At 36.3% G+C, this 72,089-nt stretch overlaps 2 protein-coding genes across 5 annotated transcripts in view; one reads left to right on the top strand and one right to left on the bottom strand.

Moving 5' to 3' along the window:
• The window catches only part of LOC131156240 (peptide chain release factor APG3, chloroplastic), an 11,399-nt gene extending 7,520 nt beyond the window's left edge, over positions 1-3,879 (bottom strand). For 2 of the 4 annotated variants that reach the window (XR_009136933.1, XM_058109764.1), the window contains exons 1-7: positions 3,405-3,879; positions 3,077-3,260; positions 2,627-2,683; positions 1,487-1,567; positions 1,320-1,377; positions 1,112-1,215; positions 660-711 (exon numbers count right to left, since the gene is read on the bottom strand). Coding sequence is in view for 3 of the 4 variants with exons in the window: in XM_058109764.1 (XP_057965747.1) it covers positions 660-711; positions 1,112-1,215; positions 1,320-1,377; positions 1,487-1,567; positions 2,627-2,683; positions 3,077-3,238 (514 nt within the window). In the remaining variant the exon portion in view is untranslated. Of the gene's footprint in view, positions 1-659; positions 712-1,111; positions 1,216-1,319; positions 1,378-1,486; positions 1,568-2,615; positions 2,696-3,076; positions 3,261-3,404 lie in introns of those variants that run through there. The other 2 variants (XM_058109767.1, XM_058109766.1) reach the window with 2 other exon arrangements.
• A 26,561-nt stretch (positions 3,880-30,440) lies between these two features.
• Positions 30,441-58,925, top strand: LOC131156268 (zinc finger CCCH domain-containing protein 32). Its single transcript, XM_058109810.1, has 7 exons — positions 30,441-30,935; positions 31,097-31,239; positions 31,574-31,636; positions 31,757-31,876; positions 31,982-32,275; positions 32,357-32,674; positions 57,615-58,925. The coding sequence occupies exons 1-7, from the start codon at positions 30,842-30,844 to the stop codon at positions 58,014-58,016; spliced, it is 1,434 nt and encodes a 477-aa protein (XP_057965793.1). The 5' UTR covers positions 30,441-30,841; the 3' UTR covers positions 58,017-58,925.
• Positions 58,926-72,089: the final 13,164 nt, after the last annotated feature.

Below are 72,089 nucleotides of genomic sequence, written 5' to 3'. Positions count from 1 at the left end.
ACACGTTGAATTGTCCAAGTGAAATTTAAGTTAAAGTGGATTTATATCAAAGGTTGGCATAACTTACTAAGCATGTCCACGAATTTGTTTTGGACATGTGCACTCTGTTGAAGATACTGTTTTACTCGAAAGCATGAAGTGATTCTTTAAGATTAAGAGCTTGAGACAAGCAAAAGTTGAATAGAATATATTCAGCAGCATGCCGGCATTAAAATGAGAGTAGTAAAACAAAGGGTTAAAAATATCTAGAAGTTAATATAGACCAAGTAAAGTAGGGCTGCCACTTGAAAGAACCATTTTACTGAAGAGAAGAAAAAAAAAAAAAGGCATTACTTGCCCCCCACCCCACCCACATTTTAGTTTTTACCAACTTCTAAGGAATGACTCATCTGTATCTTTTGATAAAAACATTGCACACCTTATGTAGAGCTTTTAATTTTCCTTCACCCCAACAACTAGGACTCCTTCTTCCCAACAATCATATAGATTACAAGTTTCCTATTTCCATCTGACTTAATCATCACATTCTTTGTGAACTGGGGAAGTAACATTCATCTTATCCATTTGAAGGACCAAAACCATTTTTCTACATCTAATAATGTACATGCAGCAATCAAACAGATAGGAATATTTGGAAACAAAAGAAACATAATATTTACCTTCAAGTAATATATTTCTTGAATCAAGAGGATCACTAGGTAGCAGCAGTACCTATATATGTAGAATGCAATAGTAAACTGGAATATTAAATCAGGCATAGGCAAAATGAAGAAATGAAAAATAAAATAAAGATCCAAAGTCAACCACAAAAAAGATTTAGGCAAAAGTCACCGACCTCCCATAAGGTTTCAAAAATACATCCCTTGAGGTTTCAAAAATGTCGCAGACCTCCCCTAACATTTCATTCTTGAGACACTTAAAACCCCACAAAAGACTTGTCTTTTCAAAAAATACAATGGGAGGTTTGTGTCTTTTCACAAACATCAAGGGAGTTCTGTGAAATTCTTAAAATCTCAGGGAATCCCTAGAATTCTTGGATCCTCAAGGAGGTCAATGTTTTTTTGCCAAATCTCAAGGAAGGTTAGTTTCTTTAGCCCAAAAGATTTTTAACCTTAAGTTTTTCCTCGAGCTCTTTAAGTTGATTGGATAAAGCTTCAATTTCATAAGCTATCATCTCAGCCATATCTTCATCACTGCCATCATCCTTTGCTAAAGCTAACATGAAGATTATAAGGTAGGAAAAAGTCCGTCATTAATGCAACTTCTTCAGTTTTCTCAAAAAAAAAAAAAAGGAGTGCAAGAGTATGGTGAAACAAAACCTTTTGCTTCTTCTAATTGTTTCTCACAATCCTTAAACCTCTTGAAGTTTGACACGACCTATCAAAGAAGAGAAAAGAAAATGAAATGCTATTAAAAACCATAAACTATAATGTACTGTTTCACAAAAACAGAGAATGAGAAATAAAATTTTATTGCAACATGTTACCTCATCCAAGTCTGCCATTGATTGTGTTAGCTTTCTATATTCACTGGGATTTGAGAGAATATCTGGGTCAGCCAACTTAACCTACAATTGAATTTTTTGGTTTCAAACCTACTGTCAGAGAAAACACATCTAAGTACCAAAGTGGCACAAGGACAAGAGATCATACAGTAACTACTAGGACTCAATATTTTATGGTATGAAGATTCAAAATGTCAGATTGATATCCTTGGCAAAAATGAAAATAAAGCATAATTATGAAATTTACTAGTCTGTCATGCAGGATTGTGGGCACAAGGAGAGTATAGTATTTGCATTGATTTTCATCAATCTAAGTAGGCGTACTACTAGCTAGTTGACGGTTGCTAGTTGCGATTGTGGCAACTACTCCCCATCTCATCCCTTCATTGATGTGGGGTCCACATAAAATTATGTACGCTCCACAACAATGGCGGGCTGAGATGGAAAAGTTGCTACAATTGAGCAGTTTGCCAATAGCTATAGTTAGTTGTGAACTGGGTTAAGTGTCCAGGTAATCTAACATGTTAAGCTTCTTCTGTATGCTTTGGTAGACTAACTCCTAAGTTGGAAGTACTTTTGCTTTTCTTTTTTTTTTTATTGACATATGAATAATATATAGCAGGCAAGACGACATGGTAAATCAATATATATATATATATATATATATATATATATATTGTGCATATGTTTTTCTCCCCACTACAACAGCCCTTACCTCACATTTCCGCACGAGATATCAGTTTGTTGTCTATGAGCAGAATTCAGTTCTCAGACAAGCAAACAAGTATTATGATGCGATGGGGGAAGATTATACAACAAGAAAATTGGTTTATAACTAGAGAATACTTCAGATAATTCAAAGCCTATATTTGGTTACATAGTTCTCTTAAAACTAATTAATAATCAAAGAAAACTAATAATACCTGTTTGTTGAGCAAGTGACCTATCTTTATTGAATTGGATTAATACTAAAAAAATCATAAGGACAGTATCGTAGAATTTCATGAAAAAAAAAATTAATGCAATTAGAGTAGAACCATGCTTCAGACGAAAACAAAGTCTACTGATCCAAAATGCACAGTTTATCACTTTAAGAATTCAGTTCGCTCACCAAAAACATACCGATAATTCTTTCCATGTTTTCTCAGCAGATTCCAACTTTGTTATTAAATAGGGCTCCTGCAATGTCATCACAAACAATAAAAACGAAAGAGCAGTACACCAAAAGATCAGTCTTGCTCAAGAAAGCTTTCAGTAACTTCACCCTCCATATTTCTCAAGAATGAACACAAACAAAGGGCGACTTGAATCTTGTTTTCAAGGCATCTTTATTATTATTATTATTATTATTATTATTATTATTATCAAAGCAACGTAAGATTTATAATTCAGATTCTCAAATTCTTTCCCTCACCTCCATTTTCCAGGAGAACAAATAAAGTCAAAGAAGGCTTCATTATCCCGGTGGATTTGTCAGTGTCCAAAGTCACGGACACCATCATTTTAAAAATAAAAATAATGAAACCGAAGAAAATTCCGCTCAGAAAAAATAAGGGAAAATTTGCATCATACCGCCATGCAAACGATTCTTGGAGCAATATTGTAGCTTGGTAAAGGTCGAAAGAGCAGAGATTTTCTCATTCTGTTGAAGAAACATCGTTTGACAGAAAACTGGTTCGAACTTGTAAAGAATTGAGCGCCGAAACTCGTTGTTAAGCTATTCATCGCCGCCATTTGCTCGAGAATTTTACGATATCTGAAGAATAAAGGAACCAAGTGGATAAAGAAGCCTACCTTGAGCTTGAGGAAACCAAGAAGAAGAAATAACGCCTTCAAATCAAAGGAATGGAGCTCGTGGCTGTGGCTTGTTGCATTGACGCGAGAAGAAGAAGAAGCATACCTTGAGCTTGGAAAAACTAAGAAGAAGAAATAAAGGCTTCAAATCACAGGAATGGAGCTCGTAGCTGCGGCTTGTTGCATTGAGGCAGGAGGATGAACTGATGGAGGCCGGAGAGACAGTTGCGCGACAGACCTAGCAGTAGCTCCGGGCCTCTACTCAAACGGAGAAAATAGAAGATAGGGTTTAATTTGATCAAATTTCAGAGGAGCAAAGCCAAAACCCAGTGAGGGAAGGACAATGCTACGTAGGGGTGTTTTCTTGGTGAGTTCAGAGAGCAACGGAGACGGAGAGGGACTAATCGGCTTTCTGGGCATGGAATTTTGGCAAAGTACTGAAAAATGAGAAATTTTGGCATTGTGGAGGAGAGAGGAGGTTCAAGATGAGCTGCCATTTTTGGGGGCGGCGGAAGGGGTGGTGGGGCTGCGTCGGAGGAAGAGGATAGGGTCCGGAGCTCTGTAACTGGGTGACAAAACGGGTCGGGTTGGATTCAGGTCAGGTTGCTAATGGGTTTTTAGAGCTATTTATGCTCAATTCTTAAATAAAGACGGATCATAAAATAATTTTAATTTAATAAATTACTATTTTAACACGTATTGATTAAAATAACACATATATTTTAATAATATATTAACTATAGTACCTAAATATATAAATTATACAAAAAAAAAATTATCTATATAATTTATAATTCTTATGAGTTTACCGCTCCTTAAAGCACATATGTAATTAATACACATCTCGATTCTATAAGACATACTTTGAAGAAGTTTGTAAGTCAAGTTATTTATAATTAATCACATAAGTGACAAGTTCAAAAACATGGGTATCAAATTTAGTTGTTAGTTTTGATTTAAATTCATGAAATTACAGTTTAAATCATGAAATACCACTTTGAGCTTTTACTGTATATTTAATTAAGAATGAGATGAAACTATATGCTCTTAACAAACTTAAAAAGTACTTAAAAGCCATTAAGATAAATCTATATTAGTGTGTAACATAAGTTAAGGACTTATCTATAAAGCATTTATAAAATTGGATGCGCACACATAGTTGATTTGCAACTTAAACTTTACTTAATATTGAGTTAAGATGTTATTTTTAAATATTGAATTAAGGGCTTCTTAAAGCACATATGTTTCGACTTCGTAAAACATATTTCAAAATGTTAGAGGTTTGTGTGTTATACATAATTAGTCACATAGTAATTGCTCCAAAAACATGTTAATCAAATTTACTTACTGATTTTAATTTAATTTCACTAAGTTGTGGTTCAAGTGTTTAGACACCACGAGCTTTTACTATATTTAAGTCAATTGTCTTACTTAAATATTAGAAAATGGTATTTGATCAATGATTCATACACTGCCAATTAAGTAAATTATCTTACTTAAATATTAGAAAATGGTATTTGACCAATACACAAATTTATACAAAATAATGGTAGTGAACAATGCACCAAACTTGAACTCACTTATTGTATTTAAATTAAATTCACACAAATTGCTACTGAACAATCGATCGTCTCTACCCCATGTTCACTCAACTATTATAAAAAAATAGCACAATGGTCACTGTTCTATACTTAAAGCCAAAGAAAATAGCACAATAGTCATTATTATATGCTTGCATTAAAAATAAAATAGCACAATGGTCAGTGTGCTAAATGCTTAAATCCAAAGCATGGGTAGTGATATAAACGATAGGGTTTAAAAGCATACAAATTTTTAGCCAAGGATTTAAAAATTTGGCCACTAGTGTAAAAAATTGGCCATTACCTTAAAATTTTGGCAATAACCTATTCTCATTTTTCATTTCAACAAAGATAAAGGAATAGGGAAAAAAAAAAACTAAATCTAACTACAGTAATCACAAGATTTTACTATACAAATGTCTTTGAAAAAAAAAAACACAACAACCCAAACTTAATTGTGTCCCGACTAAATCACAAATTCTAATTTATTTTACCATAGTTAGGTAGATTATTATTGTGCCCTCTTAATACATTAAGAGTCATCATCCTTCTTCCTTCTTTAGGAAATCATTTTGTCTAGTTTGCCTTCTTTTGTAGAAAATCTTTGCAAAGGAGGAGCATTGTTTGGTTTGTCTTCTTCTTTTTCATTATTGCATAGGAACGTACATGTGCCTCTAATTAGAGGGAAATAAACAGGCATTTGTGTACATAAAAGTTAAGGAGTTATCCCAAGAGGGGGGCGAATTGGATTATTAAAATTTTTTTTAAATCTTTTTATTAATTCTTTAACCTCTTGTTAATTTCTGAAATACACAACAAGATTTTAATTACTTAATCAATCCACAATCCAACACTTCAACACAACAAGTAAACAAAATAATCAACCAACCAAAGTATTCAACCACAAAATACCAAATCAAGATATAATAAGCAGCTACTTGGTAATTTTCAGCTTTTGTTTATAGTCCTGTGTATATGATTGATTTAAACCCTGTATTGATGGATTTGATTACTCAATGTGAAGCACAATATGAAATTCAACACTCTTTTCAAGAACTTGAACCTTAAATAAACTTTCAGTTAACTAGTCTTGGGTGTTAATCAATCAACATACTCCTTTACGGTTTCCGCAATTTGTATTGATCAACTAACGTACTTCCTTTCAGTTTCCGCAAATCCCAAAATCAAATTAAGCTTTAGTTTATTTAATATCCAATCCACATAGTGTATATGATCATAAATTAAATTCAACCACACAGTTTAATATTTGTTGGAAATTAAAGAAAATAAGAAAAGAGAGTGACACCACGTTTTTTACGAGATTCGACTTATCCCCAGCCTACATCCTCGCCTTTGGCCAATACCATCAAAGGATTCCACTATGTCGTTCCTTTTCGGACAAAACAAACCTTTTACAAGCGATACCCCTCGTTCAAACACTCCTTAAGTAAGCTAGAGTTGTGCCTCTCCAAGTGATACCCCACACTTGGTCACTCCTTCAATAGGCTAGAGCAGTACCTCTCAAAGTGATACCCCACACTCGGTCAACGATCCAACAACCTGGAAGCGTCAAGAAACAATATCTGCGTACAATAATACTCTTACAAAGAGCAAATTAGTACAAATCCAAGCACTAGATATTTCAATATCTAAATATCAAATTGAAATACAATTGAAGTTCAAGTAAGAATTCACCAAGTTATTTCTAGACGAGATGCAAGACCTGACAATAAAATAAAATCTTTTTCCCTAGTTTTAAATCCAAACATTAACCTAAACAGTGGAAAGCCAAACATATAAAATAAACCCACACGTAATACAATACCAGAGTATCAAATCAACACATGATATACAAACATCACTGTTCTCTTGAAACTACCCTTACTGATACCAAGGGTTACAAAAAAAATGTCACTCAAAAATACTCACCCTCAAAAAGGGTAGTACAACAACCCCTCTACCTGCGAGCCTACACCACTCGCCCAGCTGATTCACTTGAAAAATAATTCAACACTGGGATAAGCCAACGCTCAGTAAAATGAAACATGTTATTACTAGTGTGTGGCCACTGAGCTATGGTTTGGTAAAAATAATCTGATTTAAGAATAGTATGATTAACTGAACCTGAAAATGCTGATATTACATAACGTATAATAAAACCATTAACTACATAATTTAACATGACAATCTGTATAAAATTACTTTTCATATTAATACTACTATTCCTGAAAGTCTGATAGTACTCATAATATCTGAGAAATTTCTCTAGATGGTTGTATGTCATGATTTAACCCCTCATGACAGGGTTGTGCGGCCCAAAGGCGAGATCTATCCTAGCTGGCCTACCAGGGTAAGTCAACTGATCTCCGAGAGTCTGTCCCGACGTGGGCACGATCGACCCCATACCACTTACTATCTGAGTAAAGTGGTTACACTCTTAACTGAATGTTTGTAGCTACGGTACCATGCTTTGTTGTCTGATCCATGAGAGTCTGATACTATATAAGTAACTGATATCTATAATATACTGCTTTTATTATGGTTTCTAAAATAACCATAACCCTGTAAAGTGTATCTGAAAATCTAAATAAACTGTCAGATATTCTGATTTTATATATATCTGAACTACGATCTGAATAACTAAATTTCAGGGCATTATGGTACTGTAAAACATAATATTCTGGAACCACTGAGAATGAATATTTCCATGGTATTTCTGTTAGCAAACTGTAAACATAGTGTTCATAATACATATTAGTACAGTAATATTATATGAATAACTCATGCCACACTAATAGATATTAATATTATCAGGCTCTGAAAACTGTATATTTAGTTTGAATAATAAATTAATACAAGCATATAATTTGTACTGAAATCATATATAGTTGTCTAGCATAACATGTTTCCCTTACCTGACTATTGAAAAGTCCATATTGTATACTGGTCCAACACCCGCAGGGCTTCCTACTCAACACCCTAAAAATAATATTCACCAGAACGGAATATCATTATTTCATTGTCTCCATCATTTCCTACAACTTCCAGAAGGCCAAAAACTGAATAAAAGGTCTTACCCTGATTTTGGGGAAAAATTCGACTCGATCCCACCAACGATCTATCCCAGTAGACTTGAAGAGAACTCCGCCAGGAGCGTCGTGGTGGCCACAGATCGTCGATTTGGCATCTGGCAGGGCCAAAATTGAAGAAAAAAGGGAGAGGAACCGTAGAAGAGAGGAAGAGGGAAAACGATGCTGAATTTCTGCATTTAACCGAGGTTTTGCACTATTCATACTGTGGCCTTCATCGACGAGCCATGTCATCTCGTCGACGAGGTTACGAAGAAGGATCGTCAACAAACACTATCTCCTCGTCGACGAAATTCAGAACTCGAACACAGTCTCTCGGTATCTTCTCGTCGACGAAAATTGTCTTCGTTAACGAGGCCCTCTTGTACCCTCATCGATGAATCCCCTGTGTTCGTCGATGAGAACCTGATAACTTTTCTTGGGTTATTACATCCCAAAGTGCAACATCGTCGACGAACGCGAAGTTGGCTGCCTTGTTTTGTTACTGTTTCCATTTCCCTCCCTCTTTATTATTTTAAATACCATTTTTCTTTGGGTCACTACACAAGAATTAGCAACTCAGAACTTAGTAGTGTGATGACTAGCACTTCAGAATTTCAGCACATCAGTTGAATAAATATTTAAGCAAGAAAGAGCTTTGATGGAAAGATGGCTTTTAGCAGATTTTTCAATTCTTGGGGTTTCTTAGTTTTATTTGATTTGCAAAACTATGTATTTATAGGCTTCTAAAAGTGATTTTGTGTTGCCCAAGGTTACTTGGTGTGTCTTCCAAGTTTTTAGAAAAAATTGGGGCACGAGAAACCAATATTTGAATTTAAAAACATTTAAAAAATTTAGTCGTTAACAATGTTCAGACGACTGAAGTATCATATTCAATCTTCTGATGTTCCTTAATACACTGAAAAATTTGAACTGGACATAGGGTCAGACGACTAAACTATATGTTCAGACCACTGAACTAAGGGTTCAGTCTTTTAAGGATGTACTACCTCTTCAAGATTTCTCCAGAAAATTCTTTAGTAGACTGAACTTATTTTTCAGTCTTCTGAAGTAATTCTTCAGTCTTTTAAAGATACTCCTTAGTCGTCTGGGCAGACCAAATCCAGAATTTTCATTTTAGTTTTCAAAAATCCTTTTTGCTCTCTTACTTTAATTTCTTACAAAACATTTTTCGGGGTTTAAAATAAGGTCTCTAAGTCCATAATTAACCCTAAAGGGATTTCAACATATTTCACATGATATTTAAATACGAAGTACTTATATAAAGACTTCTTATGACTTTTGACATTCTAAACACTTAAGTATTCATTCTTGTCTTTCTTTGAGCTCTCTTGCTTTGTCTTTCTTTGATTCCATCTTGTCTTCAAGTTTTAATATACTTAAACTTTTTTTTTGCAAGTCCTCTTTAACATCCATGCTCTCATAATCTTCAAACTTTATTAGGACATCTTTGAATCCATGCCTTGACTTTTTAAGCTTCATTCGTTCACCTTTCTTTGAAGTATAAGCTTTGAATGATCCTTATGAGCATTTGACCTTGTATTCACAACTTGAGTCCTAAAATATCATCACTTAACTAAATATGTTAAGTTCATCTAATTTATTATCATCAAAACAAGATTTTAAGCCTTGTAAGACCAACAATCTCCCCCTTTTTGATGATGACAAATAATGAGCAAAAATTGAGTAAGCCTTAAAAAGGCTTCCCTTACAATAAACATCATCTTAACAATATTTGTAATATCAAGATCAATTTCAATATTAATTTCAATATCATGCTCATATATCAAGATCATATCATTCACATCATTCAAGATCAAATCATTTCATAGTTGAGCCAATATATCAACTTAAGTATGCATTGATCCAATATATCAACTTAAGTATACAGTATCATGCTCAATTTTTGCCCAAAATTTCTCCCCCTTTTAACATCAATCAAAAAGAGTAAAAAAATGTATAAATACTAAGGCAAAGAGCAACTATAAGTAAAAAGTATAGATCTAGTGAAAGCTTAAAAACAGAATTTTTGCATTTAACATGCATAATAAGATAGACAACAAGTTTCAAAGTAGCAAAAGAAAATACAAAAGATTGTACATCATACTTTTCAATGATTTCCATAAATCATGATGTCATTTTTCTTTAACAAGTATAACTCCCCCTAAATGAATGTATCTTATTTTCAATAGGTTTAGACTTTCATTTGTGAATTTTTAAACTTTGTATTTATGAAGATACTAATTGTGCTTTTAAATTTATCATGTCATGCTTCAAAAGTTAATTATTTCATGTGAGTGCTTATGGATACCAATATCAAGAATAGTACCTATATCATATCAATATCATAACATGCTCATGGATACAAATATGTTGTCATTTTCAAGTATCACTTAACATACTCATGGATACCAATGTATTTTATAGATACAAATACTAATATCATATCATGCTAAGATTCATGTGTCATAACTATGTTCAATAATTTCACGCTCAAATTTACAATGTATAGTGAGCCATAAGATCATCATATATGTCAAGTCAATACCATTTCTTTGGCAAAATATAGATATCATATATGTCAGTATAGGAGTATGTAGCATATCAACATGTCATATAAGCACGGAGCATATTATTGCATTGTACTATAATTTTGTTCAAATTGTTTCTCATGTTTCTTAAATATTTTTCATTCAGCTTAACTACCTCTCATTTTGCTTAAATATCTTTTCTTAATCAAAGTTCTCATGCAATAAGCTCAATTTTGCTTCAAATTTTTTTTCTTTTGATTTCATTTCATATTGCTTTCCAAACCTTAGAAAGTTAAGCCTTGTACAAATCATCCTATGATTTTGGCCAATAATGCCATTTTTGTTTGTATTTGTTTCAATGTTATAGTTATCAATAAGGTCTTAAATTCATATTTGATATTTTTCATTTCTGAAGTTAAGGTTTATATAGTTCCCGTTACCTCAGAAGATTGCTAATTTAGCTCAGTCTTCTGAAGATTTTCAGAATCAGGGAACTGAATAGGCAGTAGCACTTCAGAAGACTGAAGTCCAGGTTCAACCATCTGAACCTTCAATGCTACAATGCTAAGTTATCTGAGCTTACAAGTTCAGTCGTCTAAAGTATGTAAATTTTCAGAAATCTTTCTATTCTTATCCTAAAATCTTTCTAAATTACTTCCCTACTGTGCTTTATCAAATTATTAGGCTTCAAGCATCTTTTTAGCATTACCTTTTGAGACATATAGCATCCTTGTTCTTTGAAGATAGGTTCTCTTTATTTGAGGCTACTTATGACATTTTGTAATTATCTCATAAGCTCTTCTTTATTTCAACTAGTTCACTATCCTTGTAGAAAAAATTGGATTAAGTGACTTTCTTAATTTCTAAAAGGGAATACTTAAAATCTATGGTTTATGAACTAGTTTTTCATCTTAGTACCCATACTTTCTTGGATCCGGATGGTTTAACAAGAGTTATTTCTTTAATTCTCCAAACTTGTTTATTTTTCACACCCTTCCTCTTTAATGGACATTCAAATTTTATATGTCCCTTTTTCTTACATAGGAAGCATATAGTGTGAGTGTAGGCATTTGAAGAGGTGCTAGCATAATTTTTGGAGGCTTTTGCAAAGTATCCCATATAGAGGTTCTTTTTCTTTGCATTCTCAACTCCATTGAATCTTATGTCTTTTTTATTTAAAGACATTCTTTGTGCACCAATTATTCTATCAAAATTTTCTTTTCCTTCAGTGAAGTTGTAAATTATTTTAACTTGATCTTCAATTTGTCTCTTAAGATCATAGATTTCTAAATTCTGTATATTTTTGCCCTTTTCTTGTAGCTTTTCTTGGTTTTGAGACATCTTGGTAATTTCATTTTCTAATTCAGAAATATATAAGTCTTTTTCATTATCCATGGAAGTTTTGGACTTAAGATCTTCTAGTTCTTTTATTACCTTCTCATTTTTGCTTTATAGTCTATGGATTTTTAAATTTTTTTCACTTTCAACAAGTTTTAAAGATTCCAACTCTTTCATAACTCTTTCATTCTTGTTTTTTGATGATGTGTATCGTTTAGTCACATTAACTAAGATCTTATGTACCTTGAATAATTCATTTTGAAGTTCTTCATAAAAATGCATACTTTCATCATCGGAATCATTAGATGAATCACTACAAGACTCATTAATTGATTTGGATGAGGTGCTTTCCTCATTGTCCCATGCCATATAGCAAGCAACCTTTTGGTCACTTGATTCATTATCGGAACTACTTGTACTCATATTGTCCCAAGTAGTGGCTTTCATTGCTTTTTTCTTTTTCTTTTTTGGAATATTTCTTAAGCTTTGGACAATCCGATTTTAGGTTTCTTACTTTCTTGCAATTATAGCATGTAGGAGGTTCAACTTTTGTTTTCTTTTTACTGATTTCTTTTTCTTCTTCTTCATCTGATTTTCAATTCCAAATTTTTCTTGTAAATTTGTCGTTCCTTCTAAGGATTTTGGCAAGTTTCTTGGATATGAAGGCTATTTCTTTTTCATCCATTTTTTCTTCATCTTCATCACTAGAATTTTCATTTGAACTTTTAACAGCAATTGATTCTTAAGCTTTAGTTTTTCCACTTCTTTCATTCATAGACATCTCATATGTGAGAAGGGATCCTATGAGTTCATCTAGGGATGTATTTTTTAGATTTCTTCCTTCGGTTATAGTTATGGCTTTTGGTTCCCATATTGGAGGAAGTCCTCTAAGGATTTTCCTGATCATTTCATAAGTTGAATAATTTTTCCCTAAGGCATTGAGGGAGTTTATTATATGAGTGAACCTAGTATACATGTTTGTTTGATTCATCTGGATTCATCTTGAAAGTCTCATACTCACTTGTGAGCATGTCAATTATACTATCTCTAACATTTATGGTTCCTTCATAGGTAACTTCTAGCTTGTCCCATATTTCTTTGGTTGTTTTACATACCATGACGCAATTAAATTCATTAACATCTAAGGCACAATATAGTGCATTCATGGCACTAGAGTTTACTTGCATCATTTTGTAATCAATGTCGGTCAAGTCTTTTTCTTCTTTAGGAATTTCTTTGTCATCTACAGTTTTTGTACGAATGAAGTCACCATGTGTGACAACCTTCCATACTTTCCAATCCATGGTTTAGATATAAATTCTCATACGTTGTTTCCAAAAAGTATAGTTGAGTCCACAAATGATTGGCGGTCTAGTAGATGTTTGGCCCTCTCCAAAAGGAGCTACTCCTAGGTGTGCCATATAGATCTTTATGTAGTTTCTAGTTAGGATTTGCTACAACCTCGCTCTGATACCAATTGAAAGTTAATGAGTTGTCCCAAGAGGGAGGGTGAATTGAGTTATTAAAATTTATTTTAAATCTTTTTATGAATTCTTTGACCTCTTATTAATTTCTCAAATACACAACAAGATCTTAATTACTTAATCAATCCACAATCCAACAATTCAACACAAGTAAACAAAACAATCAACTAACCAAAGTATTCAACCACAAAATACCAAATCAAGATATAATAAGCAGCTACTTGGTAATTCTCAGCTTTTGTTTGTAGCTCTGTGTATATGATTGATTTAAACCCTGTATTGATGGATTTGATTACTCAATGTGAAGCACAATATGAAATTCAACACTATTTACAAGAACTTGAACCTTAAATAAACTTTCAGTTAATTAGTCTTAAGTGTTAACTAATCAACGTACTCCTTTACAGTTACTGCAATTTGTATTGATCAACTAACATACTTCCTTTTGGTTTCCGCAAATCCCAAAATTAAATTAATCTTTAGTTTATTTAATATCCAATCCATGTAGTGTATATGATCATAAATTAAATTTAACCACACAGTTTAATATTTGCTGGAAATTAAAGAGAATAGGGAAAGAGAGTGACACCACATTTTTTACAAGGTTCGGCTTATCCCCAGACTACGTCCTCGCCTTTGGCCAATACCACCAAAGGAATCCACTATATCATTCTTTTTCGGATGGAAAAAATGTTTAAAAAATTTAGTCATTAACAATGTTTAGACGACTAAAGTATCGGATTCAGTTTTCTGATGTTCCTTAATACATTGAAAAATTTGAACAGGACACAGGGTTAGACAACTAAATTATAGGTTCAGACTTATAAAGTCTCAGTTCAGACGACTGAACTGAGGGTTTAGTCTTTTAAGGGTGTACTATCTCTTCAAGATTTCTCCAGAAAATTCTTCAGTAGACTGAACTTATTCTTCAGTCTTCTGAAGTAATTCTTCAGTCTTTTGAAGATACTCCTCAGTCGTCTGGGCAGACCAAATCCAGAATTTTCATTTTAGTTTTCAAAAATCCTTTTTGCTCTCTTACTTTAATTTCTTACAAAACATTTTTCGGGGTTTAAAATAAGGTCTCTAGGTCCATAATTAACCCTAAAGGGATTTCAACATATTTCACATGATATTTAAATACGAAGTACTTATATAAAGACTTCTTATGGCTTTTGACATTCTAAACACTTAAGTATTCATTCTTGTCTTTCTTTGAGCTCTCTTGCTTTGTCTTTCTTTGATTCCATCTTGTCTTCAAGTTTTAATATACTTAAACTTTTTTTTGCAAGTCCTCTTTAACATCCATGCTCTCATAATCTTTAAGCTTTATTAGGACATCTTTGAATCTATGCCTTGACTTTTTAAGCTTCATTCATTCACCTTTCTTTGAAGTATAAGCTTTGAATGATCTTTACGAGCATTTGACCTTGTATTCACAACTTGAGTCCTGAAATATCATCACTTAACCAAATATGTTAAGTTCATCTTATTTGTTATCATCAAAATAAGATTTTAAGCCTTGTAAGGCCAACAGTATACATGCCCCTAATTAGAAGGAAATGAATATATGTGCTCTAAGGTGAGACCTATGCTGGCATGCGGACCAAAAACAAGCTTGAACTCAACATATGAGATGAATAGCTGTTTAAATTGGACGGGAATAAGGATTCTGTAACAAAATTGCAATTGAGTGACCTTAGCGCATAAAATTAAAATATATTTGTTGTGTTTGTGTGACTCTTATACTTGGTGGAGTTCATAAACAAAGTAAGAAAAGCATGTTTTGAAGTCTTTTGTATAGTGCAGCAGTGTCTCGTCGACGAGTTCACTCGTCAAAGAGGAGATACCGAGAGCAAGGAAATTTCAAACATTCAGTGACTCATCGATGAGTGCCCTGCACTAGTTGACGAATGGACCCTATTCGTCGACAAGTGTACCCTGCTTGTCGATGAATGCTGTCGGGGCTGCGAGAAAGAATTCAAAATTTGAATATGAACATTGGGATGGTTGGGTATTTGGGGGGAAGCCTCCGAGGGGTTGTTAAATATATCTTTCTAGACATATTGTGTTGGGTGAGAGAAGGAGAGAGGATCATTGTATACCATTGTAGTGTGTATCTTTGATTTTTCATAGTAAAACTATTACCGATTGCTCCAGTGGATGTAGGTTTTGTCGAACCACGTTATTTCTGGTATTGTTGTTCTTATCTTTGTTTTTTTTTTTTTTTATATTGTTATGGTTGTGGAAGTATTTTGTATATCACTATTTAAATTGTTGCATGTGGTTTTGTTTGATCCTTTACTCAATATTGTTATTCCGTTGTGCATTGTTTGAAGAGGCGTTATTTCACAACAATTGGTATCAGAGCGAAGTTGTAATGGTCTCCACATCTTCTTTGATGAAATTTGATGTTGTCAAATTTGATGGAACCAAAAATCTCGGTTTGTGGGAGAGAAATGTGAAGGATATCTTGGTGCAACAAGTTATGGTGAAAGTTTTATACATAATTCAATCAGATAGCATGGATGCAGCAACTTGGAATGAATTGGGAGCAATTATTTGACTTTGTTTGGCTAAGGACGTCTTGTATCACATAATGGATGAGAATTATCGGGCATTAGTTTGGCAAAACAACTAGTATGTCGATATATGTCTAAGGGTTCGTCAAAATATGCAAGTGTAGTGGAGGAAGATTCAGAATGTAATAATAAAGATATGTTATGTGTTTCATCGTGTTCGAAGTGCCTCACAGGTGATTCTTGGATCTGATATGCCGGATGCTTTTATCCTAGAAAATGGTTTGACATCTACAAGTCAGTTTATGTTGGTTGTATTTTGATGGAAAATGATTTTTATGCAAAATATTTGTTATTGAAAATGTCAAAATCAATGTATGATGGTGTTGTAAAAGTCATATGTGATGTAAAGCATGAATCGGGTCTAAGGAAGAATGTTATTTCATTGCGTACTTTAGACTATAATGGATATTGTTACAAGTATGAATGTGGAGAAATGAAAGTGTGTGAAGGTGACTTGATAGTGATGAAAGGAGAAAAGGTAATGGGAAATATCAATGCACTACAAGATGTTACGGTTGTAGGTGAAGTTGCAACTGTTGAATCTGAGTTGGATATCTTATGGCATATGCGGTTAAAGCATATGAGTGACTACATGTTTTCAGATATTTGGGAACCAATTATGATAGCATCAGGGGATAGACATATGTATTTCATAAATTTATCACAAAGGGTCTTGTTGTACTTCATGCAGTGGTTGAGGTAGAGAACCAGACTGGAAGAGAGATTCTCAAGTCAAACAACTGCTTTTGTTCAAGGAGTGTTGTGAGCATGGCATATCATATAGGAGGCTTGTAGGGTACTTCTTGGTGGAGTCAGTGAGTATGATGTGTTTCTCATGTGATCGATTGCCAAAGGTATAACTAGATGGGAAAGTTACAAGTGAATTGTGGGCAGGTTTTGCGGTAGACTACTCAGTTGTGAGTGGATGTCCACTGGTGCACTATTATAGTGAGGGAGGATCTAGGCTTGGTGTTATATTCAAATAATACACTTTTCTAGAGTATAAGAAATGTGGGTACAAACTAGGTGATCCTATGGCAAACAAAGGGGTGATCGAGGACATGACTTTTGTTGTTAAAGTCATAAGGCAGTGCACTCAGGAAAAAGAAGAGAAACAAATGCCTGAAAACTGTAGCAGCAGCAATCATGTTATTCAGGTGGAGTTGAAGACTTAGGGTAGAAATGCAGGGAGTTCTATCTCGGGTCAATAGTATCATGGTATGAATGGGCATGTGATGCGGGTGGAGAAACTGTGACAACCCGAATAAATTTGGAATTTAATAATAAAAAGAAAAGGAAATACCCAGAGGACTCGTCAATGAATACATGGAATTCGTCGACGAGGGTAGAAGAGAATTTGTCGACGAAGACTGAATTTCATTGACGAAGAAATACCGAGAGAGTTTTGAGCCGACTGAATTTCGTCAACGAGGACTGAATTTCACCGACGATATTATTGAAGGATTCGTCGACGAATGACGTGGCTCGTGGACAAATGCAGTTCTATATATATCAAAAATCCGATTTTTAACTTCTTTATTAAGCTAACTCTCTCATCTGTCTCTCTCCCTTTTGGCCCTCTCTCTCTCTCTCTCTCTCTCTCTCTCTTCGATTTTGGGCTAAATTTACGCCAGATCGACAGTTTGAAGTCACCACGATGCTCCTGGGGAAGTTCTCTCCAAATCTGCCGAAGCAGATCGTTGGTGAAAGCAAGTTAGAAATCATCCCTAAGTTGAGGTAAGACTTTTTAAGTCAAATTTGGTCTTGCGATAGTTGTAGGAAATGATGTACACATGGAAATACTGAAGTTTAATACTGGAAGTTTTTAGTTTCAAGGTATTGATCAGGAAATCCTACCAGGGGGGGTAGACTAGGATATTTTAGGGGGCTTTCTTAGTAGTCAGGTAAGGGAATAAATTAAAGCAATTATTTTTCATGCAAATTATTATTAATTATGAGTAAATTTAGTTTCAGAAAAGCATATGTTATATTTGTATATTACGGATGAAATGTACGTTTGGGAAATACTATTATTATGTTGAAATGTATATGTATGTATGAGATGCCAGAAAATTACGATTTTAGAATAAGAAGTATGATTTTATACAACGCATGTGTGGCATGAATATTATTTTACGTGAAATGTATTATGATATGAAAGACTTTATGAGCAAAGTATGTTTTCACGTACTATGAAAAGATATGTTATGTTATGATGATTTGACGAATACGTGATAATTGATTTATTTTCAGAATGTATATACCTGAAATGATTTCAGCGCGAAGCCGTATTTATGATTCGGCGCGAGGCCGTATCTATGTATGATTCCAGTGCGAGGCCGTGTATATATATGAAATGTATCCGGCGCGAGGTCGTAATTATGATGTGTCCGGCACGAGGTCGTAAGTATGTTATGTTCGGCACGAGGCCGTAATTACGATATGTTCGGCACGAGGCCGTAATGATGTTATATATATATATGATCATGTATTATATGTTATCAGAATTCGGATGTTAGTTTAGTTCAGTTTAGGGGCTCGGTATCGTAACTTATAAATCAGATGTTTATGATCAGATTAGTGCTAACCACCCCACGAGGGGGTGGGAGATGAATAGTTGATGTGGCTTTCAGTAGAGTGTAGACGTCCACCTGACAGTCTGGACTAGGGTGTGGCGGGCCCATAGTACTTATAGACATATTTGACTCGGCAGTGGTCAGCCAACCATTGTCGGGTCCCGCCTTCGGGCTGCACAACCCGTCATGGGGGGTAATACATGACACCGGCTAGCTATTCATCTTGGGTATATTTTTAGTATTATTAGTATAACAGATGTTTACATACGATATGATTTATCAGCAATTATGAAAGTATATGATTATTCAGTATGTGATGATATAATTACATTAAATATTCATGTTTCCACGCAATTGTATTTAGTTTGTTTTCCCTTATTGAAAAGTGTCTCTGCCCCGAACATTAAAAGATTTTCAAGAAACCCAGAGAGATCGGCAAGTCAGGGCTGCCGTTGAGTGATTGGAGCTTCCCTACTAGAAGGGCAAGCATTGAACTAGGATCGAGAGATTTTTGTTATATGATCCTAGTGTTATTTTGACTTTTTGGAGGTTGTATATAGTAACAGTATTTTGATGATAAACTCTGGTATTATGTTTTATGGTTGGATGTTCGAAATTTTATGCTTGTTGCTGCTTAGGTTTTCACTGTGATTGATAGGTGTCCCCATTACCCATGGGTTCAGGTTGACTTTTTCATTTAATTTGTTACATTTTATATTGAGAATTTGAGGTCGTTACAACAACAGATTTAGGGCAAAGATGGCATTAGTCATATTGAAGGGAGTTTCGGCTTAGGAAACCAGCAAAATCACAGTGGGCCCATGTGCACTATCAGACCACCACTTAGTATAAATTTGGAATTCTAGTGTTTCATGTATTCATTACTACCAGGAGCAAGGTTTCTACTACTTTTCAAGTTGCAATGCCTGACAAAGGGAAAAATAGAAGGATAAGTGCTATGGTGGAGAAAATGGAGGTATTGCATATGTACGAGGTATTGCATATGCAGAAAGTGTGTGAGTTGGTGAGGCTTCCAGTATAGAAGAGGGTGATAGGATGCAAGGGAGTGATGTATCTATTGTGTGTGAATGACATGTTATTGGTTAAAAAGGCTTTAATTGAGGCTAATTAGTTGGGAACCCTATTGAAAGGTTTTGACATGAATGTGTTGGATACGGCCAAGATAGGTCTGGGTTTGCTGATTCGCATGGAAAAAACTGCAGGGAGATTAGTGTTATCTCAGGGTGATTTTGTGGATAAGGCTACAGGGAGATTGGTGTTATCTCAGGGTGGATTTATGGATGGAACCATAGGGAGACTTTGTTTGCTGTCTCAAGGGGGTTCTGTGAAGAATCAATATGGAATGTCTACCACTCGGTACCCAAGGACGGGCTGTGATATTCGGGATATGTCAAAGGTCCACCACGATTGTGCAATGATGTGTTTCAGCAAGCAATAGAGTGGATCGTTGGTTGTGAGATTTGTTGAAGACTATGTAAGGGGCTTTGGTGATAGAAGGCTTGCAGCAGCGTTTGTGTTTACTATTATGGGAAGGTCTTATTGGAAGCCTAGGGTGAAGTTTTCGAGTGTTGCATCTACAACTATATCGGTGTTGATGGTAGAAATTGAAGCTACCATCAGTAAGTACAAGTAGCGTTGCTTGAACTTGGTGTTTATCTCAAACGCTTTACATGAAGCAACAACTCATGGATTTTGGATTGCACTACGATACAGTTCCAATTAAATGTGATAATACAAGTGCAATGAATATCTCTAAAAACCTTATCTCATATTCACGAACCAAACATATTGAGATTATACATCATTTAATTTGTGATCATGTGCAGAAAGGGGACGTGACACTTGAGTTTTTGTGTACTGGTGAGTAATGGGCTGATATTCTTACCAAACCTCCTCAGGAAGATAGGTTCATGCAGATTAGACGTGAGTTAGGTCTAATGCATAGTATAGAGGCCACATAGATTTTTGATAAAGTGCATAAACTTAGGGGGAGCTACTATCCTAGAAACATATGACTCTAAAAACTTTAAATCCATCATTATATTATACCTTGTAAAATTGTTTGTGTTGCATGACTATTATATCTCCTGCATGTTGATACTTATGCTTTTTCATTTTGATCATACTGAACTGTTTGAGTTGTTTGTTGTGGATAAATTGTACATTTGAACTTAATCAGGTCATCTCTATACAACTATTTTTGGGTAATGCTCTACTTTCAAATGGCATGCTGCCGAAATTTCTAAAAATCTTCCCAATTATATCTTGTATTTAAATTATTCATACTCAATGCCTTGCCTATATACCTTAAAATTTATCATGACCCTTTTATTGTTGTCAAAATGGGGAGAAGTTAGGCAAAATTGGGTACACTTTAGGAAATGTTTGCATTTTTGCAACCTTTACATTTCTTTTATGCATAGTTTCAGGGGGAGCCTTTTCATGGCTGTACCCACTTTTACATAAGGTATTTATCATCATCAAAAAGGGGGAGATTGTTGACCTTATAGATCATATCCCATTTTGATTATAACAAATATTTTGATATTTAATGGTTGATAAGTTTGTGTGCAGGATCAATTGAATGTATCATATGGTGCACGTACATAAACTTGAAGAAGATAACTTCCTAGAACATTTATTTGTTGTAATTGAATTAAGTTTTATTCGGGCCTGTAATATTTAAATATCAATGCTCTGTAATATTTAATGCATTGCATACACGATAGGACAAGATAAGCTCAAAGACCTTGGACTAACTTTAAGTCCAAATATATTGCATGTAAAAGCCCCTTTATATCTTAGAAGTAATAATTATGTGAATAGGGGTGACTTCAAAATGAAATTTGGACTAAAATGCACAATCTATATGTGTTCGGTCGACCAAACCAGAACACACATAGAACTTCAGTCGACCAAACCTTTATAGGGTCAAAAGTTTGACCATTTGGTCGACCGTCCTTCAAATGAACATCAACACCCTAGTCGACCAAACCGGCACGTGGGAAAATTTCAATGCCTTGGTCAACCGAACTTGAAATTAAAAAGGGCCTGGTCGACTGAATATCCAAATTCGGTTAACCGAAATTGGCCTGGTCGACCAAACCTCAGAGGTTCTAAAATCGCCTCAAGTTTAGTCGACCATTAGCTCAGTTCAAAAATACCCTGGTCAATCGAACTGAGTAATCTGGTCGACTGAACCTTAAAAATGGTTGACCGAACCTCTCAGGTGGCTCAAATTTTATTGAGATTAAAGTGTGGTTAATTTTTATTAACCCTATTTAAACTTTCTCAAAAATACCTAATAGGTTGTGAACGGTTTTAATTTTTTGGGTGTCTATATATACCCCCTCATTTGGATGGATTAGCAACAAATTAGCAAATATCATTAGCAAATTCTCTCTTAAACTCAAAAACCCTATTTTTCATATTCAAGCTCTCCACTTCCATTCTTACTCATTCCCATTGCAAAAATCGTTTAGTAGGAGTGTTTTTGTGATTGTTATATAAAGCTTACACTCTCATCTGCTCTGTTTGATTGAGATTTATTTTTACTTGAGAGTAAGCTTAAAGTTTTTCTTGGAGACTTTGTCAATAAGTTTTCCATAGGAAAACTCCTTAGAGCTTGTGAGTTTTGCATTATCATTGCAATACTCAAGAGCTTGTATTGTATTTTGTTTGTGAAATAATTTTTACAAACCAATCTTAAATATCTCTTGTGCTTATTTTTTAGAAAAATATTTTTGAGATATTTGCTTGTGTGATGAAGATCTTTGTTGGTGCATCTTGTGATTAATATTATTATCTTGACACAAAGATCCTAACACAATATACTCTCACATTCTAATTGATATACTAGCATTATTTTGAGAGTAGACATTGAGACTACATTGAGCTCATCATATCCTATCATACTGTAGTGTGTTGATTATACTAGTACAAATATGCTTGTTTGAAAATCATACACTTTGTACACAAATTGTATTGTGAATCTGTTGTATTCTAGGTGTGGCCTAAAGGAGTGATAATCTAGCTCGGAATGATTGTATATGCTGAGGTCAGCCCCGTTAATTAACCTGGTTGTATTAGGTGCCGCTCCACCTGTTAAGTGATCTGTAGTGAAATCCTTGTGCTTGTGAGCCAAGGCGGGGACGTAGGCACATTTGCCGAACCTCGATAACATATCTGGTGTCCTACTTGATGTACTGTACTTGCTTGAGTAATTTATTTATGCCATTTAATTTCAACTGTATTTATTGATTCATTTAATTATTTGTTTTGGATTGACCTTAAGGTTGTGTAATACTGGTGCTGGATATTTGACCTAGGGGAGAAAAATTTAAAATACCAATTCACCCCTCCTTTTGGGATTATAGTAAAACCAACAGGGACGATTGGGTATTTGGAGGGAAGCCTCCGAGGGGTCGTTAAATATGTCTTTTCGGGCATATTGTGTAGGGTGAGAGGGTGAGAGAAGGAGAGAATATTATTGTATACTATTGTAGTGTCTATCTTTGATTTTTCATAGTGAAACTCTTGCCGATTGCTCCCGTGGATGTAGGCTCTGTAGAATCACGTTAATCTTGATGTCGTTGTTCTTATCTTTGTTTTCTTTATATTGCTATGGTTGTGGAAGTATTATGTATATCATAATTTAAATTTTGTTTGATCCTTTACTCAATATTGTTATTCCCATATACATTATTTGAAGAGGCATTATTTCACAACAATATTAGTACCATAATTTTTTTTTAGTTAAAATTTTAATGACCATCGATGCATCCTGCCCCAGCTTTTGTCATAAGACAAAGTGAGAGATGCAAGAAAATGCAATTTATAAGCATTACTATAAAATGTATTTGAGTATCACATTTGTTCAAAGCTCTCAAGTTTTCAGTTGTTGTGTGTTATTTGAGAAGAATTATGTGTTTTTGATGAATTATTATTTCTCTTAACAAACTTGAAAGTATTATACTTTCAATAGTCAACCAAGTTCAACAATTCGGTTTTGGTTGACTTAGTAGAGAAACCTGATATATATATATATATATATATATATATATATATATATATGTGTGTGTGTGTGTGTGTGTGTGTGTGTGTGTGTGTGTGTTAATCTTCACAATATTGTTCATTTACGTATCTTGTGGTAAGATGGGAACAAGAGTTTCGTTGGTTGTTTGTGTGAGTTGTTTGTGGCTTTGTTAAGCTCTAAGAGAATGTGATATCTTGTTTGGGTAGTATACCTGAGAGTGGTTGTGGCTTTGTGGCTAATTTCGAGAATGTGATATCTTGTTTGACAGTGCACTCGGTGCCTAATTGCTTGATATAATTGTATATGTTGAGGTCAGCCCCGTTGATTGACCTGGTTGTATTAGGTGCCGCTCCACCTGTTAAGTGATCCGTAGTGAAATACTTGTGCTTGTGAGCCAAGGCGGGGACGTAGGCACATTTGCCGAACCTCAATAACATATTTGGTGTCCTACTTGATTTACTGTACTTGCTTAAGTAATTTATTTGCGCCATTTAATTTCAGTTGTATTTATTGATTCATTTAATTATTTGTTTTGGATTGACCCTAAGGTTGTGTAATACTGGTGCAAGATATTTGACCTAAGGGAGAAAAATTTTAAAATACCAATTCACCCCCCCCCCCTTTTGGGATTACAGTAAAACCAACGGGGACGGTTGGGTATTTGGAGGGAAGCCTTCGAGGGGTCGTTAAATATGTCTTTCCGGGCATGTTGTGTAGGGTGAGAGGGTGAGAGAAGGAGAGAAGATTATTGTATCTATTGTAGTGTGTATCTTTGATTTTTCATAGTGAAACTCTTGCCGATTGCTCTCGTGGATGTAGGCTCTGTAGAATCACGTTAATCTTGATGTCGTTGTTCTTATCTTTGTTTTCTTTATATTGCTATGATTGTGGAAGTATTATGTATATCATAATTTAAATTTTGTTTGATCCTTTACTCAATATTGTTATTCCCATATACATTGTTTGAAGAGGCGTTATTTCACAACAATATTAGTATCGTAATTTTTTTTTAGTTAAAATTTTAATGACCATCGATGCATCCTGCCCCAGCTTTTGTCATAAGACAAAGTGAGAGATGTAAGAAAATGCAATTTATAAGCATTACTATAAAATGTATTTGAGTATCACATTTGTTCAAAGCTCTCAAGTTTTCAGTTGTTGTGTGTTATTTGAGAAGAATTATGTGTTTTTGATGAATTATCATTTCTCTTAACAAACTTGAAAGTATTATACTTTCAATAATCAACCAAGTTCAACAATTCGTGTTTTGGTTGACTTAGTAGAGAAACCTGATATATATATATATATATATATATATATATATGTGTGTGTGTGTGTGTGTGTGTGTGTGTGTGTGTTAATCTTCACAATATTGTTCATTTACGTATCTTGCGGCAAGATGGGAACAAGAGTTCCGTTGGTTGTTTGTGTGAGTTGTTTGTGGCTTTGTTAAGCTCTAAGAGAATGTGATATCTTGTTTGGGTAGTATACACGAGAGTGGTTGTGGCTAATTTCGAGTTGTATATCTGTTGTGATTAAATAAGTTTGTTCATGTGCAATATGCTTGATTTGTTGTAGGCTTGTAATATAATAAAAATTCTCGAAAATACAATTTAGGGAATTGATGTAGTTCAAGTTAACTAAACTACTATAAAATTTAGTGTTGTCGTGCTTATACGATTGATTAATAATTCGGGTGATTATTTTACTTCTGCACTTAATAATCATTTTTGAGTTCATCATTGTATGAAAATTTTAAGATGCCCATTTCAACTTCTCTTAGGTGCTATACTGGGACCAATAAAAGAATATAAAGAAATTTATTGCAATAGGAGGAAGATTTGAGAGTGTGAAATTGCTAGAAAGGATCTCCTTTTATTGTGCTCTAGAGGGGCTTCAGTACCACACCTTAACTTAAAGATTAAATATTTGATGGGTTTCACGTGATCTTTTAATCTCTACAAAACTACATAGAACACTAAACATCTTTACTCCAAGAACTAAGCTTGAGTTTGAATTCAAAAAGCAATGAAGGTGAACTCTCTTATAGCATAACATCCTTTCTAGAATTTGTTGCAAGAGAAAGACAATTTCAAAAAGAATAAGATTTAACAGAAAAATAGAAGTCATGCTCCACATGTATCGAGCAGGTGGTCAATGCATATGTGTTACAAGACAATACAAAGAACTCATACTCCAACCTACCTTTAGACGATATAAATTATGCTTCAGCGTCAAATGTGAGGAGAAAAACTCCTCTCACAACTTTGGGAAAGTGGTTTAGAAGAGCACTTGCACAACTAGCATAAAAATGGAATAAGTAATACATATGTTGTTGCATGAGTATAAAAAATAAACGCGTTACTTTAAATTGAAAATATAACCCCAAAACTAAAGAAAAATATTGAAAAAAAAAACCCATTTCCCGCACGGTCACGGTACCTAATTGCTCGATATGTGTCAGTGAATCTTACTATTTTTAAGTTTAAATATATTTTTTAATGACTTATTTTTTTTAAATAAAATAAAATTTACCATCACATGATGAGCACAACACTGAGTGCACTGTCACATAAAGAAATTAAGTTTATTTTATAATTTCTCTAAAATTTCATGATTTGGGTCAACTTTAATTTTTTAATCACAAAATTATAATTCCATAGATAGAAATTAATTTCTTATCTAAATAGTATTATTATGCTAAATAATTTTTTTTTCTTTGGAGAAGAATGTGAAAAATCCTACCGGTACCTACAAAGGACATGATATTTTGAGCATTTGCTTTCTTTCCATACTGTCACATATGTCACTGTCACCAAAGATACGGATGATTAGATGCCAATGCGTGGAAGATTTCCCACTTGGTAAACCCTTCCCCAAGGCAGGAAATCTAAGAATGACTTTCAAGTGCAAGCCACGCGCTCCACTCCACGCGCTGTTCCTGCAACTGCTAACAGCAGGGGTTCCCGCCCGATGCCCTATGCTAGAAGCACACGTGTCGCCCCCTTGTTCGTTCGTCAACAGATTTCCAGCCCCCTCATGGCTGCGTGGCGCGGGAGTGAAATTACTAGTTTAACCCTTAAAAGGGTAATATAAGGCCCACACCTCATAGATCTTATAACTATGAACTCCGCCTCGCCTTTTTATTTTATAAAAAGACACCTAACACAATTAATGTATAATTTTTTTTCTTTTTTTTTTGAAAAACTCAAGATCTCTTCAATATACATTTGATGTGAAATTGGGAAATATTTTTTTAAAATTTTAGTTGAAGTGATTTACATTTTTATGTAATATCTACTCACATAATATTATTCTTAGGGTGATACTGTAGGACGTGGATCGATCATGACGATAATTGATTTTTCCATAATATAATAGAAGAGTCACAATCCCTTATCGATCAGACGAAGGAGATATGAATTCAATTTAGGCAAATAAGGTTTTATCCCAATCTTTCTTCCTGGAGGCGAAGACTAATAAAGTTCATCATTCAGTGGTGAGGTCTTTATAGAAAAGAAGGCATATGACGGTCTCAAATTCGAGATTAATGAGATATTGTCTACTTTATCTTACGATTTTATCCCCTAAATGATATTATTCAATATTAAATAGTATCTGTAATATTTTAAAAATATTATTGATGCTTCAGATATTTTTAACTTTTCCTCTGGAATGCTGAACCTATCCTCTTTATTTTCACCTTTTCGCTTACAAAAACAAACATCAAAGATAACGCTATTTTTTAAGACATGATAAAATAAAAATACAATATTGGTGATATACTTTTGAGTGTCAATAGTGATTTTTTTAATACAATATTGGTGATATACTTTTGAGTGTCAATAGTGATTTTTTTTTCTTTCATGAAACTAAATGTCCTTTTTTCTTGTCTCTCCAAAAATAAATAAATAAATTGCTTGTCTTCGTTTGTTAATACAAAACATACACTTTTCTGTAAGTTTGATACAAAAAACACGAACTTTACTTGAGATTTTAAATATTCACAATCGTTCTTAACGTTTGCAAAAAAAAAAAAAAAAAAAAAAAAAGATCATCCCTAATATTTGAAAAAAAAAATATTTTTTAAGAATATTAGTGTCCTATAAATCAAATCAAATATTAGGGGAAATATGTGTGATTTTTAAAGCCTAATGAGAAATTTTTGATATTTTTGAACCTTATGAGAGGTTATTATTATTATTATTATTTTTTTGGGTCAAATCTCATAAGAAGTTAATGCCTTTTATTCTATTTTTATTTTTTAAAAAAATAAGAATGATCTGGTATATGTTAAAAATTGAAATTCTTAAATTATTCAATTTTTTTTTATCTTCTTGTGCATTTTAAAAAATTATAATTAACCAACATTATAAGCGTATAAACTTTTTATAATTATTTATCTACCAAAGAGTTAATAACGTCCTTATAATGTAAGAAGGGATATCGTCCAATTATCTTCTAATAGGTTTGTTGCTATGTCAGGGGGGTCCAATGGGCGGGCGGCATCATTTCACCCTTACGGATTTGGTGCCGTACTTGAGTTCAAATGACTTGTTGGTGGTTGAATTTTTCACGTCATTAAAAAAAAAAAAAAAAAATTAGGGTAAGATTGTAATTTCAAAACAAATATAAATGATTATATTTTTTATTATTAAAAAAGCATCACTATAGATGTCAAACATGAGTAAAGGTATGGAAAAGGAGGAGTAAAAATGTTAGCCTTGGAAATGCATCTTACTCTCATCCCATTGGTTGTAGTAGTCATTAGTCAACATAAAAAGGCTGCTACAAATGAGTCGTGAATGATGTTAGGATTCTTTTATTCTTATAATGATTGGTGGCTAATTAAGCATATGGCACATGGGTCTGTCCTTTGTGAGAAATGTATTGGCACAAACTCTATTTAACTTTTGTTTCCCTGCACTCATGGCCAATGTTGTGTTCATTATTATTATTATTATTATAATTGATTCGATACTCAAATTTATTATTTTATATTATTTTTCTTTACTTGTAGAATTCAAAATATATTAATTGAAATATGGTTTAGTAGATAGTACTGATTGTTTAATTTTAATACTTCTCTTCTTTCAAAAAAATTGAGACAGAAAGATAAGAAAAGAGAGAAACAATTTTATCTGTCTTATAAAATAGTTGGTCAATTTGATGTCTTATATTTCATTGATAATGAAATATCATAAAATTTAGAGGGATTATATATTTCATTTAGGTTGTGTTGGAGTCGGTTTAAGTGAATGCAGTGGGATGCTTAAACTCGACTTGATTTGAAAATTTTAAATTTGACTTAACTTAAAATTATAAACTTGAAATTTGATGCAAAATTAGTTGATCATAAAATGACTTAACTCAAACTTCACTCAGTTACAAGTTCTTAAAACTTGATTTTGACTTGATTGAGTTTGTTTGCTTATAAAATAATATTTAATACTTGCATAGAATGTAAAATAAATATATTATAGTAGGCGTGAGCATAATTCGATTAAAACCAAATTAATCGAGTAAATTTGGCCTGTTCGGTTTGGTTTTCATTTTTGTAAAATTTTAATTTTTGGTTTTATGTTCGGTTTTTGGGTTCAGTTAATTCGGTTAGCCGAATAGTATAAATTAATAATAAATAATTATATATATTATAATTAAAATATTTTATATATTATATAGATACTAAAATTATATATATATATATACTAAAATATTAAATCGGTTAAAATCGGTTAACCAATTTAACTGAAAGTCGGTTCGGACGGTTTTGAGTTCGGTTAAATATGAAATTTCAGCCGATTCGATCAATGAGTTTTTTAAACCGAAAATTTTCGATTAATTAAGTTGATTAACCGAACCGATGAAATGCTCACCCATATACTATAGGATGTGTGTAAAATTATAATACATCACTTATACCATATATAGAATGCTTAGATAACAAAATTTGATGAAACCTATCTGTAGCGTTGTGAAACACAAACTCGATTGTCAAGCTAATCGAACAATTCAAATGCAAGTAAAGTTAAATATATTCGAATTAGAGTGTGAGCCGAATGAAGCAACTACTGGACTTATATGGATCCATGTAGTCTCATCATAAATCAAAAGTGATGTCCAAGCTATCAAACTTGGACCAAGCCACTTTGCATTATCAAGAAATAATAAAAAAAGCAGGCGACATTTTCGTAACAACAAGTATGATGGGCAATATTATATAGCCTCTCCAAGGTAGTTGGCTAGTAGGACTTTCCAAAACCTACCATATATATATATATAAAGACCCTTTTTAAGAAGAGGGCTATAGAAGTTGGGGATACTCTAAATTTAGATCAAAATGCATGAGGGTTTTGGGCACATTATGCTCTTTTTCTCCTCTCTGAAAGGACATTGTTATGGTTTGAATATTACAAGTTGTGGGATCATGCCATTCTTCTGGGATTTGTTGTGTTTATTTTTTTAGGGTTGCTGTAAATCTGTCTTGTCTGCCGTCGCGTTTTGTTTCTTCTCACACAAAGTAAAATAGAAGTCCAAAAGCCTAAGACCCCTCCGAAGTCCAAACAAAGACTTAAAGACCCCATTGCATGCCCTACACCTTCAAGGCCCAACTACATAAAAGGACAGCAACAATTAGAAGAGGCAACCCCATACCCTAACCAACCGGAAGAAAAACAATTGTGCATTCAGATGACCACTTTGTCCAAAAGTCTCCTAGCAGCGAGGGCAAGGTAAGAAGGGCATTTTGGTGATTCCACACTGGCCCAGTGTCGGTTGGGTTACCCATTTTACCCTAAAAACCCGTTATTTATTTATTTATTTTAAAAAGTTATTCCGCGAAAAATTACCTTCCTTTGCATTTCCGCTCCACTGTGAGTTTCTGCGCTTTTATTTATTGGAACTCTTTTCCACGGTTTGGCGGGTATGGAAACAAGCAGACGAAAAGAGCTCGAGACAGAGAGAGGGAGAAAAAGGAGGAGAGAGAAAGAGTAGGAATTGGGGGGGCGGGGGGGGAGAGAGAGAGGGAGAGTGAACACCCGCTTTGAAAAACCACACGGGAACAAAGTTAGCACAGACCGTACGGACAGTGGGAGGGAGAGAGAGTTTAGAGAGAGAGAGAGAGAGAGAGAGAGAGTAGAAGTGTTTTTTGCTTCATTGCACTGAAGCCGTCACTGTTTTTTACGCGTAAGTCATTCGATCGAGCTCGCTGATCGTCCGATAGAAGTCTAGAGGTGTGCAGAGCGTCGTCTGGATCGTGTTCATTGCTTTGTTTGAAGAGGGTCAGTAGGCACAGGACCAGAACAGTGTACATGGAGATGTACGGACGCAATCCGGGGAGGGAGGGGGCCGGATCCGGTCAGCCGGCGGAATGGAGTCCGGTGGGTGCCGACACGGGTCTCGAAGGTGGGTTCTTTTGGTTGGCATTTGAATTTCGCCCAATTTAGTTCGATTTGCCCTTTCTGCGTGTGTTGCGCAATGTGAATTTCTAGGGTTTCTGTAATGCCGCAGGGTTCTGATTTGGGTTTTCTTTAAGTTTTTGGTTGTGGTTTTTCTGGGGAATGCAGAGTCCATGTGGCGGTTTGGGCTGCGGAGCAGCGAATCGTACCCGGAGCGTCCCGGCGTGTCCGATTGCAGCTACTACATGCGGACTGGGTTCTGTGGCTTTGGTAGCAGGTGTCGATATAATCACCCTCGTGATCGCACTGCGGTAACCTCCTCTTGATCATTACCTTTTCTCGTCCAAGTTCAAACCATTTGCATCAGAATCAACTCACGGGTTTTGATGTTTTTTTTGTGGGCTATTTAGTTTCATGTCCATATTGCTGCTTAATTAATCAATGGTAGGATGTTACTGTACTGGGGACAGTGGATTTGTGTAGATTATGCACAATTTGGGTTCTTTTCGTACGGTTAAGTGCTTGATGAAGTCGTGGGAAGCGTTAATTTTTATGCTTCTTTTCCTGAAACAGGATATTTGTACTGATATATGTGGAAATTGGGTTCTTTTAATTTTTTATTATCTATGATATGATACTCCTTAGGTTGTGGCAGCCGTAAGGTCTGGTGGGGAGTACCCAGAGCGGCCAGGCGAGCTTGCATGCCAGGTATATTTTTGTCTAATATTGCTGATTGTTTGTACAATAAACTATGGAGATTAGTTGCTTTTACTCGACTATTTTAGATTTCTGGTGACTGTTTATATTGTGTTGTTGCTTAATATGCAGTTTTATTTAAAAACGGGGACCTGTAAATTTGGTGTGTCTTGCAAATTTGACCACCCAAAACATGGAGGTGGATCCATAAGCAACGTGCCATTAAATTATTTTGGATACCCAATACGACCGGTTTGAATTCCCTCTCTTCTCTTTCCTCCACCTGTTCCATACATTCACATAAATGAATTTTGAGAAGTGGAAATTGACTTGAGTCACATGTAATCATCTCAACAGGGTGAGAAAGAATGCTCCTACTATTTGAAAACGGGGCAGTGCAAATTTGGTAAAACTTGTAAATTCCATCATCCTCAGCCAGCTGGCATATCAATGCCAGCATCTGCACCTAGTTTTTATCCGACGGTGCAGTCTCCTCCGGCTCCTTCAGCTGAACAGTATGGGGGTGTTTCCACCAGCTGGAGGGTTGCGAGGCCTCCACTGTTGCCTGGTACATATGTTCACGGGGCTTATGGTCCTCTGCTGCTTCCACCAGGAGTGGTTCCAATCCCAAGTTATGGTCCTCCGTACTCGGTATGTTGAAATCTTATTTAATTAACATATTATTGAAAGTATAGGTTCCCTTTTAATCTGTTGTTAGGTCACTTGATGTAGGCACCTGTGAGCCCTGTATTATCTCCTGGGGCTCAACCTACAGTTGGTACAGCTACTCTGTATGGAGTAACGCAGCTATCTTCTTCAACACCTGCACTTACTGGGCCGTATTCCCCCTTGTCCTCTTCTGCTGGCCCTTCAAGCAGTAGTCAGAGAGAGCAAATGTTTCCACAAAGACCTGGCCAACCTAATTGCCAGTACTACCTGAAAACTGGGGATTGTAAATTTGGATCTTCTTGTCGGTTTCATCATCCACTTGAATATGTTGTGCCAAAGACAGATTGTGCCTTCAGTCCCATGGGTCTCCCTCTTCGTCCGGTATGCATGTTTTCTGTTTTAAGATTCCCCTCTCTTATATATTTATCAGAAAGTCGATTAAATGAATAAAATATGTCTATGCTCCCATGCTTAAGCTTGTGGCATTGGTCATAATTTGTCAAGGTTACTTGCTCATGTGTCTTTACTCTAATTAACACTGCATGCTTGCCTTTATTAAATGCTTTTCCATATTAAGAGAGGATTTCATTAAACTGATTGTATAGCATTAAGCGTTTTGGCCCAGTGTAGAGATTTGGCTATTATGCTTTTCATTCAGATCTTATTTTCCAACTGCATCAACACAGTACAGAAGCAGTTTAACAGGAACTTGATAGAACATTTTATTTCTCTGTGCATTTAGCTACTCTATATTTTTAAAGGCAAATATATTTTAATTTTTTTCCCACTTTTTTCTAGTTGCGAAGTTTGATTCTATTGCATTTGGTGAAGGAAATCCATCCCCTGTTTTACTATGGGGTTCTATGTCTATCATATGCTTTATTAAATGTCTATATGAGAAATGGATCAAATTTTAGTGTAACATGGCTTTCTGATCAAGCCCATGAGGGTTCATTGGCAACTTATGTTGAAGGTATACCATAAATGTTCAATGCTTAGTTAGTTTGATGACCATGACAATTTTATTTGCATCTGGGTAACCATAGTTTCTGTGCAGTAAATTGTGCTTGAAATTTACAGAATTGAATCTAGAAGACTTAAATTAAACCAGTGAATGAAAAAAAAAAAAAATTAAATAGCTGTGCTATTATTTTATTTTATTTTATAAAATAGAAAAAAGAAAGAAATCTTCACGTAGCCATGCTTGAGCAAATGCTATTGTCATCATTATGAATGTATGATCATATTGGTTAATATTTGCTATAGTAATTTCTAGGATCATATTGGCAATCAAAAAATAGTTAGTTTGGTGACATCGTAGTATGTTTTCTCTTGACAATTTTTTATTTCTGAAAGTTGATGAATAGTTGAAGAATGGTCAATTTGAGGGGCAGTTTCTGGGGAAAATGGATATGGCAGTTGAGAACTTGAACAGATGGTCCAGATATGTAGTTAATTTTCACTTAAATGCAATTTTGTAAGCAACAATAGTTGGTAATCATGCACTATATTTCATTGTTCCATAGTGTGAGCTGATGTTGAATAGTGATTTAGTTGGTAATTATTCTCAGCTAAATTTAGGTGCTCACTGAAGTTCTTGGGTTTCACTTATCCCATCTCTAGGGTTTTGCACTACCCTGTAACGAAGTAAAACTAGCTGATGCCTAGATGTATACGAGGTTTATTGCCTTTGCTAAGATATGTCATCAATTCTGTTTTGTATGGCCCAAATGTGACTTTGTGGTTTGCTTCAGAAATAATGACTTAGTTTAGTAAATTTAGTATGTGACAATCATGATGACAGGCCTACATAACGGGCATTGGTAGATGCAGACTATGTATGACTACAGTATGTACAAGACAGTGTTGGGAGTTGCTGTTTTCATTTGTGTGATTCATCCAATATCCTGAATTACCAATACTCTGTTGCTGTCCCAAAGAGGTTGAAAGACAACATATTGCATGACTAGAGAATAGATCTTGCATGTAAATGCTGTATTTAGGGGAAGTGAAAAAAAAGAAAAAAAGAAAATGTGGTTGGAATTGCACTGGAAGATCCAAAACTTATACAAGTGGAGACACTTTCTTCTTTTGGATAAGTGAGAGAGAATGTATTAGAAAGACAAGGGGGGTTCCAGCCCAACAAGAAAAGCAGACAACAAATAATTAAAGACTAAATCTTAATCCAGACACAGAGCTGGAGTAAAATTTCCAGACTTTCTTTTGGGGCAGCTCTAATGTGGAGAACCTGGCCCAATGATAGGGTGTTACACTCAAACCAGGTCACTGGTTCATGTCATGGAAACAGCCCCCTCCTCCAATTCTGGAGGTATGACTGCATATATCATATCCTCCCCAATCCTCAGATGTGGCACAAGAGGCTGAAAGCTTTGTGCATCGGATATTGTGCTTTAAGATCAAATGGGTAGAGGAAATTCTATCTGGTTAGATGTAGCTTGTTTGCTCCTGGCTCCACTTTCACATCTGGAAGGCATCTTAATCATACCTTGTTGGGCAATTCATGGTGGAGGTTTGCTGCAGAAGAGTAGCTTTTTGAAGTCAGTTGTTGGATGAGCAGCGAGGTTGCTGTGGCAGTAATTGGGGGCTGGGTTATTAATAAGGTTAAGATTCCTCATGGCTTTGGTTTGTGGAAAAACAACATATGCGGAAGACGATATTTTTACAGATTCCTTGATTTCACAGTGGGGAATGGAAATAGAATCGTAATTTGGGTGAATATTTGGTGTGGGTACACAGCTTTGTAGGACACTTCCCCAACACTGAATGACTTGGCCAGGAATAAGGATGAGATGGTAGCCATATTCTCTATTTTGGAGGGAGTGTAGTGGATTGGAATTTGAACTTATTGGAAGATGTTGAAGCTTTGATGGGAAATCTTTTTACAGGGCATATATCACTCCAAGCTTGGGGGATACTGTTAGATGGTCAGATGGCAAAAACACTGCCTTTTCTGTTCAATTTTTTGCTTAACCGTATCAGTGGACGAGAACCATAGTTTTAACAATTGGTATGTAGTGGCTGTTACGGCCATTTTTACGTAATGATAATTGTGGGTTCCAGCATTGTTACAGGGTGATATCTTGGCGGTCCTCCGATTCATGACCATAATAATCGTTATGGTTCGTTATGGTACTGTAACAGTCGTTACTAACTGTTATGGGCTGTTACATTCATAGACTGGCTGTGAATGACTAAGATAGGTTTATGAGCCCCTTTATTTTGGTTGCATTTTGCCCCTCTTTTCCCTCTATTGGAGCTTAGAAACTCAATTTTTAGTTGATTTATTTTAGTTAGTAATTTTTTGATAAAAAAATATTTTTTGGTTTATTTTCCTTGGTACGTAGTGTGCATTTTTTACCTGTTATGTAACACTGCAACTGTTGGGCGCAATCATTGCACCCTGACTCTTACCGTTATGTGGACTATTACTGTTATTCATAACTAGGTCAAGAACTATCTGCTTTCCTCAGAAGGCTGTGCATGGAGAAGTGAGGTTCCTAAAAAGTTCGCTTGTTTGCAGTGGAGGGAAATTGGTTGGCTACGTCTACACTAATAGGGGATAACCTTAGGAAGAGAGGTGCTGCTTTAGTTTACTTGTGCTATATGTGTAAGGAGATGAGAGAGTGCTTAAATCATTCTTTGCTTCACTGCCCATCGCTAGAGAAGAGCCTCATTTTGGCAGTGGTGCACTATTGCATGGGTGCTAGATTGACGGGCATTTCCAGATATATTACTCAAAAGAATCAACACAATACACCTAGTCGATTGAAATTGAGAAAATTCTGTCCTTATGCTGCATTTGGGAGCATGGGTTTTGGACTTTGGATTTGGATTTAGATGGATTTGAACAAATTTCAATGTAGTTTTGTATTACATTTTATCCCAATCCGATACGATTCCAAGTCCAAAACCTCTCCAAACATAAGGTTATTATTTCAAACATACGATTCATGCAGAGATAAAGAAATAGGTCGGGCAAGCGCTTGTGTGTCATCCTGACAAATAATAGGAAAAAAATGACATTATACGCTATATTACAATTTTGTTTTAGTTAGAAGAAGAGAGGGTTCCAGGAAAACAGAAGGAGTGGATGATTACAATTCATTATGTGCTGCATTTGAGGGAAAAGGATTGGGTGGGCCTTTGAAGGAGTGGAATAATCTACATGGAAATGTTGTGAAGTTAGAGATGGAGGAGCCAAGAAGAGAAGAGAAGAAGAGAAGAAGAGAAAGAAGAGGAAAAATAGGTTGCAGTTTCCTGGAGTCTAAGTACATCTCCAGGTCTTCCCTCATATATTATTAATAATAATAGTCTTTAGGACAAAAATACCCCCATTAACACAGCCTAATTTTACTAAAATAACATATATTCTCTTTTAACACTCCCCCTTAAGCTGGAGGTGTATAAATGTCACCTACTCCCAGCTTGTAACAGCCATTAGAGAAGGTGGGCTTAAACAGAGGCGTCGTAGAAACATCGCTTAACTAATCCATAGATTTCACAAAGGAAGTCACGATCTTCTTCAACACAGCATCCCTTGTAAAATGACAGTCAACTTTTGTGTGCTTTGTCCTCTTTTGGAACATTGGATTGCTAGCAATATAAAATGCAGCTTAATTAGCTCTAGGCCACGTCGCCACGAACCTATTTGTTGGCTACTTTATTAAGAATCCCATCATTGGTGTTAATAGACTTCAACCATATAAGCTCACCCATAGTATAAGCTATAGCTTGGTATTCTGTTTTAACAGTAGATCTTGCTACAGTAAATTGTTTCTTGCTAAGCCAAGTAATAAGGTTACTTGCCACAAATGTATAGTATCCAATAGTAGAGCTTCAATCATCAACAAAGCCAGCCTAATTTGCATTAGAATATCCCATGATCTCATACTAATAGTTTCTATTACATTTATATTGCTAGGAGAGCCTTTGAGATAGCTCAAAATCCTACAAACAACATCCCTATGTGATTGTTTAGGATTTTCCATAGACAGAAGCATCACCCCATTGCAAAAGATATGTTAGGCCTAGTGACAGTTAAGTAGATCAACTTGCCAATGAATCGCCTAAATTGACATTTGTCTTCAAGGTCCGGTCCAATGTACTTGGACAACTTCACATTGGGATCCATTGAAATATCAACTAGTTTAGCTCCCAACAAACAAGTGTCATTTAGCAAGTCCTACGTATATTTTTGCTGAGAAACATTTAACCTTTCCTACATTGCACAATCTCAACACCAAGAAAGTAATGCAACATACCGAAGTCCTTGATTTGAAATTTTGCTCAAAGCCACTGCTTAACATCTGCAATCCCACTCTAATCACTGACTCATTGCTATTGATGATGATATCATCAACATAAACCGAATGATCAAAGTAGCATCGTATAAAGCCAAATACTGAGACTAGAAAACACTAGATTTGTCAAACTAGGCTCGAGGGGATTGCTTAAGACCATAAATGGCCTTATGCAACCTACATACTTTACCATCTTCCCCTTAAGCAACATACCGAAGAGGTGGATCCATGTTTACCTCTTCTTGCAAATGCCTGTACAAAAGGCATTCTTTAGATCCAACTGGGACAAGGGCCAATACAAAATTGAATGCCAATGAGATCAATAAATGAATAGAATTTAGTCGAGCCATAAGAGAGAATGTCTTAAAATAATAAATACCATATGTTTGGGTGTATCCCTTGGCAGTCAACCCGAGCCTTAAGCTGTTCAATAGAGTTGTCAGGAAGATATTTGATGGTTTTAAATAACAGCTCGACCATTATGGAATGCTGTTAGCCTGTTACGTAATGGTTTTTTGGGTTATGGACACCGTTACACGCCGTGAAATTGGTGGGAGGAAAAATCACGTCTGTAGCGGCCATAACGTTTGTACCCTTACCAAATAACTAGTCAAACTAAAGGATCCAAAATACATACTCTTTCTAAGAATAGAAGGGTTAAAAGATTAAGACATTCAAGTACGCTAATATGCACAAGGTTGTGCACGCTTGAAAAAAATTCACAGCTATTACACCCGCTTCCTGTCATGTAACATCCACTACTCCCGCTTTTTGTTACACCTGTTGCTGTTACGTTACGCTATCCACTACCATGATTTAAAACCATGGTGTGGACCCGACGACACCTAACCAACTGCTTACCAGTGTTCAACATGTGAGGAAGGGATAGAAAAATTGAGGAAATAGATATGGCAAAAGAGCACATAGGACTAGGAAGGTGAAGAACTAGAACATAATGAGCTATAGGATAATCAACTAAGGATTGCTTAGCATATGTTCGAGTACCCCTTTTTGATGAGCAATTGGCAAATCCAAGTCACACTAGGATGGATCTCTAGAACCAAAAGTCGAACTAGTGATAGGCAGAGGAGGTGCCTACATGATGGTAATGATGTTTGTTCTTGCTTTTTGTCATTAATAAACCTCAATTATTTCTTTGGATTAGTAATTGATTAATTTGAAAGAGGAGCATATGGTTTCTTGAGAGAGATAAGAGTGGGAATATGAGGATCAGCACAAGAGGAGGGAGGGGGGACCATAAAGTGATGATGGAATCAAAATAGATTCATTCAAGAGGACCCAACACTAGAGAAATAAGGTGTCCCCTAAAAAAGGTGACACTGACACTAACATATTTCCTATGGCGGGAATCATAACATCTTATAACCTTCATCAGTTCTCGAGTACCAAACAAAGGCACATTTAACAACATGAGAACTTGTCTTGACCAGTATGTGAAACATGAACAAAACATGATCACTTAAAAACACAAGGCATAATAGAGAATATAGATGTTTTCGAGTACACAATGTAGAAAGGAATTTGTAATCCTAGAACACTTGAGGGCATCCTTTTGAGAAGAAACAAAAGTCATAAAAAGAGCATTAGTCCAAAAGGCTTTTGGAACATGCATTTGAAGGAGTAGAACCGTGCTATGTCAAGTAGATGTCAAATTTTTTTGTTCAGCTACTCCATTTTGTTGAGGGGTATGTATACAAGATTTTTGATGAATAATCCCTTAGGCCATGCAAATGACTAAAGCTCCTTTCGAACAAGTTCAAGTTTGTTATTATATTGGAAAGTTTGAATATCAATGCCAAACTAAGTTTTTATTTTCTGGTAGAATTAAGTAAATACATTCAAAAATTCAAATCTATATTTTAACAAATAGATCCAGGTCATGTGAGAAAAATCATCTACAAAGGACACAAAATATTGCTGACTAATCAAATTCTTGACTCTACATGGATCCCAAATATCTAAATGAATGAGAGAAAACAATGATTTAGTACGAAGTTCAACTCTATACAAAAAAAATGTCTTAATTTCCTTTCCTAACTAATGTGCGGAAGACTCAAAATGAGAAACATACTTGAACATGGGAAAAACACCATGAGAAATTGAGGAGGTCGTATGACAAGGAATGGATCCACCCTGACCATCATCAATATAGTACAAGCCATCCTTCTCAAGTCCTCACGAATCCTCTTCTTTGTTTGGAAATCTTGAATAACAAAATGAGAAGGAAAGGAGGTCATAGAACAACCACGAGTCTTAGTTAATTGACAGATTGACATTAGGTTCAAGGGAATGCAGGCACATATGATGGAAGAGGAAGAGGAGTATAAGGAATTGAAAAATTATTGTTTGAATCAGAAGCCAGTGTAACCGAACCATCAACAAGAATAAACTTAAAAGTGTAAAATAGTAGGGTTAAAGGACTCAAAACAAATTAGGATTACTTGTTATAGGGAGGAGGTGCTAGACTCTATAACCTAAGGTGAGGAGGATGAAGAGGCTGGAAGTCCAATTGTACCTGAATGAGCTATAGTAGCACTTGATGTAAAAGACCGATTTTGGAGTTTTTGAACCATGCGAAAAGATTGTTAAACTCCTCATGGACACGGGAGATTATGTATTCAACTCCCTAGTGGAGTGGCTAGGTGTATTTGAAGTGTCAATAGTAGATTTTCCTTTGCAAGAGACTTATTTACCCAAGTTGGTTTCCCAAGGAGATTCCAACAGCGATCTATAGTATGATTTTCCTTGCCACAATGTGTGCAAATGCATGAATTGCCATGATTAGTTCCTTGTCCTAACACACAATCACTGCCATGATCACAATCCAAACCTCGCTCTTGTCCTCCAAAATTTCCCCTACTACAGTTAGAGGCAATTCCATGGCTGAATTATCATGTGAAAGATCTTGAGAAGAAATAAGGCAGGCAGCACACACCAGCACTTTCAGGATCTCGGAAAAAGAGAAAAAAAGAAAAAAACAGAACTTACAGCTCTTCAGACCTTCCAAAATCCAGAACTTCAAGAGGCAGCTATGACTATAGAACTGAGCTTCCAATACCCTAGTAGAAATTACTTTAACCACAAATACAGGGAAGATCCCAGCTAAGTACTGTGGGCATTAACAACCTGGTAGCAGCTACAGGCATTATGGCTGGTAGCAACTGGAAACAATTGCAGGGAAGAACAGAATGTAAGTATTTGAACAACTATTGAAACCAACGAGAATTTGATACAAGATTTCAAGCAATCAATCACAAGCACATGGAATAAAAACAGTGGCATCAGCAAACCACAACCAGAGTGCAACTAGTAGCAGCCTGTGGAACAGAGGAACAGCAACAGCACTATAACTGACTTCACATCAGCAAATCACCATGAAAACACACAGCTTCCTACCAAGAATGCTGCACAACCTAACCAAGAGGAGGTTGTACTTAAACGACTTCCAAACCAACCAGAAAACCAGTTTTCAGGAGTGATTAGGGTAGGATAAGGAAAAAAAAAAAAAACGAATAATAGGGTATGAAATTCAATTCATATAAATCAGATTTGAAGGAGAGCAATGCTTTGATACCTTGTTGTAAAGTTAGAGATGACGGAGACAAGAAGAAAAGAAGAGAAAAGGAGGAGGAGAAGAGAAAAAACTGGGGAGTCTACATACAGCTCCAGGTCTGCTGTCTTATATATTGTTAGTAATAATAAAGCCTTAAGGACAAAAATAACCCCAGTGACACAACCTAATTACTTACGAGTTTCCTCTCAACAAGAAACTTTTAAAAGGTGGAGACATGGATTGGATAGTTCGGTTATTCTATCGACCTTGAGTAGTTGGGTTGGGATGATTAGCTTAATTAAAAGGGGGAGGGGGGGAGTTACTTTGAACTTGAACCATGCAATGAAGTTGCTTTGCTTCTGAAAACTGTTGACGAAATGTGAATGGTGTGGGCACTCAGTTTTCTCTTGTTAACGGTTGTAGACAGCCAAGGGACTTCAGCAGAATCCAGGTACTAACCCTATCTTGCAATGCTCATTTCCTAAGCAGAATCATGATGATCAAGATGGTTCTCAATCTTGATTAGAAAGAAGCAAGAGTACCGAAAGGATTATATGGGAAGTGGCAGTAAAGAAAAGTCTTGTCCCAAGCAATTCTGGAATTTTTGTTGATGATTCTATTCTATTAGTGGCACACGAGTTCCAGTAATAGAAAAGACCTCCAGTGGGTCTTCTAGTGCGGTTAACAAAGGAAGGGGTTTCATTAAAAATCATGATTCTTGTGAGGTCGACAGTGAGGGGAACAATGTTGGGTTTTTTTTTTTTTTTTGGGGGGGGGGGGGTATCAAATATAAGAAAGAAAATTTGGTTATGTTCAGGGTTTACACTCGTCGGGAAGCAGAACTAATGGGTACTGAAATGAGGAAAAAGTTTGAAGAAAAGTGAGCTACTTCTGCTGAGATAACAGGAAAAGTGATGAGAAGAGATGCAAGAGGTAATTTTGACATAATGGAAGAATCACTTGGCCAGAAGGGTGGGACCAGTGAGGGGTTGAGTGACTGCAAGGGAAAAAAAAATTGGGGAGATTTTTCAGACAATGACAGTGCAGACATCAGTGATTTTGATTGTGAAAGGGGTTTGCTTTTAGATGAAATTTGGGAACAGTATGGTTATATATCCGATTCATTCTGATATACTCAAGGATTTAACATATGTGCTACCTCCTCCATTGGAAGGACTGGAGGGAATTAGTATTTTTGAAAATGATGGTACAAAAGAAAAGCAATCGGAAAAGATGGAATTTCACCCTTACCTATAGAGGAGGTTTTGGAGGAAAATCTTCAAACTCAGCATTTTTTGGATGAATTGGGTCTACAGATGTCAGATAACAAAGGAAATGAAATTCGCATGGATGCTGGAAAATCTGAATTTCGCCCTTACCTATAGAGGAGGTTTTTGAGGAAATTCTTCAAACTCAGCATTTTTTGGGTGAATTGGGTCTACAGATGTCAGATTACAAAGGAAATGAAATTGCATGGATGCTGGAAAATCTAAGGTTAAGTAGGGTCAGAGGGAATTAGCAAAATTGAAGTGTTTAGTAAATTATGACGGAAGGGTTTAAAGAGGGGTTTTCTTGGGTAATGTCTGTGTAGTTTTATTTTTAATTTTATTTTTTGTTTATTTTTATTTATTGAAGAACTCTTGTCCTCACGTATGATATAACTTCTCTTTCTCAAGCTTCATACATCTTCTTCTTTTATCCAAAAAGAAAGTTTGTTACATATGATATTCTTTTATTGTTTGTCCAATTTTCTTCTTTCATTTGGTTTTGGAATATAACATCTACAGAGCAGTCTGGGAACATATGTTGTATGTAGCCACCTAAATTCTTTCTTTGGACAACATCATATGGATTCTCTCACTGTTTTGCAGTGTCTTTGAACTTGGATTGAATGGTGAAGGAAGTTGTATGGATTGGCCTGATTTCGATTGTAGTTCCTTATATACAAATATAAATTCGTGTCAGCTATAGGTAGTCTACAGCATAGCTGTAGGTGGCAGATGTATTAACTGTTCATGCCAGTGATTTGAGTATCAATGATGCTATTGATGATACCCTATCATTCTTTTTCTTAAGAAAAATTGCTGATGCTTCTTTTTCAAGGAAACTACTATGTATTCAAGTCTATATTCTTTCAACTGAACCCCATCACTTGGGACTATGGGATGTGGACAAAAACATCGGCTTGACTACAACTTGGCTGTATCTCTCTCCTTCACTCCATGGAGAAGGGGGATCTTCTCTTTCTTTGTTGCCAAGTTCACTTGCTGCCAGATTCATCTTGCGTGAGGTCGATGAGGGTGCATTACAAAAAATGAACAGTTTTATGAGCGGAAGAAACTCTATGGCTACTTGATGTGCACAGCAGTTGATTTGGGGGTTGATTGTGGCTTGATGTTCTTTGTAGGGTAGAAAAAAAAATGTATCTGGGGATAGTCTTCCTCATCTCTGTCCTTTCTCACACACTCTCTCTCTGCACTCCCATTATTTTCTTCATGTAGTTCTTTCAGGTCTGGCTTGTCTGGGTTTAATAACGGTGGTGTTTTGTGAAAAATTAAGCAAACTATCTTCCTCATGCTCACCATGTCCTAAAATTAACATATCTGGATTTGGATTTCATCTTTTAAGATAGGATGCTTGCAGATGCTGTTGGATAATTGGGGCCTGCTTGTGTTCATGCATGTGTATATGAACTAGGGATGTGTGTGGGTTGGGTAAATTATCAGCTAGCTGGTACTTTAGTTTATTTTTTATTTTTCTTCTTACCACTTTGTGTGCCTGCACATTTTATTTAAAATCTTTTTCCCACCAAAAGGACACATGGCAATTTATGACAAGGGAAAATTAAATGACACATGCTAATATGCTATATATGATGAATAAAGTTACATTGTGTTTGAATTTTTATTTATAAGAGAAGTGGTAGCTTGTGATTAGGTTAGTTATAAATGTGCATTGGATGCATATAAAAGTTTTTTGCCATTTAAAATGATTTTAGATAAATGAAAGCCACGGAAAGTTTTCTAGAATCAAACGATTTTAAAGGTCAGATTGAGATGATTTTGGTGAAGTTGATAAGCCAAGTGGGACATATTGTGTGTTTGATTTTGCAAAGGTTAGATGCCTTGTTGAGAGATGAGATAGATGAAGAAGAGTCAAAGCCCTATAAAATTTCTTGCTTCAACAACTTTCTATGACTTGCTAAATGTTCTAGTTACGGAAGTTTGAGCTCCACTTGTCACATGTTTTAATGCCATTGACAGATATGTTATGAGAATTTGGTTGCATAAACTCTTGTGGTTTGCTTTTGTCATAGCTGTTCTATATGCTTTGTTGGACAACTATATATCTGCTTTTAAAAATATATCCATTAAATAAAGAGTTGCAGGAATGAGGGCATTTGGATAAGTGGTAATGTAAAATTGATATCGACACATGACCGTCACGAGCTGAGCTTGTTCAAGGCATTATGCTTTCCTATGATTGCTTGTCTCGTGCGTTTGGGATGGGTTTCCACAATGTAATTACTAGTGTTGGTTTATTTTCTAGTAGTAGTTTCTCCCTGTGCTAAAAAGGTAGTTTGACTCCTTTGTCACTTTGATGTTTCCTAGTGCCATAGTGAGAATAGCATAGAAAGCTCTTTTGGGATGGGTGAGTGTTCATCAACTTGTAAAACTCACTAGCTATTTAATGTGTTTAGCCTACTTGCCTCCCTCGCAAGACAAACAATGTTAACGGAGGTGTTAATGAATTACGTTGCTTCAATGTATACTGCTTAAAAGTGCCACTGCTTTCATTACTTGCTTATTGCTTCCACTTACGTTTGATTGAATGACAATGAAAGTGTTTTGTGGGTGAATTGTGGCAAACGATAGGCTGGCTAGTTAAACAAGAGGGCTTTAGCTAGCGCCGCACGGTCCATTCGCAAAAGTGTGAAATATTAGGCCTGTGACACCTGATATCAGAGCTTGGTTAGTTGCCATGTGAATTCTGTTTCCTTTGTTGTGGGATTGGGAAAGCTTTGGTAAATGACCATGGTGCCAACAAATGCTGAGAGAATTAGTGTGCTAGATGCATAGGCTGAGACGATAGCCGACAATGTGGCGACGAAGATGGCCCAATTGAGGGAACTTCTTAATGAAGTGGTGGGATCACAAAAGCATCAAGCAAGTTTGATAGGTGAAATGTTAGAGGACTTTCACCATACTATGGAAACCTTGCAAGCTCAAATAGCTGATTTGAGTGCAAAGGTGAATTTGGTGGTTCTTGCTATGGAAAACTCTTAACACTCCGGGGTTTAGCAAGACCAAGGTACTAGAACGCAGGACATATAGGGAAGCCCATGATGCCTTGGAGTTGGAGTAACTTCTTGTTTGATATGGAGCAGTACTTTTCGTGCTTTGAGGACGAACTCAGAACAGGTGAAAGTGGATACTTGAACTATGTACTTGCTTGGTGATGCCAAACTGTGGTAGCGGTCTGAGTACAATGAAATTGAAAATGGACGCTGTGTTAAGAATTGTTGGGCAGACTTGAAGAGAGAGCTCAAGGCCTAATTATTTCTTGTGAATGTTCGAGTACAATGCTAGGAAAAAGTTGAGAGACCTCAAGCATACTAGGTCAATCAGGGAATATGTGAAACAATTTTCTGCTTTGATGCTGGATCTCAAGGACATATCGGAAAGGAGAAGCTGCTCTCTTTTCTTGAGGGGTTGAGATTGTGGGCAAGAACAGAACTTCATAGGCAGAGAGTTCAAGACTTGTCTACTGCACAAGCTGCCACATAACACTTGATTGACTACGGTGGTGATAATCCCGCCTCGTCCAAAGAGTTTGGCATTGGGGGAAACAATAGAAAGTCTTTCAAGAAGGGCAAACCCAAAAGTGGGGTAGTCGACTATAAGGTATCAACTTCAAAAGAAGTTTTATCATCTCAAGGGTTCAACACACCCACTGGAAAGAGTAAAATCTCACGTTAGTTGTGTCGAGGTCCTCACGGAGTTGTTAAGTGCCCTCACAGAGCAGCACTTTTCCTTACAAGCTTCCACTGCGGAGCAGGTAGTGGAAAGTGATGGGGAAGAGGAGGATACCTTGAGGATGGGTGCAATGCGGCTAGTGAACACATTGGAAAAGCAGGCGAAAGCACCGAAAGTTACACAAGCAAAAGGACTGATGTTTGTGGACTTGAGAATCAATGGAAAGAGTACCTGTGCTATGGTGGATACCAGGGCTACTTATAATTTTGTTTCACAAGAAAAAGCAAAGAGACTTAACTTATCCTTGGAGAAGGATACTGGACGCATGAAAGCGGTGAATTTTGTAGCCCAACCTACTCTGGAAGTAGCCAAGCAAGTGACTGTGAAGCTTGGACAGTGGGCAGGTTATGCGAATTTCATAGCGGTGCTATTGGATGACTTCCAAGTTATTTTGGGAATGGAATATCCAAGGGGGACAAAGGTAGTGCTAATGCTTTCTGCTGGTTCCCTGTGTCAGATGGGAGATAACCTGTGCATGGTGGAACCCGTTGCAAAGAAAGGAGATGATGAGAAGTTCCTTTCAGCCATGCAACTCAAGAAGGGGTTGAGAAAGGGTGAGCAGACATACCATGGTGGTGATAGATGAAGAAGTAGGCCAAGAGCTGGTGCCTACGTCCTTCCAAGCTGTGTTGGATGAGTACAAGAAGGTGATGCTAGATAAACTGCCTCATAAATTGCCTCCACGATGGGCTGTGCAGCATGAGATCGAGTTGTTGCCAGGAGTGAAACCACCTGCTAAGGGGCCATATCGGTTGGCGCCTTCAGAGCTAGCAGAGTTGAGGGAACAACTTGAAGAGTTGTTGGAAGTGAGATATATTTGCCCTTCCAAAGCAACGTTTGGAGCACCGGTGGTGTTTGAGAGGAAACATGATGGGAACACGCAGTTGTGTGTAGACCACCGTGCGCTCGACAAGGTGATAGTGTGCAACAAGTGTCCTATTTTGTTGATTGTCGATCTGTTGGATCAACTGAGTTATGCCAAGTACTTAACTAAATTTGACTTGAAGTCAGGCTACGATCAAGTAAGGATTGCTGATGGGAAGGAGTTGAATACAACTTAATGTGACACGATATGGGGCATATGAATTCTTGGTGATGCCATTTGGGTTGAAGAATGCGCCTGCAACATTCTGTACCTTGATGGACAAAGTATTTCGAGATTACCTCGATAAGTTTGTTGCTGTGTACCTGGATGATATTGCTGTCTGTAGGTTCCACTTTGGTGGAACATAAAAAGCATCTACGGAAGGTGTTTGACAGGCTGAAGGGGAATAGTTTGTATGTGAAGAAAGATAAGTGCTCTTTCGCTCAGTGGAGCATCAAATTCCTTGGTCATGTGATTAAGCAAGGTCATATCAGGATGGATATGGAGAAGGTTAGAACGATTCAAGAATGGAAGATCCCAACGACAGTGAAGGAGCTGCGCTCCTTTCTTGGCCTTACTAACTATTACAGGAAGTTCGTAGAGAGGTACTTGCGGAGAACTGCTCCTATGGCAAACTACTGAAGAAAGGTTAGGGGTGGAACTGGACAGAGAAGTGCCAGGGAGCCTTTGATGATTTGAAGGATGCCATGATGAGAGATTCGGTACTTGCGCTTCCGGACTTCATGAAATCCTTCAAGGTACAAACAGCTGCATAGGACTATGCCCTTGGAGGAGTCTTGTTAAAGGAGGGACATCCTATTGCGTACAAGAGCCGTTAGCTTAGTGAAATGGAATGGATGTACACAACTTAGGAGAGGGAGATGCTAGCGGTGATACATTGTCTCTGTGTGTGGCGACATTACTTAATTGGGTCAAGGTTTGTGGTGAAAATAGATAACTTTGGTGTTAGCCACTTCTTCACACTTTCGAAGTTGACACCCAAGCAGGGCCGATGGTAGGATTTTTTGGCCGAATTTGATTTCTCTTTTGAGCTCAAGTCAGGGTGTTTGACCAAGTTTTAGATGCACTGAGTAGGAAGGCCGAGCTAGCAGCTTTGCAAATGGTAACACACTTGACTGTGAGTACTCTTACCACGATGATGCGAGAGGGCATCAAAGAGAACTTAACCAAAGATCTAGTTGTGCAAAACCTTATGAAGCTAACTGAAGAGGGGAAATCACGCTTGTTCTGAATGGAAGACGGATTGCTGATGATCCATGGTAGCTGACTCTTTGTGCCACACCCTGGTGATCTGAGGAAGACACTATTGAGAGAGTGTTATGATACCATGTGGGCTGGACATCCAGGATGATAGCACACTTTGGCTTTATTGAAGTAGAGGCATTATTGGCTGCACATGCGTGATGATGTGGTTGATTATACCCAAACGTGTCTCACTCGCCAACAAGACAAAGTGGAGCAGAGGAAGATTGCCGGGCTGCTGAAGCCCCTACTAGTACCATCCAAACTGTGGGAAAGTGTCTTAGTGGACTTTATCACCAACCTGCCCAGAGTGGGAGATGCAGGGACTATACTTGTGGTTATAGACAAGTTTTTGAAGTTTTCTACGTTTATGTCTGCACCAAAGTATTGTTCGATTGAGGAGACGACACAATTGGTCTTCACGAATATTGAGAAGTATTGGGGTGTTACCCAAGAAATTGTTAGTGATTGAGACTCAGATTCATTGACAACTTTTGAACAGAACTTTTCAGAATCCTCGGTTCATAGCTTGAAATCTTTTCGAGTTACCATCCACAGATAGACGGACAGGTGAAGAGATTCAATGGGCTACTTGAAGAGTACTTGCGTCATTTCATCAACACCAACCAGAAGAATTGCGTGCTACTTGATGTGGCTCAGTTCTTGTTTCAATGCCCAAAGGAGCTCAACAACTAACAAGAGTCCTTTTGAGCTTGTTATAGGCTAGTAGTTGCTGTTACCTCACAGAGTGGACAAGTCATACAGAGGAAAGAGTCCCAGGGCGTACATCTTCAGCAGACAGAATGCAAATATTGCCCGAGCCTACCTAGAGAAAGCTTCTAAGTAGATGAAGAAGTAGGCAGATCAGGGGAGAAGACTGCAGCACTTCAACATAGGTGACCTGTTGCTTGTTAAGCTCAATCCTGAATAGATTAGGTCAGTATGGGGACGAGATAGGGGATTACTTCGTAAGTATGAAGGACTAGTCCCTATCTTGGCCAAAGTCATAAGGCCTCTTACAGAATTCACCCTCCGACTTGGATGAAAGTGCATCCCGTGTTTCACGTTAGTTGCCTCAAGCCGTTCAACGCCGATACAGACGATCCAAGCAGAAGTTAGTCAACTAGAGCGGAGTTGAAGACAGTGCAACCTGATGGACGTAAAGTTGAAGATATCCTTGCAGAAAGAGTTAACATCCTCAAGGAAGAAACAATTGGAGTTCTTGGTGAAGTGGAAAGGCCTTGGTGAGGAAGAAATTAGCTGGGTTTCTGCGGAAGATATGCAACCGTTCATGGACAAAGTTGAAGTGTACCTAGCGTCAAAGTCTATGAGGACGTCGACTGCATAACTGAGGAAGCGTCACGAGCCAAGCTTGTTTAGGGCATTATTCTTGCCTGTGACCGCTTGTCTCGTGCGTTTGGGATGGGTTTCCATTATGTAAATACTAGTGTAGGTTTATTTTTCAGTAGTAGTTTCTACCTATGCTAGAAAAGGAAGTATGACTCTTCGGTCACTTTGATGTTTCCTAGTGTTAGAGTGAGAATAGCATAGAAAGCTCTTTAGGGGAGGGTGAGTGTTCATCAACTTGTAAAACTCACTAGCTATTGTCAACTTGTTTGGCCTACTTGCCTCTCTCATTAGACAAACAATGTTAATGGAGGTGTTGTTAATGAATTACGTTACTTCAATGTTTACTGCTTAAAGTGCCACTGCTTTCATTGGCTGCTTACTGCTTCCGCTTACATTTGATTGAAAGACAATGAAAGTGTTTTGTGGGTGAATTGTGGTAAATGATAGGTTGGCTATTTAAACAAGAGGGCTTTAGCTAGCGCCGCATGGTCTATTCACAAAAGTGTGAAATATTTGGCTTGTGACAACTGGTATGAGAGCTTGGTTAGTTGCTATGTGAATTCAGTTGCCTTCGTTGTGGGATTGGGAAAGCTTTGGTAAATGACCATGGCGCCAACCAATGCCGAGAGAGTTAGTGTGTTGGAAGCACAGGCTGAGACGACAACCAACAATGTGGCGACGGAGATGACCCAATTGAGGGAGCTTCTTGATGAAGTGGTGGGATCACAAAAGCTTTAAGCTAGTTTGATAGGTGAAATGTTAGAGGACTTTCACCATACTGTTGAAACCTTGCAAGCTCAAATAGCTGATTTGACTACAAAGGTGAATTTTGTGGTTCTTGCTATGGGAAACTCTTAACACTTCGGGGTTTAGCAAGACCAAGGTACCAGAACTCAGGATGTATGGGGGTGCCCGTTATGCCTTGGAGTTGGAGAAATTTTTGTTTTATATGGACCAATATTTTTGTGCTTTGACGGACTTAGAATAGGTGAAAATGGATACTGCAATTATGTACTTGGTTGGTGACGCCAAACTGTGGTGGCGGTCTAAGTACAATGAAACTGAAAATGGACGTTGTGTTGTGGATTGTTGGGTAGATTTGAAGAGAGAGCTCAAGGCCCAATTCTTTCTTGAGAATGTTGAGTACAATGCTAGGAAAAAGCTGAGACATCTCAAGCATACTGGGTCAATAAGGGAATACGTGAAACAATTTTCTGCTTTGATATTGGATATTAGGGACGTGTTGGAAAAGGACAAGCTGTTCTATTTTCTTAAGGGGTTGAAACCGTGGGCAAAAATAGAACTTCATAGGCAAAGAGTTCAAGACTTGTCTACCGCACAAGCTGCCACAGAACGCTCGACTTACTACACTGGTGATAATACTGCCTCGTCCAAAGAGTTTGGCGTTTGGGGAAATAGCAGAAATTTTGTCAAGAAGGGCAAACCCAAAAGTAGGGGAGCCGACTATAAGACATCAACTTCAAAAGAAGTTTTATCGTCTTGAGGGTTCAACACACCCACCGGAAAGAGTAAAATCTCATGTTACTTGTGTTGAGGTCCTCACAGAGTTGTTGAGTGCCCTCACAAGGTAGCACTTAATGCCTTACAAGCTTCCACTGCGGAGCAGGTAGTGGAAAGTAATGGGGAAGAGGAGGATACCCTGAGGATGGGTGCAATGCGGCTGGTGAATGCATTGGAAAATCAGGTGAAAGCACTGAAAGTTACACAAGAAAAAAGACTAATGTTTGTGGACTTGAGGATCAATAGGAAGAGTACCCGTGCTATGGGGGATATCGGGGCTACTCATAATTTTTGTTTCACAAGCAGAAGTAAGGAAACTCAACTTATCCTTGGTGAAGGATATTGGACGCATTAAAGCAGTGAATTCTGTAGCCCAACCTACTCTGGGAGTCGCCAAGCAAGTGACTGTGAAACAAACTTGGACAGTGGGCAGGTCATGCGAATTTCATAGCGGCGCCATTGGATGACTTTCATGTCATTTTGGAATGGAATTATTGAGGGGTGACGAATGCAATGTTGATGCGTTATGCTGGTTCCTTGTGTCTGATGGGAGATCACTTGTGCATAGTGCAAGCCGTTGCAAAGAAAGGAGACGCTGGGAACTTCCTTTCAACCACGCAACTCAAGAAGGGGTTGAGAAAGGGCTAGCAAATATATCTAGCCACGGTGGTGGTAGATGCTAAAGTAGGCCAAGAATTGGTGCCTACGACCATCCAAGCTACAAGGAGGTGATGCTGGTTAAGCTGCCTCATAACTTGCCTCCATGATGGGGTGTGGAGCATGAGATCGGGTTGTTGCCTGGAGTGAAACCACCTGCTAAGGGGCCATGTTGGATGGCGCCTCCAGAGCTAGCATAGTTGAGGAAACAACTTGATGAGTTGTTGGAAGCAGGATATATTCGCCCTTCCAAAGCAACGTGCAGAGCGCCGGTGTTGTTTCAGAGGAAACATGATGGGAGCATGCAGATGTGTGTAGACTACCGCACACTCAACAAGGTAATAGTGCGCAACAAGTGTCCTACTTTGTTGATTGCCGATCTGTTGGATCAACTGAGCCATGCCAGGTACTTTACTAAATTTGACTTGAAGTCAGGCTACTATCAGGTAAGGATTGCTGATGGGAATGAGTAGAAGACAACTTGTGTGACGCGGTATGGGGCATATAAATTCTTGGTGATGCCATTTGGGTTTATGAATGCACCTGCAACATTCTGTACCTTGATGAACTGGGTATTTCAAGAGTACCTCGACAAGTTTGTCGTGGTGTACCTGGATGATATTGTTGTCTATAGTTCCACTCTGGTGGAACATAAAGAGCATCTACGGAAGGTGTTCCATAGGCTGAAGGGGAATAATCTATATGTGAAGAAAGAGAATTGCTCTTTTGCTCAGCGGAACATAAAATTCCTTGGTCATGTGATTGAATAAGGTCATATGAGGATGGATATGGAGAAGGTAAGGACGATTCCAGAATGGAAGATCCCAACGATAGGGAAAGAGCTGCGCTCCTTTCTTGGCCTTGCCAAATATTATAGGAAGTTCGTAGAGGGGTACTCGCGAAGAACTGCTCCTATGACAAAACTATTGAAGGGTCAGGAGTGGAATTGGACAGAGAAGTGCTAGGGAGCCTTTGATGACTTGAAGGATGCCATGATGAGAGATCCGGTACTTGCTCTTCCAGTCTTCATGAAACCCTTCGAGGTACAAACAGATGCATTGAACTATGCCCTTGGAGGAGTCTTGTTACATGAGGGACATCCTGTTGCGTACTAAAGCCGTAAGTTTAGTGAAGAGAAGGAGATGCTAGTGGTGATACATTGTCTCTGCGTGTGGCGAAATTACTTACTTTGGTCAAGGTTTGTGGTGAAAATAGATGACTCGAGTGTTAGCCACTTTGACACCCAAGCAGGGCTGATGGCAGGAATTCTTGGCAAAATTTGATTTCTCTTTTGAGCACAAGGCAGGGCGCCTGAACCAAGTTGCTAATGCACTGAGTAGGAAGGTCGAGCTGGCGGCCTTATAGATGGTAACACTTGACTGTGAGTACTGTTACCACGACGATGCAGGAGGGCATCAAAGAGAACTTAGCCAAAGATCCAGCTGCGTTGAACCTTATGAAGTTGACTGAAGAAGGGAAAACCTGTCAGTTTTGAATGGAAGACGGATTGCTGATGATCCATGGTAGCCAACCCTTTTTGCCATGAGCTAGTGATTTGAGGAAGACATTGTTGAGAGAGTGTCATGATACCATGTGGGCTGGACATCCAGGATGGTAGCACACTTTGGCTTTACTGAAGCAGAGGTATTATTGGCCACACATGCATGATGATGTGGTTGATTATACTCAAACTTGTCTTTCTTTCTAACAAGACAAGGTGGAGCCGAGGAAGATTGCCGGGCTACTGGAGCCCCTACTAGTACCATCCAAAATGTGGGAAAGTGTCTCACTGGACTTCATCACCAACCTGCCTAGAGTGGGAAGTGCTGGGTCTATACTTGTAGTTATAGGCAGGTTTTCAAAGCATGGACGTTTATACCCACACCAAAGTACGTTTCGGTAGAGGAGATGTCACAATTGTTCTTCACAAATATTGTGAAGTATTGGAGTATTACCCAAGATATTGTTAGTGATCGAGCCTCAAGATTCATTGGCAATTTTTGGACATAACTTTTCAGAATCCTTGATTCCTAACTTGAAATCTCTTCGAGTTACCATGCTCAGATGGACAGACAGACAGACGGTGAGATTCAATGGGTTACTAGAAGAGTACTTGCGCAATTTTGTCAACGCCAACCAGAAGAATTGGGAGCAACTACTTGACGTGACTCAGTTATGTTTCAATGCCCAAAGGAGCTCAACAACCAACATGAGCCCTTTTGAGCTTGTTACAGGCTAGCAGCCGCTGCTACCTCACATTGTGGATGAGCAGTATAGAGGAATGAGCCTGAGGGCGTACATCTTTACCAGAGAATGGAGACAGAATGCAGAGATTGCCTGAGCCTACTTGGAGAAAGCTTCTTAGCGGATGAAGAAGTGAGCAGATCAGGGGAGAAGACCGCAACACTTAAACGTAGGTGACTTGGTGCTTGTTAAGCTCAATACTGAATAGATCATGTCACTAAGGGGATGAGATGGGAGGCTACTTTGTAAATATGAAGGACCAGTACCTGTCTTGGCGAAAGTCGTGAAGGCCTCTTACAGAATTCGACTTGGATGAAAGTGCATCCTGTGTTTCAGGTCAGCTGCCTGAAGCTGTTCAACTCTGATATAGAAGATCCGAAGTTAGTGCAACCTGACAAATGTGAAGTTGAAGGTATCCTTGCAGACAAGAGTTCACATCCTTAAGGAAGAAGTGGCGGGAGTTCTTAGTGAAGTGGAAAGGCCTTGGTGATAAAGAAATCAGTTGGGTTTCTACGGAAGATATGCAACCGTTCGTGGATAAAGTTAAAGTGTACCTAGCGTTGAAGTCTACGAGGACATCGACCGCATAAGTGGGGAAGCATCACAAGCCGAGTTTGTTCAGGGCATTATGCTTGCCTATGACCACTTGTCTCATGCGTTTGGGATGGGTTTCCATCATGTAAATACTATTGTAGATTTATTTTCCAATAGTAGTTTCTCCCTATGCCAAAGAAGGCAGTATGACTCCTTGGTCACTTTGATGTTTCCTAGTGCTAGAGTGTGGATAGCATAGAAAACTCTTTAAGGGAGGGTGAGTGTTCATCAACTTGTAAAACTTACTAGCTATTGTCAATGTATTTAGCCTACTTGCCCCCCTCGCTATACACACAACGTTAACGAATGTGTTGTTAATGAATTACGTTGCTTCAATGTTTACTGCTTAGAGTGCCATTGCTTTCATTGTTTGCTTACTGCTTCCGTTTACGTTTGATTGAATGACAATGAAAGTGTTTTGTGGGTGGATTGTGGTAAACGATAGGCTGACTAGTTAAACAAGAGTGCTTTAGCTAGCGCCGCACGGTCTATTCACGAAGGTGTGAAATATTTTGCTTGTGACACCTGGATATGATACAATACCAGCATGGTGATGTGACCATTTTGAAAAAAAGGAACTAGGATACAGCACAATAGGGATACATTAACTAATTGATGTAAAATATATTTATTATTAATTACTATAAGTATTTAAGCATGCTTTTCCTTTTATATGACAACTATTGAGGTAATTTTTGTTTAAGATAAACTATAGGCATCATTCATGCACATTCTACAGACAAAACCCATTTACAATTATGCATTCATTAGCTGCATTCATGCTAGAGAATAATCGACATTAAATACATTGGCTCGTCAAGAAATTTATAGAAAAAAAGAGTGGCTGATGCCTGGTCGTGTGTCAGCTGGGGGGATGGAGAGGAGGGAATACATAACACTGTAGTACCGGCTATAGGAAGGACCAGAGCCGAAGAACTGAAGCAAAATCACGCTTACTCCCTCTGGTCTTTTGTTACTCTGCTGTTTCCTCTGGTTGCTGCTGGTCTGGTAGTGCAAGCAAAGCCTGGAAGGTTCAAGGTGAACTGTGAACCTGTGCACAGTCTAGGCATCTTGGTGTCTCTTGACTCTCCCCTAGGTTATTTTTATTTTTATTTTTATTTTATTTTATTTTTATTCTTTTTTTTCCCTGTTTTTTTTTTTTTATTGTTTGGGAGGGGGGGGGGGGGGGTGGGGGTTTGGGTTAGACACAAGGACAGGTGTGTGCAGAGATGAAGCACAGATTTTTGGTACCATAAGTGTCCCAGTCATATCTTGTGGAGTTTAGCCATGTTAAGAAAGTGTTAAGAGTAAATAAAAAGTAAAAAGTTGCTTTCTGATGCTCATTGGGCATTTGTTGGTATTCAACATGTGTGTACTACTGACACAAGCCTTGGATGACTGTTGGTGCATCCTAGAATGGAACATCACTATGGATTTGCCAATTGCCTTTTGGTTTCAGTTAGTTCTGTTGTAAAGCTAATAGGTTCACAGTTTCATTTTTTGGTTGCTTACGAGTTTTGATTGCTTTGCTCTTCACCAATCCTGTGATCAAATTTAGCTATTTACTGAGAAAAAGGTTGAGGGCATAATAATAGTCTCTGCTATTAATAAAAGTAAGTTGAGGCAGTTTTCAATTTCCTTTTCTCCTCATAGTTTTAAAAAAAAAATCATTCTTCTTTTACAGGTTTATAACTAATATAAATTAGTAAATTGAAAAATTTAGAGATAAACTGTGACAATACACATTTTCTTATTCTTTGTAAACTGTTCCCCATAAGTACCAAAAACTCTGCCCATAACTACTGAAAACTGCAAAGCATATGCGTTGCATGTGCCATGGCTAGTTATGTATAAGAGGAAAAGGCCTCTTTAAGATTTGTTTATATCCTCTTCTGGGGTAAGAGGAGAACCTACCTTTTGAAACTTGCATGTGTTTTGCAGCTTTTCAATGTAATATGTTACTCCTATATTATTGGAAAGAGTATTCCCCTCTATTTGTCTGATTTTATGATATTCCAAAATGTCCCAATAATTGCCTTTATAATCACTTTCTTTTTTATTTGTTTATTTAAAAAAAAAAAAAAAAAAAAACTAAGTAGGATACAAAACTAAAAGGAAATCAAGTAGTCATTTTTTCAAAACGAAGGAAGTTTGGGTGTTCTGGAGTTTCCTGCCAGCATCTCTGGCATGGCTTTCCCCAACCTTTTCTTGTGCATCCCTATACTAGTGTGACAAACCTATAGTAGTTTTTCATGCCTGCATCGCCGTCATGTGACAACCCCCTCCCCCTCCTTCCTTTACCCTTTTTGTTTTTTATTTTCCTGCTGTTCCTTATCCTTTGTTCTTATGGCTGCTTATCTAAGGGAACTTCTTCAGGCGTGATTGGTATTTGGTCATTTTGATTTATTAATCATTACATGTGATTAATGATACACTTCCCTTGTACTATTATACAATTATTAAGACAACACCATTTCCTCGATATTTAAAAGTATCCTTTAATAGTCAATTAAAGGTTGAGACTCTTAGGACTTGAAGCTAAAATATATGACTTGGAGTTGTTTTGGACAAGACCAAAAGTTTTCATTTTTATTTACCTAAAATGTGTGTGTATGTGTGTGTGTGCGCGTGTTTTTTTTTTAATAATAATTATTGAATGTTTTGTAAAGTCTATGTTATTTGGTTAATCATGATAATTATAAGCTTGTATTATAAATGATAGCATGTATTTAATTGTTTTTAACTTTGTTTCTGTGCCGTCCCTAATGATATTGTGATCAGCTAGTGTATTTACTTGTTTGGAGTGATATTTTTAAATCTTAAAATGATAGTCTGTACGAATAAGAATGCTTATCTGGAGCAAATGCTGAATGTGGTCTTTATATTTGATGAACAGGGGGCTCAACCTTGCTCTTTTTATGAGCAAAATGGTTACTGCAAGTTTGGGCCAATGTGCAAATTTGATCATCCAATGCAGACAGTGAGGTACAGTCCATCAGCTTCATCTCTCACTGACATACCTATTGCTCCCTATCCTGTTGGGTCTTCGCTGGCTACTCTGGCTCCCTCGTCGTCATCTTCAGAATTGCGGCCTGAATTTATTTCAGGGTCTAAAAAGGATCCTCATTCAATCAGAATGTCTTCTTCTGGAAATGGCTCTAGTGGTTCAGTTGGCTTAATTTTCTCCCAAACTGGGTCCGGTCCACTTTCTGGTGTCCAACTGGCTCGTCAGAGCTCTGCCTCTCTAAGCAGTAGTAGGAGTGCTAGACCAAGTGGTGATATCCGCCGATCAATCTGAATTTAAATCCAAAGCCATTCTTCATTATCTTAGGATCTTGGTTACTCATCCTTTATGGTTTTTATTCTTAGGCCTCAGGAAGCTTGTTATAGTTATGCAAATTTGCTGCCCTTCTCTTGTTTATCAACCACTGTGATATAGGCATATGCAACATAAGAATTGATAGTCTTCTATGCTTGAGAATGATCTAGTGTAGTGTGACCATCTATATCCTCAGAAGTAATAAGCTCTAATAGCAAGTCCTGTACGAACTCTTTCCCTTGCTACCAAATAATCATGAAGGCAAAGCTCTTCCATCTGGTAATATGCAGCCATCCCTCCAAATTCCAACATTGGAACCTGTGAATAATTTCTGATAATTTTTTGGAAAGAAATGATCATTCAGTTCCACCTCTTTTTGGTCATTTACTCTGCTGTTGCCCTTTTACCTCCTTTATTTCTCCTTTTTCAAATTTGGGCACAGGGTTCCAATGTTGTAATTTCTATTATAGCTTATCTGCTGAATTTTAGAGGGGTTGAAAAGTGCTCGCATTGTCCATTTCTTGGTGTTTATGTTGAAGAATTTTTTATGATCCACGGAGACTTTTCCGTGCAGCTCAGCTTGAGGTGGTAGACATGACTCTCTGGAACGGTTTTATATTTATTTAAGAAAACTGCGAGGCTCTTCCTGTGTGGATATCTTTTGCTTTTTATTGATTTCTGTTGTATTAAACCATGTTCAACCCTGGGACTTATTAATCTTGGGCAAGGGTATGCAGAATTTCTGGTCTCCTTTTTTTTAAAACGCTGGTGTTTGTTGATTCACCAAATTGTGCCCGTAGAAGACATTGTTACTCTATTTGTAGTACTTGGCTACTTGCAGGTTTGCTAATTATTTCTGATATAATCTGAGATTCAAAATGGCACTGATGAAGCAGAATGTTATGTAAACTATATATATATATATATATATGTGTGTGTGTGTGTGTGCGCGCATTAAGCTGGGAGGATTTGGACCTTGGGTCCCTGATTAGAATAATAATGAATGCTGAATGCAAATACTGGGATTGAAATCCCAACCACTTGAACACAACAACAACAATTTGGGATGTCGGGATTGAGTACAGCACGCCTGTGCCTATCCTGCAGTTTGGGATTTTAGATCCTAACCGCTTAAAAGTGAGAACACCACAATTTGGGAAGCGTGCACGCAGTGAATGGATATAGAAGAAGAAGAAGAAGAAAAAGAAAAAGCAGCTGTGCCAAAGCACCGTAGAAATCATTCCACATGTTGCTGATATCGTACCCTTTATTTTGATCATTTTAAAGAGAATTTTTGTGTTGCTGGTGCGAGGTGACACAGGACAGCAGCAGCACTGTTTTATGACAGCTTTCTGAGCCTTGTGTGGTATGTTCCAAGCAGATCCTAGTTATGAAAGACCCTTCCTTCGTGCCTCATTTTATGATATTCCATCAGATGTGTACTAAGTGGATCTTAGTTTTTCGGAGATCAATTATGTTTGAAGTGTCTTAATTTTTTTTGTGGGGTAAATTTTTGGGTTAGTACCTGGACCGATTTTGGGCAGTCCAACCCATCACTAGTTGGGGTGTAATTGATTTTATTATGGTTCAATTATGGGCCAAATGGAAAATTGAACTGTACTTTTTTGCGGTTTTTAATTTTCTCAAACCGAAATGGAAACCAAACCAAATTTGTTATTCCATGGAGAACCGAACATTTGGCGGTTCAGTAACGGGCTTTCTAGGTTTCAACTGATTTTCTAAATATTCAACTATCTTTTGGGCATTTTGATTTTTAAATGTTAAATAGATTAATCATGTAGTTACATACTAATTAAGTACTTATATTAATTTATATATATATATATATATATATATATATAATTTAAGTCGATTTTTATTTTTTATTTTGGTTTTTTGGTTCTCTTATATGTTGGAAATTGAGATAAAAAATTTATATTTTTTAAAATCGAAATCAAATACCGAAAAATTGAATCACTTGTGTTTTTGGTCTGATTTTTAGTTTCTTGGTACGCCCCTAGTCACTGGGTTGGTTTAACCACCATGGTCCAACCAAACCAGTGCCTTTTATGGATGGTGGTTCGTGTTAAAACAATGAGGCGTAATGGGCTAAAGCATGCTAGAGTTGGGCTCAGGTTTAACAGGCTTGGTCTCTTTTTAGGCCCATGAATAGAGAGGTACCTATTTTTGGACATTCATTAGCGTGGCACATTGATGGAGCACTTTGCTCGTGGTGTAAAAAATTCTCATGCAATGACTTTTTTAGGAGCGGGAATAACTTGTCTTACGAGAATATTTTTATTTGATTTGCCTCGAAGAATTTCCGGTAATGTGCACAAATAAGAAGGAGTATCAGAGATTCAATTTTAGGCAGAGCCCCCACGGCATGACGTGGTGGAAAGACATTAGGAAGTAAGGAGTATCAGAGATTCAATTTTAGGCAGATACACTCATGGAGCTAGCGGTACCTGTGCATGATGAGAGTTTACTCTATGAGCCAGTGGGGACCGTGGATGGTGAGAGTTCGTTCTGTGAGCCAGCGGGAACCTTGGACGGTGAGAGTTCTCTATGAGCTAGCGAGAACCGTGGATGGTAATGGAGATGTGTCCCGAGAATTGGGTTGACCGAATGTCTAACTGATGCACAGAAGTCGTATCCGCATTTGGACTTTACTCTGATCAGCGAGACTTGGGGGTAGAGGACACTGATCCGTAGGTTTGGTGCCGCACCAGGGGGTTCGAATGACTCGTTGGTGGCTGGAGTTCATATGTAATCAAAAAAAAAATATATATATATATAGCAGCATTATGATTAGCTAGTTAGTAATAATACAATTTTGTTTGATTTTCCTACCCTTTAAAAGAAAGAAAAATCTTCTACTTCTTTATTTTTTATTTATAAATTTGAAAACATGAGAATTAAAATGGCGCCCAATAAAGCACCCATGTGCATTGTGCATACACTCACTCACTACATAATAAAAAATTGTAAGAACTTATGGTTACTCTGTTGAGTCTTCTTCCCAAGTCTCCTTTCAATGCCTTCATTAATAAAAATAAAAGTCAAATCACAAGTAGCCCTCCAACTAACAAAATTTATTTGAAAGTGATATACAAGTAGGCCTTTCATTGTGGTGTACTATCACCTCTAATTTCCTAATCATAGTTTTTACTTAATGGGAAGTTTCCCTTGGTAAGTGACAAATCACATTATCAAATTTTATCTATTTAAAAATATTTTCAATTTAAATTTGTGTGATTTTAAACAAAATTTTAGATAAAATTATATTAAATTTTTATCTAAGTTCACCTGAATTTAAACCCAAGACTCAACATCTATGCTTTCAAATGCAAAAAATAAAAATATATGCTATAATAAAAAATAATAATATATTTATTGAGAATTCCACTTCTACTTATAATGTTCTTATAATATATATAGAGTATGCTATAAAAACAATTTTGCATGCCCCATGAAACCCTATACATTCATGCACAACACAATCATGCTAGAAATTGCAAAACATTGAATGAAAATAGGTTAAATAACACCTTAGATAATTCTTAATTGTGGTTGTTTTACTATTTGCCGTGAACCCTTTATTGCTACTATTACATAATTCAAGGCTTAATCCTAGTTTCTTTAGATTTCCAACTTGCCCTTTTCTTCATTGTCAACTCCTCGTTAAAACCCCCATTTTTACAATGCTATGTCCTCTTTTTAGATAGAAACCCCTCACACATGGTGCTCTTTCTTTCTTTGAAATAGGTAGAGATAGGGTTTGCTACCTTGATTAATTTCCTTTTGTTTCACTTTCCAAATTGGCAGACTCTAATATTGCACCCTGCAATTGAGCTTACTAATTATAGGGATTCCAATTTTGATTCCCTCTACAATGGAGTGAATGTTGGGTTTGATGAATCATTTGTTCAATACATCCTGCTAGTGCAAGAGTAGAAGTTAGGGTGCACCACTTGGAGCCTTATTGATTTATATCACTCATAAACTTTTTTTATTAGACTTGGAGTCTCATGAACTAGATAAGTTCAACCTTTTCCATTCTCCTTTTCATAAACCAAGTCAATTTACTGTCAATGACACTTTGACAGTGCTTACATGTTAAGGGTACCTCCTATAGTTCGAGAATATTGTTTGCAGAAGGAACTTTTAGTTTTCTAGAAAAATTTAAAACTGTTTTTGTACTCCAAGAATCGGAGAAGAACCAATAGATGAATAATTTCATAAGTTTAAGATTGAGAGTTTTTGTTTACAATAGAAAATACTATTTGAGAAAACTACATGAGTGATATCTTGAAAGATGAGATGATTATGTTGAAATGAACGAAGTAGATACAAATAATCTAAAAGCTAAATGGGAGAGAAGTGAATTTGTAGTGTAGTGATGGACAAAAGAGCGCAGTTCTATAAGCACAAGTATTTTGTACCATTTTTTTTTTTTTTTAAATTTGTAGAGCATTTTATCCTTTTTTTTTTTGTTTATTTATTTATTTATTTATTTTTAACTTCCCTTGGCCATTTGTGCATTGTACTTTGGTAGATGAGGTAAGGGGAAGGCTTCAACTATAAAAGGAAGCCTTTGCCTTTCAAAGGAACATGGTTTCTTGGATTTTCTTGAGACTAAGAAGAGATTTGGATATACATGCCTTCTTAAGTAAAGAAAAATATATTCCTCAATCAAATAATAGTTTATAAATACCTTCTTTCACTTTCAGCAATAATAGTCATATTTCTTTACTTCCTCTTTCATCTTTTCTTTGTTCCTACTCGTATGTATATCTTCATTTAAACTAAACTCACACTACAATTTGAGGTATAAACAAAATCGGGAGTTTACGCCACCTATGATTAGGTAATTAACACCCAGATATCTTTGGTTAGATTTATACCATTGCAAAATATAATAGGCCTTTAACTAATGAAATATAAATAGTGGAGTTAAAATAAGGTAGGGGAGGGCTCATAAGTAAATGTTCTATATTATCTAGGTCATCTTGAGAATGTAAAAAAATTATAAAAAATTTATATTTCTTATATATCCTAGATTACCATGTATCCATACTTAGGAGCACCAAAAAACAACTTTATTATGGGAATCTTGAGAGTAGGGAATCTAGATACCATTTAACTCGATTACCTACACCATTCAACTCAACAAAAGAAGAAATACACTTCTTTTATCAGACTACATAAAGAATTGCTCACTTAGTTAATTCAAAGTTTTTTTTTGATTAGAATTTTGAGTTTTGAGGGTTACCACTTTCTAATTGAAATTAAATTTTATATTTAAGTGGAGAGAAATAGAAGGGTAGAATTATTGTTTCAGTGAATTAGTCAAGTGCTCAAAGGGTCTCATACACGGTCATGTAGAGAAAGATCCTTCAAATTGCCGAAGAATTGATTTTAAATTTTATATATATATATATATATATATATATATATATATTTCATTTATGCTATTAGTTAAACTAAGACATGCCAATTTTCAATTTATATTTTTACTCAATAATATATTTCAAAAACGTCATTTTTCTACTTATTTCCATTAAAAATAAAAAATTCACTTAATGGATAACAGTAAAAATAAATCCAATCCATGAACTACAATAACTACCATGATTACAAATAGTCACATAGGACTCTCCTTAATTTTCGTACAAACTACTGTTTTTGACTACCCAAAACCGAAAAGTATGTGCATTGCACATGCCCATGATTAATAAGCATATTAAAGTATATAATGACACTTTTCTAGGGTTTCGGATACAAGTTAATCTTAAATTTGAATATGAATAGATTTGGATAAAATGTAAAATAAAAGAAATATCAATTTTTCGAGAGAAGCATTAGAAGATGAGAAGAGTGGGAGAAAAAAAAAAACTCTTATATTTTGGACACTAACCACAAGAAAACGTTCTTGTTGAAAAACACAATGAAAGAAGACAACATTTCTTTGGTTTTCTATGATTTTTTTTAAAAAAATTCACTTTTATATTTGCTTCTGCAAAAAAAAAAATGTTTCACATTCAATATATATAATACAATAGTGTATAGATTTTTATGAATACCCGATCAATCTATCAAGATAACGAATTTTCTATCCTACTTTTTCCTATTTAAATATTAAAAAAATTATTATTTAAATTCCGAAAAAAATCATAATTCTCAAAAATTAAATTTATGTCCTGTAATATTATTAGACCGTTACCATAGCATGATCCACTTATGGGAGTAGGCCAAAAGAGCATGCTAGCCTTGCTAGGTAAACCTAGCAGATAGGACAAAATGCCATTAACCAATTCCAAAACCCTAAGTTTGTGGGCAATGGGCACTTTAATAATAATAATAATAATAATAATAATAATAATAATAATAATAATAATATATTATATGCAAATCTATTTGTTTACCACTTTCTATGTATTGTAATTTGTAACTCTTTCCCCTCACGTGTGGCGTAGGGGCTGCCTCATTTAGCTGCGACAATTTTCCATAATCCTAACACAGTCTATACATTAGGCTATGCAGTTAGCCATTTATTCATTTCATATTTGACCTAGTTTCCAATTTTCAAAAGCAAATTTTTAATTAAGTGATTAGAACAATTAATCCTATGCACCCACATGCCAATACAAATATATATGCACACATATGTACGCACATAAATTAGTTGTTGGTGGAGTATTTGAGTGCAATCATAAGTTTGGAGCGTCAAAAATTAAGACAAAAATTGAAATTAAGTATTCATTTTCTTAATATTAAATAAAAAAAATGGTACGATCTTATATGAGTTTTTTTTTCCCCTCAATGATGAGAATACGTTTTTTGATTAAATCTTTGGAGAAACTTATCGGCATGCACAAAAATAGTAAAGTGGTAATAGATATTTTAGACGATAGATTTGAGTGAGAAAATGACAATTAGAAAAAATGCATGGTTATAGACTTGTTTATATTGTAGATGACTTCGACCTTGATGTTTCACGTTCCATCCTCCACTCAATTTTTAAATGAGTGATGAACTAATAAATGGAATTCCTCAACAATATCTTCCCCTTGCTTATGAGTTTCAACCACTTTATTTGTATTGAGAATAAACTTTTTGATTCAATCTTTTGAGAGACTTTGCACAGAGAGCATGTTCTTCTCAAATGAAGTGGTAATTAATATTTCAAATGATATACATGAGTGCGAAAATGAAACATAGAAAAAAATGGTTATAGACTTGTTTATTATAGGCGAGTTTGATCATGCATTCTATGTCATTAAATTAACTAATAGTCAACCCAACTCAAAGCCTGGACTCTTTTACCACTTGATAGCATCAAGGAAGTCCTTAGAGCGAGCATGTTATGTGTGTGTGTATGTATATATATAGGGTGAGCTTTGACTTGACCAAAAAAACTTGAGCTATTAGATCTTGAGTCCCTCACACCCTTCACTCAAATTTTCAATATAGGATGATGAACTCACAAGTAAAATTTCTTAACATGGAGAGAGTTATGTTGCGAAGAGAAATTTTATGGGAAGGACTAGGGTTATGTAAAACCCTAAAATTCTTAATATCTTGACTCATGTCCCATATAAGTCATTAGCTTATTATGGGAGGATTAACTCAATGTCACAAGTTAAACTCATATTTTATGTTGAATCCAAAACGAACTCTTCTTTCTTGATAAAACATAAAATTAATACACTTCGTATCAGTTGGTCCCATATACTAAAATAATTAGCCAAACAAATTTATTTCTATTTCGACCAATCAAGTGGTAATTTAGGGGTTAACAAAATAATTCTAAAGCCCGCAGCTCCTCGTGAGTCATCTTGCTATAGCTAAGATGTATAATGTTTGCTAGAAGTTCAAAACTAGCATCGACTTCTCTAGAGTAGGGTAGGAATTAAAGGGAGACCTCTCCATCCCATATACTAGTCGAGCCTTAAAAGGAACTTCCATATTATTGGTTACAGAAAAAATTCTATTGTGTCCCAACCCCAAAATTGTTGCTATTTTTAAAAAAAAAAAGAAAAAAAAAAGAGAAGAATGAAAGTTATGCAGATTATGAGGAGTTCTATAGATACTTATTTATTTATAGTTTGTAAATGCTGTAATTAAATGATACCCAGTGAGGTTTAAGGTATTTTTTTGTTTTATTTTATTTTATTTTTTTCAAAATAACGAGGACAACAAATATTGATTGGAAAATACTCTAATTTCTTTAAGGTAGCATTTAAAAGTATAGATTTTGAAGTATAGATTTTGATTTTTATGGATCTAGAAGAAATTGAATATAATTCTATATTATGTTTTGTCCAAATGGAGGGTTCCAAATTTATTCTTTCAAAAGTCAGGTAACAGTATGTGTGTTTGCTCCAAATTAAATAACAAAACATGCATGTTGATCCAATGCTGGCTTTGAGATTAACAAGAATGATCTTTTCAATAAGACCCCAGAAAACAAGTGGTGACCCTCTTCTACTTAGCTAACTTTTATTCTCGCCAAAAGCCTGCAGGGGAAAAGCATCCTTTTAACTTCAACGTGGATATGCATGCAGTTTCAGAACTTCAACTATTCTAATCACAAAGACAAAAGGAAAAAGGGAAAGGAAACAAGCTAGATAGTCAGGGTTATCACATTAAAAATTCTCTTTGACAAGAAAAAATGAGATGCCAAAATGGGCATCTTTGACATCTGAAAAAGGTGATTGGGAATTTACTGCTGCAACTTTGAGAAAGAAGCAGCCCACATTCACATTACCTCAATCTGCTTTTCACCTTTTGGGGTATTTTTGGAATCATGGGGGGGAAGGGGTGGTGGTGGTGGTGGTGGTGGTGGGGGGAGGGGGGGGGGGGGGGTTCTCGCTGAGTACCCCATCTAATGAGTGTCCTTCTATGGATGGCTTATAAACAGAAAGGGTAGAGACCCTTAGATCAGATGTCCCATATATATATATATATATATATATATATATATATTTGTATGCTGCCAAATGTTGAACCATATCCCTTTATTTTAGGTTCCTTTTGCTTTTGTTGGGGAAGAGGGACAGTTTGTATCTTTCATGACCAGTGTTACACCTTGACGAGTAGCCTCTTTTCACCCTCTGGTAAAACAAGTAGTAATGATTTTGTGTACCGAAACGAGAGAGTCAAAATTAATGAGCTATATAACTCCAACTTACGCTTATGACTGCATTGTTGTAGGTTAAATGTTTCGGAGGTAAACGGTCAATTTTGTTTAGTACATTGATAATACATTAATAGTATTTAAGAAAATAGTGCAAAGAGTGTTTGAAGTGACTAGCACCTATTAGAAATAGTTTTACTGAAATCAGAGTCAATAGGAGAGAGGAGGACTTATAAAACTAGGAGAAATCCTTACCCAGGTATTAAAACAAGAAATGGGCATAATAATTTGTAATACAATTAAGATAACGTAGTGTTGTTAAAGCTAAGACCCAAAAAAAAAAAAAAAAAAAACCATTAAAGTTAGTTATTTAATTAAATTTGGACCTTGTGGGGAGTGCACAAGTTAAAGTGAACCTTATTTATTTTTTTTTATAATAAGAAAGTAGCTTAGGGAAGTAAAAGCAAATCGTTGTAAAACAACGTCCATTCGCCTTGAAGGAGCATTAAATGAACTTCTAATCAAAATCTTAGAACAGATTTCGCTAAATTGAAAATGCAACTCATTAAAGAAGGGAGAAACCTAATCCCTTCAAGGCCATAAAATCCTAAACCATAAATGCAGGAAACCCAAACCTCTCATTTATAAATCTTCTCTTGCACTAATAGAAGCTGTCCTAATCGTGCTGTAACCCTACCTAGGCCCATATAATTATAATGTTATAATATACATACATACATAAATACATATTCAAATCATCTTACCATCTTAAAATAATAAATTTTCTTCTAATAAATATAAGATGGGATCTACACTTACCTACCTATATAGGATCGAAATAAAGGGTAAATGGAATTCTTTATTTGCAAGCGTAACATCATAAATTTTATATCTATTACTTTTTATTAATTTGAGATATATTAATGTCAATTACCGATTCAAAGTTAAAATGTATTTATAAAAAGCCTTCCCATGATCCGTGCATGCTTCATCTAAATTAAAATAAGCTTGACAATAATGAAATCAGTGCATGTAATTTATAAAAAAAATCAAACAACACTTGCATATCTTTCAACTAGACCATGTGGGAGGTACAATTAGAGCATAATAGTGGAGCAAGTGTGGGGCCATATTTGTATATATATCTATATACTTGTTCAATGATGGTCCACGTTGCATCATGCATACAATGAATTGCAGCATATATATAATCATGCATAGTTTTAAATAGGGGTGGGCTCATATGTTTGGACACTATAATTGTGGCCACTGGCTTTTCCCTTGGATTTAATGATTCAAAACCCTATCGTTTTCATTTGGAAAAAAATATGCAAAAGGCAAAATTACCCTTTATTGTTATTAATTTATCCATTTTAGAAAACATCCTTTTTACTTTGATAAGAAGGATTTTTAAATCCTCATCACACGATATGTGTATGGAAATTGATGCTCATCCATATATATAAGGCCGACGCATGGACTCCTGAATTTCTAATTGTAAGTAATGTTAAGGCTATCTCCAAGTTTTAAGATTATCTCCAAGTGTAATGTAAGAACTAATCAAAAGGAATGTAAATTAAGTTACAGAGAGGAAAAAAATGGATAATAATCCTTGGAGTTTGTTGTAATATGTGGCTTATATTTTGAGTGAAACATATGTACAAAAAAAACATGGTGGAAAAAACAGAGATGTTGGTTTGCAGAGGAAACTGTTGACGGTTTTGTAGAGTTGCATCAACAGTTTGGTATCAGGAAGAAATAGGCGACGGTTTTGTTCGATGGTTTCAAGTTTAGGAGAAAACCGTCGACGGTTTGGCAGAGACCTTCGACGGTAACATCGACGGTTTTGCTTGGTTACTCAGCGCTATTTTTCGAATCTTGAATTGAGAAGTTGTATAGGTTGGGATTTCGGGGGAAAAACCTCCGATGGGTTGAAGAAGGTTAATACATATATACAATGTTGTATGTTGTAATATTATTCTTTGACACAAGATAGTAAAATGACAGATGTTTTCTCCTGTGGATGTAGGCATTGCCGAACCACGTAATCCTCCGTGTCATTGTTTTATTACTTTTATATAATATATGTGATTGTGTTTCAATATTGTTCATAGTTGGTTACTGCATTGTGTGATTTGGTTTTCTGCTGCGCATTGATTTGCACAACAAAATTGGTATCAGAGCATTTGGTTACAATGGCTTTTGGGATTTCTTCTGCAAAGTTTGATGTTGTCAAGTTCGATGGATCAAAAAATTTCGGACTATGGCAGAGGAGGTTAAGGATATGTTAGTGTAACATGGTATGGTGAAGGCATTATGCGGAAGTCAATCAGAAGGCATGGACGAAACAAGTTGGAAGAAATTGGAAGCGAAGGCTGTGGTGACTATTAGACTTTGTCTGGCTAATGACGTGTTGTATCACGTCATAGATGTGGAATCTTTGGCGGCTACTTGGCAGAAACTGGAAAGTCGGTATATGTCCAAGTATTTGACTAACAAGTTATATCTTTAGTTGAAATTGTATTGGCTTAAGATGGCAGAGGGTTCAAATTTAAATCAACACATCAATGTATTTAATTAGATTCTTAGTGATTTGATACGAGTTGATGTGAAGTTCGAGGAAGAAGATAAGGCGTTGATGCTACTGAATTCCCTACCTACGTCTCATACATATGAAAATCTGGTTAGAACTGTGATGTAGGGAAAAGAAACTCTGAATTTGGAGGAGGTCACATGCGCTCTGTTAGGTTTTCATCAAATAAAGAAAGCCATTGATGAGATTTCACAAGGTGAATGGTTTGTGGCGAAGGGTAACCAGGAACATCGGAGAAGCAAGTTCTGGAGCAGATTGAGTAATAATAAGTCTCGATCGCAGTCTAGGAAGAAGAAGGACATACGGTGTTTTAAGTGCTAGAAAAAAGGGGCTCATAAAATTGGAGTGTTTAGAGAGGAAGAAGGGAAAATGCAGAAAATCAAGACGGTTCTTCAAAATCTGTGAATGTACTAGAAGAAGGAGACTCAAAGAGCAGTAATGGTGATATGCTCTTTGTTTAATTGGGTTCAGATCGCCTCATGGATTCTTGGATCCTAGATTCTGTGTGCTCTTATCACATGACACCAAATGAAGATTGGTTCAACACCTATATGACAGTAAATTATGGTTATATTCTAATGGGAAATGATGCTTCATACAAAATTGCTGGAATAGGAAATATCAAAATTAAAATGTTTGATGGTGTTGTGAGAATATTATGTGATGTTAGGCATATACCAGATCTACGGAAGAATTTGATTTCGTTTGGCACTTTAGATTGTAATGAGTTTAGTTACAAGTCTGAAAGTGGGGTAACGAAGGCATGTAAATTTTTTTTAACGTTAATGAAGAGGTAGAAGTTAGCAGAGAATATCTATACACTATTGGGTACCATAGTTGCGGATTCTGAATCAGATAATAGTGTCTTATGGCATATGCGGTTTGGGCATATGGGTGAGTGTGGGATGATGTAGCTTCATAAGAGAAATATTTTGAAAGTTGTCAAAATATGCAGGATGAATTTCTGCAAGTAATGTGTTCTTTGGAAACAGAACATGGTGCAGCTTAAGATAGTCACACACAAGACGAAGGGGATTCTTGACTACATTCATTTAGATGTTTGGGCACCAGTGAGAGTAGCATCATAGGGTGGAAAAATGTACTTCGTGAGTTTTATCTATGATTACTCACGAAAGGTCTAGATGTACTTCATGCGGTATAAGTCAGAGACATTTGCTTGGTTTAAATTATGGAAACTTGAGGTGGAAAATCATACTACGAGGAAGATTAAATGGCTGAGGTTAGACAATGTAACTGGTTACGTTGATTCGAGGTTCATGGAGTTATGTGACAAGCATGGTATAAAGAGACATTTCACAGTACGCAATACACCACAACAGAATGGTGAAGCAGAAAGGATGAATTGAACTATAGGTGAAAGGGCTCGGTGTCTTAGGTTGAATGTAGGGCTTGTAAAGAACTTCTAGCCAGAGATAGTGAATATGACATGTTTCTTGATTAATCGATCACCAAGGGCATCACTAGATGGGAAATTTATAGAGGAGGTATGGCCAGGCGGCACGATAGACTACTCTGATTTGAGAGTGTTTGGATGTCCAACCTATGTGCACATTTCTAGTGAGGAGAGATAAAAGCTTGATGTAAAGTCTAGAAGGTGCATTTTTCTAGGGTATCAGAAAGGTGTGAAAGGGTTCAAGCTGTTGGATCCTAAGGCAAATAAGGTGGTTGAAATTAGGAATAGCTTCCCAAGAGGGGGCGGGGGTGAATTGGCTTTTAAAACTTTCTTTTAACTTCTTTTAAGAATCCTTAACTTCTTTATTTCTTTTAACCAATTCTTTAACTTGTTTGTTTAATTTCACCAATCACACAACAACTTAATCTCTTTAATCAACCACACAGCTAATAAAACATTCAAACAATTAATCACAATCTCCACACCAACAGAACCACACTTTATTTATCAAATATAAGTTCATTGTAGCAATATTAAATTGATGAAATCATTCAAGATTTAGCACTCTTGTAATACAAACACTATCCAATCAATCTCAAGCTTTTGTACCATTCAATCACAATATACCTTCTCTTCTCAATATTTAGAACTCAACTAAACTCTTGGTAAATTTATCTTTGGGATGTTAACCAAGTAACATACTCCTGTATGGTTTCTGCAAGATATGGTGTAACCAACGTACTCCCTTTCGATTTCCGCAACCTAAATCAAAATTAAACCTTAAGTTTGTTTGATTTCAAAATATATGTAGTTTATATGATTTTCAAATTTAAACCATCCACGCAATTTAAATATGCATTAAAAATAAAGAGTAAGGGAAAGAGAGAATGAGACGGACATTTT

The sequence above is a fragment of the Malania oleifera genome, chromosome 5 (genome assembly GCF_029873635.1).
Source record: "Malania oleifera isolate guangnan ecotype guangnan chromosome 5, ASM2987363v1, whole genome shotgun sequence".
Classification (NCBI taxonomy): Eukaryota; Viridiplantae; Streptophyta; class Magnoliopsida; order Santalales; family Ximeniaceae; genus Malania; species Malania oleifera.
This window is presented reverse-complemented; position numbering and strand designations above follow the sequence as displayed.

Coding starts and splice junctions, on each gene's coding strand:
- LOC131156268 (XM_058109810.1), top strand. CDS start 30,842: ATGGAGATGTACGGACGCAATCCGGGGAGGGAGGGGGCCGGATCCGGT. Junction 31,877..31,981: donor TTGGATACCCAATACGACCG/GTTTGAATTCCC, acceptor TCATCTCAACAG/GGTGAGAAAGAATGCTCCTA. Junction 32,276..32,356: donor GTTATGGTCCTCCGTACTCG/GTATGTTGAAAT, acceptor CACTTGATGTAG/GCACCTGTGAGCCCTGTATT.